This window comes from Pseudoliparis swirei, chromosome 20, assembly GCF_029220125.1.
Source record: "Pseudoliparis swirei isolate HS2019 ecotype Mariana Trench chromosome 20, NWPU_hadal_v1, whole genome shotgun sequence".
Classification (NCBI taxonomy): Eukaryota; Metazoa; Chordata; class Actinopteri; order Perciformes; family Liparidae; genus Pseudoliparis; species Pseudoliparis swirei.
In genome coordinates this window covers 25,495,549-25,557,369 of record NC_079407.1, presented here as the reverse complement: position 1 = coordinate 25,557,369, position 61,821 = coordinate 25,495,549, and the positions used below count along the sequence as shown (strand labels likewise).

The window sequence follows — 61,821 nt, the reverse complement described above, 5'->3', positions numbered from 1 at the left end:
TCACGATTGTGAATTAAAGATAGCTAAAATAGGGTAATATATATATATATATGAGTATATATATATATGTGTATAATATATACTATATATATATACGTATATGTATATATATATATGTATATATATATACATAGATATATATGTATATATATGTATATAATATGTGTATATGTTTCACACAGTGTGCTTCATGGTGTTCCATGTTGTTTAGTAACTGCATAGTAATCGAGAGCACAACAAATTGCTGCTGTTGTGCTAAAAATTGAACTGCAGCGCCCTCTGCTGGTCAACTGCTGTAATGTGTTTTGCGTGCAACTTCAGTTCTAAGTTATGATGGAACATTTTAATGTTGTTCTCCCCTTTTATCATCACTGACACTAAAACTTTTTGAAAACGAGAACATTATCGTTCGGCTGCACGAACATTAGTTATTCATTTGGTCATTATTTCTTAATGTTGCAGTGTTTTTTTTAAACTGCTGGGATGTATTTAAAGTGAAGTGTGTTCTGCATTAAAGCCTACTGAAGTGTCTTCAGGGCCCTCGCGTCTACCACAAACAGTGGTGCATGTCATCGCAGGGAAAGGAAGGCACAGGTGTTATTAATAACATTAATAGGGAAGTTTGTGTTCCAGCTACAGGGCGCTGCTTAGTGCGTTGGCTGCTTGGCACGGCTGCAGGAGAACAACAGAGCCATCTTTATTTATATCAGTTACACCTTTCCTCTACTGTGACGAGTTAAAACATCTGCTGTAAAAGTCAACAGCGGCGTCTCAACCGCTGTTGTTCACCACCGATGAAAGAGCTCTCTGTCATTGTTAAACACATGGTGCTATATTTTGGAATGAAGCTCTAATGCAAGAATTATGTGAAACTAGAAAATGCATTTCCTTCTGAAAATGCGTTGAAATGCTAACATTTGAAAGCTTGAAGCTGAAAAGTAAAAACAAAATTGCTGAAAAAGGTTTGAAAATAGCTGAAAATAGCTGAATATGAAATGAATAACTGAAAATGTCTGAACATAGCTGAAATATGAAATGATTAACTGAAAATGTCTGAAAATAGCTGAAATATGAAATGAATAACTGAACATTTCTGAAAATATCTGAAATATGAAATGAATAACTGAAAATGTCTGGAAATAGCTGAAATATGAAATGAATAACTGAAAATGTCTGGAAATAGCTGAAATATGAAATGAATAACTGAAAATGTCTGAATTTAGCTGAAATAAAAAATGTTTTAAAGCTGAACATAGCTTAAAATAGCTGCCAACAGATAATAGGCTGAACATAGCTTAAACATCTGAACATATCAAAAAGGGAAACTTCCTGCTGAAAATGTTGAAGCACAAACATATTGGGTGGAAATGTATAACTGAAAAAGATAAGCAAAACTTTAACTTCTAAATATTCAAAGATATGAATCACAATCCAAGAAATGAGAGAGGGGGAAAAGTCAGACGTGAGATCAAGAGAGAGAAAGAAATTGAGAGCCAGAAGGAGAAAGATAAATAAAGAAAGAGAGGGAGAAACCAGAGTGAAGGATAGACAATCTAAACACTGAGTGGATTTTATACAAAAGCATTTGTTAAACCCTGTCAAAAAAAAAAAGATCAAATCACGAAAATAGTAGAATCAATAGAGAGGAAAGATTGAGCCGAACGCGCCGATATGTTTGTTATTTTTGTGGGTTAAATGAGACCTGAGAAAGTCTGATGCTGGTGCTCTTCTAATATCTCTCCACATATAGACACACGCGCGCGCACACACGCACGCACACACGTTAGTCTGTGTGAGGGGGGGGGGGGTTCAAAATGTATGATCAACAAGATTGTGTGAGATCTGCCACTGATTAGCCTAACGTGAAACACCTGTGTGACTGCGAGACAGCTCAGATTCTGAGGAAAGCAGCCTGTCAGAACATTTGGATTTGAGAGAGAACCATGACTCCGATCCTAAAGACGTCTAGATTAGGAGATGCTCAAGGCTTGTGTGAACGTTTACATATCCTTAAATATTTTTTAGGTTAAGAAATGAGAGTTTAATCGCAGTTCAGAAAATGTTCCTGCTTGCTTCAAAAAAGTTGAAAGGTGCTCAGAATTACAATGGAGATGACTGAGGAGAAAGGTGGACTTCCTCCCTCTTTAAGGCTTCTCTAGAAAAATTGGGGAAACTGTTGGATTCCATAGTCACATGTCTACGACAAGCACAAGATTCCCTACTACTTTATCAAAAAATTATGCCTAAAGAGTAATAATTGTGGCCGTAGTGACGATATACAAATCTTTTTTTCGCACGATTCTGAAGCAGCACTGCACTCTAACGACGACGTCACAGCTCTAAGGTCCCACACACACACCCATTGTAAAGTCCAGGAGGAGCGGAAAAACACATAAAACTAAAATGGTTACAATTAAATAACTATACGAGATATGAAAAGAAGCTTATTTATAAAGTTATAGCTAACACTTTTGTCAACATTTTAAAGGTGGAATTGTGTATTTAGCTGAATGTATGCTGATATTGTAAGCTTTTAAAGTTGAACAAGGTGAAGCGGATTTGAAGATTTCCCCCATTGGATCCCATTCATTATTTATTCCATAAAAAAATTAATAATTTGAAAATTTGAAAAGATACAAAATATTTGAAAATATACAATAATAGCTGAAGGCTATCTGAACATAAGAAAATTAAATAGCTGAATTTGCTGAAAATATGAAGATACTGTAAGCTTTTTAAAGTTGAATATTTTCTCCATAGGAACTGATGAATTCAAAATAACATAAAAGTATTTAAATATATGAACATTTGAAAGTTTTGAAATATGAAAGGTCATACCATTCTAGTGCTGAAGAAGCTGAATTTTTTAATATTTGAATGGTTTAAATAGCTGAATATATGAAGGAGTAGAAGAGGGACAAAAAAGGTACGGAAGAAATAGTATAATAATAATAATAATAATAAGTTTAATAAAGATTACAAGAACAATAGTTGGACTGCTGAAGCATTCCAACTAATAATGTTGCAACAGTGATGTCGAATCGTTATTGACCATCTATTCAAAAATAATGACACAGAACATAAACAATGAAGAAAATATTTCTGAAATATAATAACGGAAAAATCGATTTTCATGCGTTTAAATATAATAAACATAACCAGGATACTCAAAATGTCTGATATTTAAAAGACATATTAGAAGTGAATAGAAACGGACATGTATTTTCTGGTTCCCTTCTCTAACTCTATCCTTTACATGTTTCTTATATTATTATAAAGTTATATCTCCTCCACAATACTACACTGATGAATACTATTTATGCATTTTGCTGTAAAACTACCAAAGTTTAGCGAAAAATATTAATAGATTAATCAATTAGTTGCTTAAAATAAAAACATATAAAAACTATTTTGATAATAATTTCAATTTGAATAATAATAAAAAAAGTATGGTTCCAGCTTCTTGAATTTGAAGATGTGCTGCTCTTCGCTTTTTCCTAATTTTAATGATTTTGAAATATTGTTATATATATATATATATATATATATATAATTTTAAAAATCACAATAATAAATGAAAACTATATATATATTTATATATATATAGTTTGTATTTATTATTGTGATTTTTTTAAATTGTTTTAATGTTGTACTATTGGACAAACAAAACAAGATTTGTGAAGGTGTTACTTTAATCTGGTAATAGTGAGGGCATTTACTGTATTTTCTGGATCAAAAACAAAAACAAAACATTCAATGAATTAATGGAGAAAATAATCAGCATATTTATCCATATTGAAAAATGAACATCATTCATACAAATCAGTTAAAATCTGCTGGGGTGATAATAGAAGAAGAAGAAGAAGAAGAAGAAGAAGAAGAAGAAGAAGAAGAAGAAGAAGAAGAAGAAGAAGAAGAAGAAGAAGAAGAAGAAGAAGAAGAAGAAGAAGAAGAAGAAGAAGAGTTTTGACCGTGTATGTGCACTGATGGCGCTGCACCGCCACCTGGTGGCCAGAGGTGGTAACCGCGTCTGCGCCGTGAGTACCGTTGAAGATGGCGACTGCTGGAGTCCTTCAGAGAGTTGGCGGTGGCCTGAGTCGGGCCAGGAGCGGGGCCCGGGCGACCGGACAGGTGGTCGCGTGGAGCAGGTGACGGCAGTCTTCCGCGTGCACGTTCGGTAATCACCTGCGCGCCGGGTGTTGTCGTCTCGAGGGTCTTTTCTGTGGGTTTGTGTGGGGGCACGCTAGCCCCGGTACCTGCTAGCCGGTCCTCCGGTGGCCTTCAGCTTTATGAGAGCTGAACGTGACTCATTAAAACATCGTTTATTCCCGGCTAGTTGAGGTTTAAAGCTGCGCGTCGTCGCTGGTGAAGCGGAAATAATACAAGTGTTCTTTTGTTATCGGGCGTCTCAAACGTCTCAAGGTCAATTTGTGAAAGGTTGGGTTCATGTTGTTTGTGTGTCTTATTAATAGTGTACCATTCTAATGTCGTTAATGCACTTAGTTAGTTAGCGGTGGGGGGAGGGGCGGGTATTAAGATATATTACGTGAGACGTTCAAGGTGTATAAACACTGTGTTACAAGTAGAAGGCTTTATGCATGTTCAATTTATCACAAATATACTTAACTCATTTAGCAGAAGGCCCCATGTCAGAATAATGTGTGTTAATGAAGTTGTATCATTGGATGGTTGATGCATTGATATAGTACATAATGCTGCAGCCCAGTGTAGGTTGGTTTCATTTAGTCTTCCTTTGCATGCTGCTGGGGGATCATTCCCCCTCGCCCCCCAGGGATCTATCTTATATTCACTTTTATTTTTAAATGATCAAATCTTTTATTGTTTTTCGAGATATGCACATGCAAAGGAAAAAATGTACACATTGTATGTACACAATGGTAACAACAAAAAATTATATATATATATATATATATTCGGGTATACATGCAAAAACCTGCATACATATGAACATATATATATGCACATACTTGCATACCCTAGTACATACACACACACACATACATATTGTAAACTTTTCTTTCTTACAATCATTTTATTTTAATATTTACAAGTTACACATTACCCGACAACAATAAACAACAACAAATACATACAAATTACATAACAGCATAACAACTATATGAACAATCAGACAAGGATAAAAAAACACATTTTTTAATCATAATTCATCATCCTCCATATTAAACTATAACAATTGTATTCATATCATTCTTACCACCATTTTATTTTTTATTTTTTAATCATTTCATCATACATTAACTTTTAACAATACATCCTGTTTGATGACTGTATTTTTAATCTTCAAAGCAACTTGCAACTAAAGATGCATTTTGAGTTAACAGTACAATAGTTGTAGTTTAGTAGAAAAAGGTAAATACCTCCACATTTGACTGACTGTGTTATTTACCTCTGACCGTTGGATGCCTGTTATATTCTGTATTTAGATGGCGGTATTGTAAAACAATAGCTAGACACCTAAAAGAAAGTGTTCACATATTTTATAACCATGAAGCGTTTTTGGCTAATTTTAAGGATAATACGTTTTAATGCGAGTGCAAATATATAACATCTGATCAGATTTCAAGATAATATATTAGAATCTGTGTTCCAGGGGATTTTCCACTTCAACCAGCATCAATGAGAAGGACAGCTGGTTCAAGTCGCTGTTCGTGAGGAAAGTCGATCCCAGGAAAGACGCACACGCCACCCTACTAACCAAAAACGAGGAGACCAACCTGTACAAAATTCAGTGTAAGTTCCCCTCCGTCTTTGTAACATTAAGACATTTTAAAAACATGTAAAAACGAGTGTACTTATAAGTGTGACCTTCTTTTTTTCAGTCCACAATGTCAAGCCAGAGTGCCTGGATGCATACAACAAGCTGTGGTGAGTGTGTAATGTCGTATTTTGGTCTGCGGAAAAACGAGTGTCAGTCGTACCAGACGGGGAACAACCCAGTGCACTGATGTAAAAATAGCTGAGCGGTTTATTCCTGGAAGGTTATTGACGAGCTAGTGTGACTTCAGACCTTCAAAGACCGTCCTGGCTCATACCGAAGATGACTAAAAGTTGAGCTTTGTCTATTTATAGTTGGGGAATAATTTTTGGACCTGCAACCTTTAGACAGAAAACACTAGACTACAAACACGTGATTTTTTTTCTTTGTTCCTGATTGTTTTTGGTTAGAAGTGGATTTTGCCTCCAGTGGTTAAAACTACACTACCGTCAAAAGTTTTAGAAAGCTCCATTTATTAGATTAGATTAGATATTATTTTATTAGTCCCACAGTGGGGACATTTCAGGATCACAGCAGCGGTGCACATCAGAGCATTAATAGAAAATATAAATAAAACACTACAGAGGTGGATACCCGGCTAATTATCTACAGAGGTGGATACCCGGCTAGATAGATAGATATATAGATAGATAGATATATATATATACTTTATTAATCCCCAAGGGGAAATTTGTCGTCACAGTAGCAGCACCAATAAACTAAACACACGAGAATAAAATATAAAATATAAAAAACAGGGATGAAAGATATAGATGTATACAAGTAAAATCTAAAATACAAAATGAAGTATATATATATGTATATATATATATACACACACAAACAAATATAATACAATGACTGTGCAAAGTATACAAAGTAAAATATATATGTATACATATATGCAAACACAATACAATACTAATGACCAGTGTAAAATTAAATTAAATATTAAAAATATTAAATATAGACAGAATTAATTAATTCATAATAATGCTATAATAATTAATTTATTATCTACAGAGGTGGATACCCGGCTAATTATCCAGTTTTTATTTAAATTTAAGCAGTTCAAGTGAAATGGTACAAAGGTCAGAAGTTAAACAACAAAAAAGTGTTTATTTGTTCTATGCTTTAATTTCAGAGTACATTAAGAAATAAAAACTGTGTACATTTCAATAAAAACTGGAGGAATTGAGGAGACAATAGCAGCAATTAATATCAGCACTTTACAGCAACAACAAAGTACAAAGGTAACGACACCGGATGGTAAACCGTCTCAGTTCGAACAATAAAACTTCATAGAACAAGCGATAAATTAAAAGTTAATACTCAAGAGGCAAAACTCTCAAATGTGATAAGAATTAGAACGGAGGAAGCACTGTATTTTATATTTCAGTTCTCTGATGTTTCTTATTCATCACAGTGAGGAGGTGTTGCCCTCCATCCACGCCGATAAGTACTACCCCTGTGAGCTGGTGGGCACCTGGAACACCTGGTACGGAGATCAAGACCAGGCCGGTAGGACGACGAGCATCGACTCACCTGCAGTGTGTGACCGGCCTAGAGATGCTGAAACCTAGAGAAACTGAAGAGAAACCGAGAGAAACTGAAGAGAAACCTTAGACAAACCTAGAGAAACTGTAGTTCTACCTTGATTCAGACATTCCTGTTCCCCCAGAGTCAGGATTTCTTACTTCTCCTCCCACAAATACATTATATGTTGCCATGCTGGATTATTACATCAGCTGGATAGTACTTGTACAATCAATCAATAAATGTTTTATTTCAGACTCGAGTTCCAGATAGTAGAAAACATTCAAATAGAATAAAATACATTAAAAAATTAATTAAAATACATAGAACTACAAATACTTCATACATATATACGGCTGTACCAATGTCTCCAGCTCAGGGTCTGCTAGCACGTCGTACTGAACTTTTATATTTGATAAAACCTTGATGATTTCATTTTTTCGGGGTCATCCACCCGGCTGTACACACTTATCCATTAAATCAAATATCCAGATATCTCAATATTTCTTAACTTGTCGACGATCATTTCATCTTGAACCAGTGCACCTTTCCGTAGTTTCCGTGAAGCATCTCTAATTTGTTCCTCCCTCTATTCCCCAGTGCACCTGTGGCGTTACAGAGGTGGATACCCGGCTCTGACGGAGGTGATGAACAAGCTCAAGCAGAATCCGGTAAGGACCTCTCCTCGGATCCGTCGCGTCTGCGTCTGCTTGGCAACCGAGCGCAGCCGGTCGGTCGAGGTGAAGCGTGTTGACCGCTGTCCGTCCGTCGGCAGGAGTTCACAGCCTACAGGAAGGAGCGCGGCAAGATGCTGATGTCCCGCAGGAACCAGCTGCTGCTGGAGTTCAGCTTCTGGAACGAGCCGGTCCCCCGAGAGGGACCCAACATCTACGAGCTGCGGTCCTACCAGCTCAGGGTGGGTGACGCGTAGAGACGGGACGAGCGTGAGAGCCTCTGTGCGACGCTACCGACTCGAGCTAATGGCGCTCATAATGAAGTCTGATTGAGTCGCCTCCGCATCAGGTGTTGCAGAAAAGGGACAGAGCGTCACTCCTTCACTTCTACGAGCTCACATGAGGGATCTGTGCAAAAACACTTTCAAAAGTACAATCAGATCTGGTCATCAAATATTAAGTGTGTTAAAGAGAGGCGGGCCAGGATGAAGAGCTCAGTCTTCGTCACCACAGAGATCAGGGAGGGAGAGTCTTGAATAGTCTTTGTACAATAGAGAGTTGTTTCTTTTGGATAGCCCAATATCACAAATTACGAATGTGCCTCCGAGGGCTTTACAATCTGTACACATACGACACCCCTGACCTTTGACCTCACATCGGAGCAGGAAAAACTCCCAAGAAATAGAAGGAAAAAAATGTCAATGGGATGGGGAAAAGTGTGTGTAATATTTTTGTTTTGTCTTGTTTTGTCCTTGTTTTCATCTTATGTTAAAAAAAATACATCACCCTTGTGTGGTGTTTCTACAAGGTTATACATTTGTGTATTTTCTTTTTGTAAAATAATACTTTCAGTGTAACAAACTGTAAATGCCGGCTATTTCACTACAAATATCGTGTAAAAAAAAAAAATTTCATAAAAATATATATTAAAAAAAGAAAGGGAAGAACCCTTCAGGAGAGCAACGGAGGAGGATCCCTCTCCCGGATGAGAAGCAATAGATGTCATGTGACCAGAATGAAGCGTTACAGAGTTACATAATGGTAGAGTTACATCGTATAAAGAGGTTTACAGTTCCAGGATACCAGAGTCCAGGTCAGGAGAGTCCTCACGCTCTGCTTCTCAAGACTTCTAAACAAGCTCCGCCCCTTAAACTACTGCACACACACACCTTTGTGCGTGCGTGCGTGATTTAGCTTTCCTGTGCTCAAATGCAACTTTCATTTAATTTAAAATATAGCAGAAAGGGTGGTCCTCACTTCCAATGTGAATTTACTGTGTGTGTGTGAGAAATGGGTCTTTCTGATTAACACTTTAACACACTTGCACGGTAGGTATAGTGGGTCGCCCCTTTGTTTGTGTGTGTTACTAAATCTGCAGTTTGGACAAGTTTCTTTTCTCGCGATAAAGGATTATTGTGTTTCCTTTCTTTCAGCCAGGGACCATGATCGAGTGGGGGAACTACTGGTGAGGCCTTGAGTTCATTTGGTTCCCTGAACAGTTACTCATTAATAAGCGATATTCCATATTGAGGCTGTTTTTGAAGCGCACTTCCGATGTGTGTTCGTTCATTATAAGGATCCCTGTTATCAGGTTGCGACATGCAGTCGATGGTCATTTATTTAAGTGCAGATTGGAGTTTCTCTGCATAAGCTTTATTTTTTCAACATCGATTTTTTTACTTAATATTATCTGTTTTTGATCTTTGTACATTTCGTGACTCGTGTCACTGAAATGTCGTCACACCGTCAACTCTTCTGTATCTTAAATCTTAACTTTCTTCTCAAACAGTTATAAGATCATTCTAGAGTTCATGCTAAAGATATTTTTTTTTTAGGATGTTTTGCTTTCATGCTCACTTCAACCTGCCCGTAATTAAACAAACCTCTAGTAACTAGAACATTAATTCAGGGGCAAAAGTAAATATTCTACCTTTTTCTAAGGGGGCGGGACTAAAGTGCAACGTGTTATGCCAGCAAAGCAATTTCTATATAATTTGTTTAAAGGAAAGCAAAAACTTCTTAAAGTTACAACAACATGAAGAACTAGAACGGGCACTCGGTAGAGCGCATACCTTCGCATATTACAAGATTGGGCATTGAATTATGAACATTTTGGCATTAGTTGCATGCCAATTGGACAAAAATATGGTAAAAAAAGATTTTGCCGTTTCCATGACCTTGACCTTTGTCCCGATTGATCCCAAAATCTAATCAAATGGTCCCCGGATAATAACCAATCATCCCACCAAATTCCATGTGATTCAAGAAGATTTGACCTGTTCATGACCTTTGACCCGATCGATCCCAAAATCTAATCAACTGGTCCCCGGATAATAAACAATCATCCCACCAAATTGCATGCGATTCGGTTCAATACTTTTGAGTTTCGAATATATACGCATACAAATAAATAAATACACGGCGATCAAAACATAACCTTCCGGCATTTTTAATGCGAAGGTAACTAACACTATGTAGTTTTGTATCCAGACAGGGACTATTGTTAATAGATTTAAAACTCATTTCACATGAAATTGGCTTAAGTTAATATACATTCACATGCATACATTAAGTTATGACGTGGATGTGATTTCTCTATAGATAATTACAACTATGGACTTTTACGTTAACCAAAAATCCAATTGTGTAATTGTAGAAAACTCCAGAATCAGTTAAATCCTGACTTCTGACTCCTTTATTGAAGACCGTGTGTGTGTCCTGGTGTTGTCATGACAGCTGCAGCTCGCTGGATGTTTTTGGCCTCCTTGTGACAAAGTGTTATTGTTGTTGTTGTGTGCAGGGCCAGAGCCATCCGGTTCCGGCAGCACAACAGTGAAGCCGTGGGAGGCTTCTTCTCACAGATCGGGAACCTCTACATGGTGCATCACCTCTGGGGTACGTCATGGAAACGGACCCCCGGCTGCAGATGAACACGCTCAGGGTGTCAACAATTGACTCGTTAAATCATTTGTTTTTCAAAAATGTGAAGATTTTCTCTGAGCTATATTGAGTTTTGGACTGTTGGATTTAGAACAATCACTATTTGGTATTTCCCCCCAACATTAGAACACGTGATTCTGTGTAATTTTAACTGGGTCACTAACAGTTCCTCTCAAGTTCTTTAGAGCTTCTTTTTTTTTTTTTACCGCTCAGCTCTTGGTTTTGATTTTCTGGCCCATCGCTTTGCTTTTGGTTCAATCAGGTCAAACGTGTTTTTCCAGCTGCAGCAGACGATGGTTATCTGCAAGAAAGTAGCACTCAAGTTTACGCCGATTTTTTCCCCCCGTAGAAGTTGTCGTCTCACGTTATGTTATTTTTGTATTTTTTGGGGGCGTTACAGCTTACAAAGACCTCCAGTCCAGAGAAGACACGAGGAACGGCGCCTGGCAGCAGGAAGGCTGGGACGAGGTGGTGTACTACACGGGTGAGTCCTCATGCGGCGATTACAACGTCATCTTGTTTCTGGGCTTTGTGCGACTTGAAGTCTTGACTAACAACATAATGAACTTTAAGAGCTGATCAATATTTTTTTTAAAGACTTTAAACTGAGAACACACTAAAAATCGTTCCACCTTTCTCCCCAGTTCCTCTCATTCAACATATGGATTCCAGGATCATGATCCCGACTAAGGCTTCCCCTCTGCAGTGAGCTGACATCAAGCCCCGCCCCCTCTTTTTTTGAATGTTACACCCATCCAGAGCATCAGTATCGTTGTTTCAACCTCCAGTCAGTACTGCCAAACAACCTCCCTCCTCTTCTTCTTGTCCTTGCTTCATCACTTCAGGATGCCACAACGCCAACCAAAATAGTAAAAAAAAAAAAAACACTTAAAGGGCCACGACAATTGTTCTCTCAATTCTGGAGCGGGTCGAGTCAAATTTGTACAAATGTCGACGCTGCGGGTGGTTGTTCCGGCCGACGTCTCGTCCACGAAGAGTTTAGAACATATCCAAAGTTACTGAAAGATGTGCAGCTGTGTGAGGACCGATGGGAATAATAATAGCAGGAGCTATTTATTTATTAAGTGTGTCGAGTGAGCACCTTGAGAGGAGTGAGAGAACGCCTGTATATTCAGATTTGTTGCTTATGAGAATAAAAGTAAAACGGTGTAAAATGTAAATCCCATAATTGTGTATCTGATTGAGATCTATTATAAATTACCTTCTTTTTTTTGGGGTATAACACTCCTTTTAAATTGCCTTTTCTGGATGTTCCCCGGTGCTGTTTGTAATAACTTCTACCGTTTGTTTCCCCGTGTGAAGACAGCATGACGTGTTTCATAAATGGTTTTAGTGGGGCGTAACTTCTACCAAACGTATGATAACCTGTCCAGTCGGTTGGCAGATTGTATTGTAAAAAGGACTCATGTTTATGAGGGAACACAGATTAAAGCAGTTCAACATCTGTGACGGCACGTTCTTACGTTTAATGCAGAGGTTCGTTCCACGACAACACTCATCGACACGTCTGGTTACATGGAGAAAATAAAACATTTCTATTGCTCATTGCATAATACGCACACGTTGTATGAGCTTACCGAAAGGCGTTGACTACAAAATGTGCAAAAACTCTCAAATCGTCTTCCGAACCTCCACAAAACACGCGTTATTCTTTTTAGTATAAAACAGAGCAACGTCGTCAAATTGGTCTTACGAGCGTAAACCTTAATATAAAAATCTATTGAGAGAAGGAAAATGTGCAGGAATCAAAAATAAAATGATAAAAATTAGTAATACTATGATTTTTTTTTCTTAGCTTTCTTTAAATCTTGTCCAGTTCCTTTAGCATCTCCTCAAAACTGGTCACGTACCACGAAGACTTCTCCTTAACCTGCTGCCGGACGACGTTCCCACCGAATCCGACGAAGGCGCTCTGGAGGAGAGACGACGTTCAAAGAATTACATTATCGTTCCAAGACGAGAGGGTTTTTTTTTATAGCGGCGCCGTAATAAACGATGGGAAGACTCACGGCGGGGGGGCACGCCTCGGCATCCGTCGCTCCGTCGCCGATCATCACCACGGTCTTGAAGCCGTATTTCTCCTTCAACATGCTGATGACTTTTCCTTTTCCGCCGCTCTCAGCGGTGGGCTGGCTCTCATCGAACCCGGCGTACTCGCCTGGAGAAACACACAGTTCACTTTAGAAATAGGGAAATCTCACACATTGTTGGACTTATTTCACGATTGTATATTTATATAACGGCGTCATTAATGTCCAATAGTGCTGATGCCCTTTGGAAATCAGCACAGTTCAGTTCCTATAATGTATATTTAATATATTAATCTGAAGCACCTGAATGAAACATAGTTGGAACCTGAACTACTTTCACACATAGGGAACATTTTATTAATGGAAGAACACACACACAAGATTTAATTCAGATTCCATACACATGTTGACCAATGGGCTTCCAGGACATTAAACTAAATTTCCATGAGCAAACATTACGTAAAAATCTCAGTGTATACACGAGTATAAACCTTAAATAATGTGAATGAGAGACAATAGTTTGATTCAAAGACTGAATATTTGTATAAATGTTTATTCTTTTAATCAAACTGCGTTAAATGAACATGTGAATATAACACATTTCCATGACTTTTTTTATTTCAAGGACTTTTAAATGGAAATAACCATTTTTTTAAAATGCCATGACATTTCCATGTTCTCCATGACCGTACGAACCCTGCAGCTTAGAACAAAAAAAGATACAAGCGAAGCAATCGGCTACAAAAAGGACTCACGCCTCTTTCAAGCTATCTTCATACACTTATTCAAGACGGTCACACCGGCATGTCTCACTCTTTTTAAAAACCTCGATCTCTTACCATTGAAGTAGAACTTGAGCCGGTTGGCGTAAACGTGGTCATGGGGAATGTTTAGCTGCGTGGCCACGTGTTCAACGATGCAGCGGAACCCGCCCGAGATGAGGAACACCTTTATGTTTCGCTGGTGCAGACGGTCCACGAGATCCCTGGAGAAGAAATAATGAAGTTTAAGAAAAGTTGTAGCGAAAAAAAAAGTTGTATTAGTATGAAATAGCAAACTCCTTAGGACCAACTATGGCCAGGCTGTGCTGTACTTTCACCATCGGCTCGATGCGTGGAAATAAGCGTTCATGCATGTGGACAAAAGCGGCAGGAAATGCTAAATCATACATATCAATTCGTATACTAGCCCTCATATTTACCTTCGCATTGAAAATGCGGAAGGTTATGTTTTGATCGCGGTGTATTTATTTATTTATTTGTATGCGTGTTACTCGCATAACTCAAAAAGTCTTAAACCGAATCGCATGAAATTTGGTGGGATGATTGGTTATTATCCGGAGACCATTTGATTATATTTTGGGATCTATCGGGTCAAAAGTCAAGGTCATGAAAAGGTCAAAATCTTCTTTTTACCATAGCGCGGTCAATTTTTATCCAATTGCCATAATGCCAAAATGTTCATAACTCAATGCCCAATCTTGTGGTATGCGAAGGTATGCGCTCTACCGAGTAACCATTCTAGTTATCTAATGAAGAAGACTTCACTTAACGGTCTGTAAATACATGCAGACAACCCATCCTGATGACCATGTTGGAAGGTTTGAATCCTCAATAAGAATCTTTTCTTTTCTAAACATTTTCCAAAGATATAATTTGCAAAAATATGATTTTTTTTCCCAAAAATATTGTGGTTTTTTTCCTTTTCTGTGCTAAATGGCTACAAAGCACCGTAGTTATGTAGCAAGGAGGGTTGTTTACCATACACAGTTTGTTAAAAGTACTTTCAGATATCCCATGCAAACAGATATTTCTGTATCGTGTGGAACTCAAGGTCCACTGAATGACTGCCACTTCTCAAATGAAGTGGTATCTTCACACACACACACACACACACACACACACTCACCCGATACCTGGAGTCAGCTGAGGTGGGTGGTCCGTTATCAGTTTGTTCACTTGTTCCCTGGAACATCGGATGATGGAAAGACGCTCCGTCAGGGCCGTTTTAAACGTCATCGTGCCGCCCATAGCTTTTCGGGTCCTGAATTGTGAAAACAGTATTTACACATTTGAAGAACATTTCACACAAATCCGGAGATAATATCAAAATACGGTGACGTTGACGTACATTTCAGCGACTGCATCCCCGACGCCGCAAAATTTGGCAAGTTCATCGATGCCTTCTTCTTTGATGACGGTGCTGTCCACGTCAAAAAAGACAGCTTCTGCTCTCCGGAACACTTCCTTGGTCTGTGAAAGAGTTGACATCATGCTGGGGAAAAAAAGAGAAGTACACAATATAAAAAAACACAAACACACAAAAAAGGAGCATTAAAATAAACGTACAAGTCTGATGGCATCAAAGCCGACATCAGAATATTACCCAGGGACTCTTCTCAGACGCATATTTCAGCCGCTACGTGTTGTTATTCTGAACTTGAGTAACCTGACGATAACATAAGAACATTCAATAACTTGAGGTCTGTGGGTTTCCCCAGCAGATGAATCATTTAATGCAAGATATATATTTATATATTTTTTGTATGTATATATATATATATATGTTATACAGATATATATATATTTTTAAAACACATATATTTGTTTTATATATACATATATTATACAGATATATATATTTGTTTAATACACATATATAGTTGTTTAATATATATATATTATACATATATATATATTATACAATCTTTTTGATGCACACATATTTATATAAATTTGTATATACGCATATATATATACTTATTTTTTTAAGACACATATAGATTTTTTAAAATAAAGATATACACAAATATTAATATATATAAATATGTGTCTACAAAAAAAATTTTATATATATATATATATATTCAGAGGTTGCCACTGGATGCAAACGCAGCCATTGACTGAAATGTCTGCAAACATTTTCTGCACCGACGGATCTCAAACACGTGGTACGCGGAGAATAAAATAAAAAAGCAGCATTACATTAAACAGCCTGACTGAGCGAGCTTTCGGCTCTTATGGACATTCTCTGCACGGATTGCGTCACCCCCGATGAACAGTACGGAGGACTCCGGGCCGGCGAGACCACACGAGCCCACACATGCGTCAAGAAGACGATGGAACTCGGCCAAACCACCAGCAGCTTCTCGTCCGGCGTACCGACGAGGAGCACGCGACTCACATTCAGAGATCACGGCATTACGTTGCGACGTGACCGTAAGCTGGCGCAGAGTTGACGGTACCTGTTTGGCGCGGTCCACTCTGCTCGGTGAGAGCGCTTCACACACACGCATGCACACGCACGCGCGCACACAGTCTGTTCAACCGTCGACCGTAAAACGAGTCGCGCTGCCATGTCCTCCGAGACGAAATATGAAAAGTTGTACTTACTGATGAGACGCTAAAAAAGAGGTAGTGGAGCGTCCGAGACCAGGAAGAGAGCTGCAGAGCGCTTCGACCAATCAGAGCGAAGCCGGTGAGGTATACGCCCACTAGACCCCTTCCCATTGGTTGGCACGGTTACATGACGCGGGCAACGGTCAACCCTTAAAGACCAACGTCGTACAGTGAAATGGTTGCCCCGGACAATACTTCCACATTCTTTCGACTAATCTTTTGGGTGCGAGTCTACATGCAGTCCCAGAAGTTGTTGTTTTAAGGTACAATAAGGCACGGAACTCCCAGTTTCTCCCCGGGCGCTTCACTAGCCCCACTACTCCTTAATAATTAATATTTTCCCCACGGGGATAAATAAAAGTGCACATTTCATTCTTTCTCTAAATGATATTAAAATGGCAATGAAAATTATTTATTTACATGGCAACATGTCAGTTTAAAAAAATAAATAATAATAGCTGCATATCCTCTGAAAATATAGTTAGTATTTCTTCAATGCCCATGTAGAAAGCGAATGGAGCCATGTCATTTGTTGGATTTTGCCCAGCTAATAGTATTGAAATAAAATGTCACAACCAAGCAGCAATGAGGGAGTTAATTACGTGAACTATCAAGGAAATACAGTCCAACCAAATTCTGGAGCAATCAAACACTCAAATAAAGGTTGCATCCAAAATAATAGTGTTAGTTGCTGCAGGTTTATGTTAAAAATGGTAATTATTATCAACATTATTTAAATGATAGTTCATATTGGCATATAGTCTCATCTACTGGCAGGAACATAGAAGGGAAAGAAGATATCTGGGCGCACAGGTCTAGTTAGAGCAGAAGGGGAATGAATGAGTGGGAAGGAGTTCCTGTTGTATTTAGAAAAAACAGATAGTTCAGTTTATATCCAGTAGGTGGCGACAAAGCGAAATGTTGGCTACCGGCCTGCTATTAACAACCAGAGAAGAAGAAAACCAGGAAGCGTTGTTCTTCTTCGTGGGTGACGCGTTGTCGCTCCTCCACATTGAAGTCAGCGGCGAGCAGCATGGAGACCCGCGTACACTCAACACGTCGCGCTCTACCGGCCACGTTCACTGTGAAACGGAACCGGGTTTTAAATGGAACAACACGAACACGACCCTGCGACTATCTAACGCTGCAGGTAATCCAGGTGGGCTAGATTTGGCTCGATGCATTTGGTTAGTTAGCTAATTTAGCTTAGTTTTTGGGTGTGGACGTGGGAAACACGTGGCTGCTAGCTAGAAGAAACACTAATTTACATATTACTTGAGCAGTTGTTTCGTCACGTAGTCTCTTACATGTGTTTGCTATAACACCGCGAGGCAAATGCAGGTAATGCATAGATAATGACTTGTTTTGCCAAAGATGGGCCCGTAGTTAACCTAGCTAACGAGTTTACATGTATTTGAAAGCACGGAGAATTCTGTTTAACTCTTGAAGTCGTAAATGCAGTCAGACACCGTGCCAAATTATTGTGTTCACACACTGACTCCAGGATTAGAGTGCTAACGTCAGAGTGAATACAGAAATGTGGTTTCCTTTGATATGAAATGTATGTTTGAATGATTATTTTACCAGACTGCAACTATTATTAATAATTAGTCGTTTGTGTGAAACTATACTTTTAATCTGAGTAGGATATTAAGATTGTTTGTGTGTATGACTCATATAATGTATGCTCGGGGATGTGTTGGGGTAACCATTGTGTGCTTTGTGATAACAGGTACATTGGAGGAGATGACCTGACTCATCATGGAGGAGCTCCCGACGCACGTGACGAGAGGTGAGGAGATATGCCCTTCGTTATGATACTGAAAGATAATAATTAAACACTTGGGAATGTCACAATTTGGCATGTCTCATAGGAAAAACAGGGATGCATTCAATGCCATTTATGATGGCAGCGTTCCACTTGGGGTAGTTTGGTATATTATGGATCCCCATTAGTCTACACAAGAGTGGAGACTATTCTTCCTGGGGTCCAGGCAAAAAACATTACAATACAAATACATAAAATGCAGTACAGCATGATCAATTATCACAAAAACACTTAGACTTTGAAAACAACAATTACATTAAAAGTACAATAATAATAATACCAAATACCTCAAATAAAAACCTAATCTACTATAATTTCCTTTCTGATTATTGCTGCCTTAGGGTCGGCCCTGGTGTTGTGCAGGCCTGCTCACTGGGACCCTGAATGGAACTGAGGCACCGTTCATTTTATACTTATGAAAAGTCAAGAGTGCTGTACAATAATATACCAATGGCACGAAAAAGGCAGATCCTTTCCCCCCCCCCGACTGTATTTAAAGTGAATGTTTCTTATTTATCTGTATTGGTGTTAATTCTTATAAATGCTGACGTTCTGTTTGCTGATCTCTCTTCCAGATGCCCCTCGTCTGAAGATGGGATTATTGATCCTGATGTGGCCAAGAGTACAAACACGACGGAGAGGTAACTCCTACTTCACAATAACGTGTACTTAAAAGCGCGGCGAATTCTGTTTTACTCTTGAAGTAGTAAATGCAGTCAGACACCGTGCAAAATTATTGTTTTCACACACTGACTCCAGGATCAGAGTGCTAATGCCGTGCCTCATTCTTACGTCAGAGTGAATACAGAAATGTGGTTTCTTTTGATCCATGATTTTCTTACCAGGCTGCAACTATTATTAGTCATTAGGATATTTTACCAAATGCATTGTTAAGCTTTATCGTCTTACAATTTCTTGTTTGTGTGAGAATAAACAAGCTCGATAACATTGTCAGACAAATTCATCTCGGAGCCTCATTTACTTTTTGTTGTTGTTGCAGGATTCGTCAGAATATGTATTTCTGGAGAAGTGCTGTAATGCTCGCTCAATCCCACTGCTGATCGCCAAAGAAAACATGGTTTCTACAACAGAGAGGCCCAACGACGGTACGTTCACACACACTGTTGTGCACCGACATGCAGCATAATTAGTATTCCTAGCGGTGAAGAAGTCACCATTGAGGCATGGACGAATTCTGTTCCAGCTGCTCTGTGGTGGAAACAGTCAGACACCATGCAACAGCCTCGTCTCATTTCTGCCAAGTGACGGGTGAGTGCTTCTCTCGGCCTCATCCAACCGCGCAGGAATGAGTACAAAGATGAGATGAGAAAATTAATGTGCTGCTCGACTTCTACTTTTTATTTTCGCTCCATTTATCTTTCTTTTTATTCTGCAGTGGCTCCTTTTGAAAAGGGACCATGAGGAAAAATATCCACCTCCTTTCTGTTCATGGTAAGAACATGATAATTAAATATTATTTACCCTTGCTGTGATTATATTTGACTCTTTAAATATTGTTTTTCAGCTCCGCCAGGGACGGAAGTGTCTTGTGCTGAGAACATCGCCTGCACCTCTCTCTTCTTCTAATAAACTTGTAACTGTTCAGAATGAGTCCTGTGGATTACTTTTCTACATTTAGGTCTAACTGTGTTTGGAAAAAATGGGTAAAGAAAATGTAATCCAGATATCTTAAATTTCAAAAGCACCACAGGTGTAAATTAAATGCACATTTTAATAAATAAATCCAGAGCATTCTTTTCAAAGAGGTAAGAATGAAAGTGTCCATCGCAGGTGTTTAGTACAGTTTACCTTCATAAGTCAAATGTTACACAGTACGTCGTTTCAAGTATGCAGGTTAACTGCTTCATCAAATCTAAATTGTCTTATTTCCACAAGTTTTGCATTTGTCTGAAAGTTCTGACAACAAATGAGGAGTTGGCATAATCCATGTATGAATTATCATTTAAAGTCAAACCCATCTAGTAATCTTGAATAAAACCAATATGTTGTTAGATTTCATACGGTGGAACAACACTGTCCGTGTCTGAGATGCAGAGATTCATGCAGTGTCCATTTTCAGTTCTATAGGACATGCAGTATTTCCTCTAAACAATTTTTTTTACCAGTAAATCTTATTTTAATCAACATTTGGGATACGGTGTTCTTCAACACTTTCATACCAATGCTTCATGTTAAAATTCACGAGTGAAGCGAGCGCTCCACACGTGGTCGTCTGACGTTGTCCCGGTTCATTTCCTTTGAGGAGCGTCTCGTTACCAGACGTGCGCCGGCTCTTCGGCCTCGGCGGCCATGGCCAGCAGGATGGCCTTGGGCGTGTTCTCGAACAGCGCCGCTCTGTTCTGCGTTTGTCCCTTCTTGACCCAGTGGCCGTAGACCTTGAAGGCGCACGCGTCGATGAGCTTGCGGATGGGCTTCACGGCGTACGGGTCGCTCTTGATCACCTCCTTGGTGACGGGCTTGGCGCGCCGGTAGTTGCAGTAGATTCGCATCGTTGCGAGGACGGTGATGCAAATCACCTGGAAAGGAAACATTACGGCTGTCGGTGTACCGGACCCTCATCTTTACCAGTGAATCATATCTAAGACCCCATAACCAGCCATCCTTCACTCATTCTGCCTCATTAGGACTGTTTAATGACTTTCTTACCCTCTTAGTTCAAAACGAAATGAAAACTATATATAATATGACAATAAAATACAGTTACATCAATATATGAAATATAGTCTCTGCATTTAACCCTTCCTTAGTTATTATGGAGCAGTGGGTTTTGTTAGTAACCATTCTTAAACACCGTTTGGGGTTTTTTGTCCATCTTTACAGACAATGTAGTTTTCTTTCAATTCGGTGCACAAAAAAAATTTACCAACGGACACTAAAAATGTGTTTATAATAAACTCAATGATTAAATAAGGCATTAGGAAAGGTCGAATCACGTGAGTAAATATATAAGAGTGAAATAAATTGTAAAATAATCTTTGAAAGACATTTATTTACTTATTGTGAGACGCTTTGGATAAAAAAAGAAGCTAAATGACATTTAATGTAATAATTTACTCTAATGAAAAGTTTCTGTATGCAAATTATGACTCGGGACGGCTTGAGATCAAAGTGAACACTCCTTCTCGTATGTGATAATCAAAGTTTCCAATCGTGTGGTGTTAGTGTGAAATAAACCTAAACATTTATGTTTTACACGCCGTCTGTGTGTTAATTTAATGCATGCGTCTTATTTTTTTGTACGCCTCCTTACCTTGAACCTCCTGATTGGAGTGAACTGCCGCACCTCGTTCACCACATACTGAGAAAAGAAGGCGTGGTTGAGGACCTCGGTCGCCGTGTATCGCTGCGTCGGGTCCACCACCAGCATCCGGGAGATCTAAAGAGACCGCACCGAGGAGTTTTTATCTATTCTTCTCGTCATAAAAAATAAAAAAAACGTGTAGCAAAACCCAACTAGCGGCCGTAGAGACGAGGAGGCTACCAGATCTTTCACGGTGTCGGAGCGGTCCTCCCACTCCGGAGACGAGAAGTCGTAGCTGCCCGCCAAGATCATACGCAGCATCATCATCTGTTTCCTGTGCCAGAAGGGCGGCGAGCCGGCGAGCAGCGTGTACATGATGACCCCTGAACTCCATCTGCAGGCCGAAAAACGAACCGGGAGCAAATCAAGCTTCAAGTCTACCTTCATTATCCTGACAATAACCTGGAAAGCGTGCGAGCCAGGTCACGGGATCACAGGAGATCTGCCGTGTCGCTCACATGTCCACCGCGGTGCCGTATCCCGCGTGCCCGGCGTCCATGGAGCACTCGATGATCTCAGGAGCGAGGTAGCCGGGGGTCCCGCACACCTCTGCGTCACAATAAGGCATCAAATTCGTGAACTTTTACCAAAAAAATGTCCCATTGACAAAAAAAAGTTGACCAAAACCACAAAAGGAGTGTAAAAAAAAAATAAGAGATTTACTGTTAATCTGATGGTTGATCATCACGTACATACGGGACATTTGACCTCTGGATCCAACCCTTCCCCAAGAGCAGCCTTGTGATTGGAGGAAGCCCCACTCTAAGCCCTGAGCCACATCACACTTATACTCCAGAAGAAGTGCTATGGAACTTACCCTTTGTAAACTACTTAAACAAAGTGCATTGGCTCCTCTGTTGAAGAGTATTTAAAGTAGCAGGATAATCTCAGAGATTACAAAGTGCTTTGCAAGAGGGAACAAAAAGGAAACCGACAACATGTGCAGTCAATGTGTCTCTAAAACATCAATGCAAGAGCTTCTCAGTCAACCATGAGCCATAAAAGCTTATTAATAATAATAGTAATAATAATAAATATAGTAATAATAATAAATATAATAATAATAATAATAATAATAATGTTGTCTTTTCTGTAATTCCTTCTCCAAGCAAAAGGAGTTTAAAAAAATCATTAAATCACATTATGACTTTTACTTTTTAACCCCACTCAAACAAGCCGACTTGAGTACAGGTGTCTTCTGTCTCGGTAGAACATCACTGAGCACGACACCTTTTAGAAATGTTGAACATGATCCGCCAGTTTGCATTCAGACGTTCATTTTGTCGGCAACTTCCAGATTAAGTGTCGCCGGGTTTCCTGTAAATCGACAGAATTAATCCGATTTTACCCACCGAACAATATTATTTGAGGATGCACGGTTCCGTGACGGGACATTTGACTCTCTGCTCATAACGATCCGATGATCTCGGGAGTCTCATTGGAAAGGTCAGTGTCCTCCGAGTGTCCCGTTGCCTCTTAACCTTTGGAAGAACAGCTCGGAGAGATGTGATGCAACCGGACCCTGAGCCGACCTCCACCAGCTGCTGCTGCAGCACCGAAGCTTTTAAACATAGTAACTGTCATAAAAACAAATACACCACCGCTCAGAAGTTTGGGGTCACCCAGACAATTTGGTGTTATTTGAAAACTCACTTTCATTTTATCAAATTAATCGCAAAATGAATGTAAAATATAGTCAAGATATTGTTAGGTTGTAATAGTTTATTTTGATAACATCTGCAGAGGTCTTATCTTTTAAATTAATACATATAGAAAGATATTATAATAGAAAATATTAGGGAGAATATTGATATTGTTATTAATGTATTATGAAGCATAGGGGTAATGTTGACTATGCAAATGTAAATGGCAAGAATTAATGTATATTGCACGAGGCCGGTTGAATTCCGTGAAGTGACTTACAAAAACAAGACTGTTATTGTGAAAGTGACTTTTATGCGGACAACAACAAGACGGGACTCTTATTGTGAAAATACTTGTTTAGCGACTTGACCGGAAGTGACGTTTTGACCGGGGCCAGGGACATTGAGTATAAAACTCCGTGGATTAGAGAAATCGGGTCTCTTCCACAGGTATTCTTGACGCCGGAAGGAGGGCGGAGGAGCCGATGAAGATCACGATCGTGAGGCCTTGAATGTTTGTTTTACACTTCCTGCCATTAAATGTTGATAACTTAATTCACGCGCGTCCGGGAGCCTGTTTTCCATCATCTGCGAAGTGCCCAGTTTCAGAACTACTTTACAATATTGACAAGGTTAGTAATAATGATTTTTATTGTAAATATTAATGTTCTTCAAACTTGTGGCTCAAAGGATGGCCAGTTTTATAGCTTCTCTCACCAGCATAACTGTTTTCAGCTGCGCTCACATAAAAAGGGTTTTCAAGGGTTTTCTACCCCTCCGTGAAAAATAAGGACTTTCTAAGTGACCCCAAACATATTGTATATCCGAGTACACCGGTGGGAATTTCTGCTCTGAATATTTTACTGTTAACGATTTTTGGGTGACTTGGACGACCTGAATGTAAACGTGTCAGTTATGGAAAGGACCTGAATTGTATTCAGATACATTTGATGAACATAATGTCCGCTGGTTGGTTTCCGTGTCGCTGACCTTTGAGCCTCTGTCCCGGCTTGGTTTGCACGGCAAAGCCGAAGTCGGTGAGTTTGATGTTCATCCGGTCGTCCAACAGGATGTTCTCGGGCTTCAGGTCCCGGTGGACGATGTTCTGGCCGTGCAGAAACTGGACCACCTTCATCAGAGGACGCATGATGTTCCTAAAAACCGACAAAACAACCAAACCCGACCAGAATCAGGACAATTCATCTTGTTTTTTTAAGTCTTGAGTGGATAGTTTAACACTCTCACTCACCGGGTTTCCTTCTCACTCAGAGTAACTTTCTCCGTGAGGTAGTCGAAAAGTTCACCTCTCCTCATCCTGCGGGGGAAAAAAAACATTTTAAAAAGCTGCTTGCTCGAATTTCGGTTTAAAACTCAAATCGACTAAAAACTCGCCACTCACAGGTCAAAAACCAGGAAGAAGAAGGCGTGGGACTCGTAGCAGTCTTTGAGCTGAACTGGAGAGGAGAGACATTTGAGGTACACTCAGGATTTCATGGACAGCTGACCACAGCTGACCTCTATTTGGGCTTTCTGAGACCTTTGATTGTAGATTCAGGTTTAACTAAAAGCTGCTGATGCACACACTCTGTCTTAATCGCCGGGGCCTTACTGATGTCGTCTTGTCCGCAGACTTTCTTCAGGATGTCGATCTCCTTCACCGTCGCCGCTCTGATCTCCTCGATCTCCCGCGGCGTCATCTTGTCCGAGGGGGTGATGTCGATGATCTTCACCGCGTACTCCCTGGACGTCCTCTTGTGGATGCAGCGGCACACCACGCTGCTCACGCCCCTGAGGACGAGGACGAAAAGACGTCGGCTGCCGCTTTGGGGTGATGACCGTCGGGTGCCGTTGCTCCTCCATACGACTGGAACGCTACCTGTGGAAGAGCTGCCTCACCTTGAAGGGCATTACTGTCCTTTCCTCATGGTCATTTATATTTATGAAGACCTTTTAGAGCTCAGGCGTCATTTTACGTGGCCCCCCGACGGCTTGAAAGACACACGATCCCCTTTTCCGTCAAGAAATTTAAAGAAAAATATCCCGTGCTTTTATTTTGAAGGTTTCAAATGAAATGGATTTATGTTGTAATGGTTGAGAAATGTTCTTATGTTACAATATTTCTACACTCAAATAAAAAATAATCAAATGCAAAAAGGGTTATTTAACAATATAATTTGGAGTAGTTTATACGTTTGATATGTTTCAGTTACAACCCTTTGATGCCGATATTAATACTGTTAATATTAATCTGAATTATTGAATTGGACCGTCATGTCCAGGTCCCTTTAAACCTCAGAATAAACAGCACGCAGCAGCTGAAGTATGTGCCGATAAGTATTATGTCTGCCTCTCGAAGGTTAGCCACTCCGCCTCACCCAAAGCAACACACACACACACACACACACAATGAGAGAGGGGGACGAGGGCCCCCCTCCTGTGAGAAAGGAGCAGACGAGCAGATCCGAGGTCAGGACGACCTCACGGAATGTGGGTGCTGGAAGAGACGGACTTGTTTTGGGAAAGGCAGTCGTTTTGGGTTCTGACCTGAGCTGACCGGGAAGGACTCCCGCTGTGATTGCCGCCGCATCGAGCTTGTGTTTTACACGCGTGATCAGAGAATAAATCCTCCCGTTGGAAAGGAGGGAACGAGAGAAGGTCGTTGGCTGAATTATGACTTTACCAGACGTCCAATTTTTGGAAAAAACGCCACAACACCCCTGGTGTAGAGGAACCAAACTGACTCCCCTCCCCCCTCCCCCGTTTGTGACCTTGTGACCTGCATGTTTCGAAAGAAAGTGCTATTATGTCATCTCACAGGGTGCCACTGCCATCCAGTCAGGACACTCAACCTTTTGTCCAAAAACACCCTGGAGTTCATGAATGCAGGGCGGGGTGGGGGGGGGGGGGAGGGGGCATTATGTAACAGCACCCACCGTCAGGCGGTGAATGACGATGAGAGAGAAGAAGAAGCAAAAATCTCTGGCACTGCAGGCATTTCTCTCTACAGGGACTTCTTGGAAACTTCGAACAATCAAATAAACAACACTAACAAGTGGAGCTGCTGGAGAGTTTAACATGTCGGGGGGGAAATATGCTTCTTCTTCATCTTCTTCTTCCTTTTCTCTGCTCCTGGTTAATTAAAGTAGTTATGAACATACAGTACCTTCCCAGAATCTCCTTGGTCTCGTACTTGTCGTAGAACTCCTGGGCTCCCACCGGGTCGGGGACCTCCTCCTCTCGGGTCATGGTGGACGTGACGCCGGTTCGACCACCGCAGGTCCTCTCTCAGCTCACAGCAGTCTGACGGAGACACTCCTTTATTAATCGAGCATCGGGGGGGGGGGGTATTGTTATTTAAATTGTTTAAAGTTTTATGCAAAAATGCCAAACATGTGCTCCTTTCTTTTTTACTTTTATATTTTGGGAGGTTGGGACTACTGGTTGGATCATGTATCCATGGCCTTTTTAAAATGTAATTAATGATTAATTGAGATAATAAATGGCGAATGATTGGTCACATAAAACTAATCATAAAATGGCAGATTTACTGCAACGATACATCACGTTTTATAAATCCATCACATCATTTGTAACATCTTGATATACAAACTAAGTCCTAATTATCCATGTAAACATATATAGTGCTGTAGAAAATTATTAATTTCTTCTGTGATGCAGTGGAGAAGGAGGGAGAATAAATGGAATTACTGAAACATATATATATACATATATATATGACTGGTTAACGACTTATTTCATGCACATTTTACTCTTTTAATAAAATTAAAAGGTTTGCGATGCTTTATGATTACGTCACCTGGTTCAGATGGACGCCTTCATTCATACGCCGGGGGAACGGCAGTTGGTGTTTGAACTACCGGCTCACTGGTGTTGCGTAACAGTAATATCAATAACTAATATGAATGTAACCAAGTGTTCTGGGTTCCTGTGCGAGGTGCACGTAAACAAAGTATGTAGATCAGACACGTCGTTCAGCCCACTCTTTATTTATTTATTCCCCCATGTCGCTATATCTTTCCTCTCTACGGCAACCCCGAAGGGACATGTCATCTCCACTACCAAAACACATGAGACCGCGATAAGTGCATTAACCGACTCGAGGTGCCGCTATGTGTGGGAACAACGTCCTCTGCCATTATTTGACCTTCTGCAGGCTGCAGCAATAAACACATTAAAAAGACGCAGCGGGGGGTCGGGGGTCTCTCACCTCGTTCGCCTCAGTCCCGGTTAGTACGGTTATCCATCACGAGCAAGGCAGCAAAGGACGGACGAAGAGCTCCGGGTCAAACCCCGGTGCTGTCGCGGCGGTGCGGGGACGCCGCCATTGCACACGGAAAATGGAAAAAAAGAGCTTTCAATGTCAAGAGGCCGAAAATAATTAAATGCTTCCTCCTCCTCCGCAGCACTCTGAACGCGTGTGTGCACACACACCAACACACACGGTGGACACATGGAATAGCAGCGTGTCGCTGCTGCTCTCGCCGTGAGGGCTCGCGCACCTCGTGCACGTGCATTCAATTCAGAGTGACGAGACAGGTGCCCCGGCCACCTCTAATTAAAGAAAAGTTAACGTAAAAATAGAAACTTTTCTTATAAAGTCCAGTGTAACATTAAACAGGCAGTGAAATAGATTAAAAAGACTCGCTCTGCTTTTATGATGGAAGGGCTTTATTGTTTTTGAAATCTTAAAAACATGTTGCCGACGTCAACAATCCAGAGGACATTTGGAAACATGCGCAGTTCAATTTAAATTAAAAAGCAACTCAAGCTTACGGAAAAATCACCGGTGACTACTCAAATCAACACGCAGCAAAATATATATAAACTATTTTTACGACTATTATTACAAACTCTGTAGAGCAATGTCCTGAGAATGAACACAAAGATGCCTTCTAGTGATAGTCAGCTGTCAACATTAAGCATGTTTATTTATTTTATTGGAGGTTATAACACTTCATCCAGCTTGGTGGCTCATTACAGTTTGTGTGCGCTCTTCATTCTCCAGGTGTGTCTCCGTCTTATGACATACCTGTGGAGAAAAGAAAATTGGAGAGAATTCGACAAGTTTTCCTACTTCTAATAAAAAATGGTATAATCCTATAATAGAAGCGTTATGCAACTCATTTAGAAAGCCTTGACATCTCCGCCTCCTCGTGGCCACATGGTGTATTGCAACAAATTACATAAGACCCATGATGGGATAATGCAAAGTCACGTGGCTATGACGTCCCAATGACTCAGTGCTCATGCAAATCCTCCTTTTTTTGGGAGCGTTAACACAAATGTATAAAGAACAGCAGGACTAAAGAGACAATGTATAAATCTGTTAAAATACAAGAGTGTGTGAATTAAAAACTATAAACTACCATTTACATGAGTGGTGCACTGTTGAAAGCTATACATGTGTATTCATGTGGAATCTTTTTACTCACCATTAGAGAACTTGCACTGTTTCAGCACCTCGCTGAAGCCCTCGCAGAGCTTGTAGTCGCTCTGGCTTTGGGCGCACTCGATGAACTGTTTGAGCTCATAGGAGCAGCCCTGCTGCTGCTGAGGGGGCTGCTCCTGGTACATGGACTGCGGCTGCTGCTGGTACGGCTCCTAAAAAAGACACAAGGAAGATGATGGGGATCCGTCATACATCCATTGTAGGCGTTGTCATTTGCATCATTTATTTCAGAAGATATCTTCGTGCTAATGCTATTAGAAAAAAAATACCACATGTATCCATACAATAGTTAATTGGATAAACCAAGGTGAAGGTGAGAGTATGATGATGTACATGGCTCACAGTAATCCAACCCACAAAAAACACCCGTTTACGTACCTACCTCCCACAGGAAAAGACACACTAATCTGCCCCCGGGGCTATTTCAGTCTTATGACTTGGTAAACGCCGGTTTATTTACCTGGTATGTGACATCAGGCTGGGCAGGCTCCGAGGATCCTCCTCCGGTCATAGCGTGGCCGAGGGTGTGTCCGACCGCAGAGCCCACCGCCACGCCAGCGGCCGTAGTCGCCATTTGGGCAAACATGCCGGGCTGCTTGGGTGCTGCGGCCGGAGCAGCCAGAGCAGATGGAGGAGCGTGCATTGGAGCCGGGGCATAGGAGGGACGGGGTGCAGCCCTGGCCATGGGTGGGGGTGATTGGGCCCTGCAATAAAGAGAAAGTCGTTTAAAATACAGGGTCCAAAACACTGTCAACAACTGGCACAAGTGCTGGTTTCAAATTAGTTTTGAATTAATGACAAAAACATCAACTCTCGAGAAAAGAGGATCTCACCAAGGCTGAAGTTGACGATGGAAAACCCCCAGGATAAAAATTATATTCATATATAAAACAGGAAGACACGTAGTCACATACAGATCTTATACAAAAAGCTATTTACCGTGTGCAATAGAGAGAGAAAAGTAGTATAACATATCAGTGTTGTCACTGTATGTGGGACTGACATACGGTGTCACCTGAGGTCATTGACAGTGGAGCAAAGGCCTAGTATCTAGTGTCCTGAGCTTTTATCGAAACTAGATGTGGCTGACGTCATCCGAAAATAAACGTGACGTAGATATCACGACAAACAATTTTAGGACATTCGGTGTTGATGTGTGACGCATTCAGAAAACACAGACCAGGATAATGTTAAGAGTTTTAAATTGTTTATGAATTAAAGTCCCAAAATAGTACCAAACAGCTGACGTTGATCTCCGTTTGATGTAAATCCACACAGTTTAAACCCGTTTTATTGTGACACTGTGACGTCACATTACCGGCAACATCGCCATGATGTAGATTTTACATTTTAACCTTTCACACTGTAACCTTCACTACTTAGTCAATGACCCGGTAGAAAAGGAAGACATTAAGATGTTTAAACATTATTAACGTGTCAAGTTAGTTCTAGCTACTCGCTAATCTAATAACGAGCTAACGCGTGACACGTTAACCGTTACGCGAGATTTGTGAGCCGACATAAGTGATTCAACACTCGTTACCTGGCAGGAGGCGCCATCCTGGACGACCGGCTTCTGTTTCCTCTCGGCATTTTGTGAATTCTTGGTAATATTTCTGAGTTATAAACGGGACGCAGATCCGCAGGCTACTTTATAATGTCGACCTTTATCTAATCCGGAAGTTAATGCGTTACATCATTTTTCTGTGGGATAACTTCCGGTGTTATGTCGGGCGGCGCTTCCCTCGAAGCTAAACCCTCCCGCCGAGGGGGGGCGCTGTCACTTTAAGAGGGGAACACCATTCGACTCGGGAACCAACTACGACGTAACACCTGTATGAAAAAAAACTAAAGGAACGAAACATTGGGATACTGAATGTGTTTAACCGTAACAAAGAAAAAGAGAAGAAAAAAAAATACATTAATAAATATATATATATTAAAACCGTAATGGTTAATATTTAAATATGTATTTTAATATTGTTTTGAATAATGAACAATATTATTAGGAAATGTAAACATAAGCTGCTTTTCATAATAGTGTTTTAAATTAGATCCTTATTTATTCAACAGGTATTTAAATTGTGATCTGTATATTGAATATTACGTTTTGAAAAGTATGTAGTTTACACTGTACGTCATATGCCTTCTTTAAATTTAAAATCATCCATTTACAAGCATGCCTTCTGTGAATCATTCACTTAATTATCGTTTAATTGTTGCCCAAATTGCTGCAGTAATTTTTTTTTTAGCATTTCCAATAACAAATTAAGTAAAACCAAATAGCAATTCAGCTTGTTTCAACCTCAGGAGACTGGGATAATAAATACATATTAAAAATAACACATGATGTTCCACATTCCTAAACTGCAATGTCCCTATACAGACTAACACAAAAGATGAGACTCAGTTCCCAAATTATCTGCAAAATTATTATAGAGGCAGATTCAGCCAAACACAACTAAATATAGCTAAACCAATTTGCTCATATAAGAGAATATAATTTACATCAGTGAAATGTTCAACATAATAAATGGTAATTGAATATTTAGACAGTTGTTGCAAGGGTGTCTTAAGCAGAACAGCATTACACAACAATGCATTTCTTTGTTTCCTAGGTTTATTCTTCAGCAAAACAAACATACATATAAATGTGCAAAGTGCCAACTCATACAAAAACAGTGTTATTCCTTTAAAAGAGTAAAGTAATCATTTTCCCCAACAAAAATATCTGGTAAAATACCAGTACATTATAGCGATGAGAAGCAAAACAACGATAACATATGTAGCAATCCATCGACATGTATTATTTCAGAACACAAATTTCAATAAAGAAAAATTATCACTTATTTCTCAAATTAAGCAGTAAGAGAAAGACTCATTTCTCATTTTTCCCTTTCTTCTTCTTGTCAGCAAACCGATGTTGTTGATGTTGTCCACCTCCTCGTCCTGATCGGTTTCCTTTCGATCTTTGATTGCTCCACGCCGGCATAGGAGCCTCCAGCTCTCCTGGTCGCCCTCCTCTGTCTGGTACGCTGCCCATCAACATCTGGTGAGACCAGGGTAGGAAATGTACATATTTTTTAGGGGGTATTTTTTTCCGCTACTGACTGAAATTCAGGGGCATTACAAAATAAATTGGGGTCACTTTTTGAAACTTGTGAAATAACATTTAACGTTTTTTCAAAAATATTAAATATACTTATTTAGACTTACAGCATATGAGCAATTGTCATACAAATGGCAATAATAAGACTATTAGGCAATAATAAGACTATTAGGTAATAATAAGACAATTAGGCAGTAGTCTACAGATTCAAAGTATTTTCTTAGATTTTTTAAACAAAAAACAAACAGAAAATCAGAGAATTATGTTCAATTGTATTTTTATTTCTTTGTGGTTATTTATTGTTAAGACATTTTTTAAACAACTATTCGGAATTATAACTTATTTTTTAGTTTTTTTATTATATTTTTATTTATTTATTGATTTTTTGTGTGTACCTACCTATTACAGGTAATACAGATAGGACACACACAACAAAGAACAAAATGCTATTAAATTATCATAATTATTTGAGGAAATTATGGGGGCATTTTTTCCCCCTCTCCGAGTGACATCAGGTGCAAAATTAGATTATTAGTGGTTTTACCCTTGTGTATTTATGCCGCTGGGTGACACCAAATAGGAATTAAGGGGCCATCTGTATTTTGAGCTTACGGAGGTCTTCTTACAGAATCACAGGAACAGTTTTTATATCTATCGGTTCACAGTCGTACCTTGTAGACGGGGGTGCTTGTTCCAGCCCTGATGGGCTCCATGAGGAACTTATCCTCTCTGGCGGCAATCAGAAGAGAAGAGGACACTCGGGAGGAGCCGGAGAGGGAGGACAGAGGAGGCACCGAGGCCAGAGCTTCACTGCGCTCCTGTAAATACAACAATTTAAATAAAAATTATTGAACTGTGCCGTTTGTTGTAATCACGAATCTCAATAAACAAAATGATACACTTTGGTATGACCGCTCTTAAAAAGAGGGAGTTCCACCCACCTTTTGTTTTTCTCCCCACGCAAACGACTCGAGTGTCACCTGAAAGCGTTTGATCATCATTTGTCGCCGGCAGCGATAGTCCTCGGACAGAAGTTGATTGATCTTTTTAACTTGCACCTGAGAAGCAGAAAGGGGATAAAACCATAAAAATTAAAATAAAGAAGGTTTAAGGGCTCAAAGAGTTACACATGTGACGAAGAAGATCTGTGGAGGATCATGGGAAATGTATGACGGGTGGAATCTGAATGAAAGACATCTGTTTTCATATATTCCACCAGGCCTGCACCTGATAAGTCTCTACCTCCATGTTACATGGATTGTGGAGGTCTGGATCGTGGACTAGGCCTACTACTAATTATTCATACACCGTAATATTCATTGAATGTGTTTATGTAACTCTGTAACGCTTCATTCTGGTCACATGACATCTATTCTGTCCATCCTGGAGAGGGATCCTCCCCTGTTGCTCTCCTGAAGGTTTTTTCTTCTTTTTCTTGGGAGTTTTTCCTGATTCGATGTGAGGTCAAAGGTCAGGGATGTCGTATGTGTACGGATTGTAAAATCCTCTGAGGCACATTCCTAATTTGTGATATCGGGCTATATAAAATAAACTGAATTGAACATACCCACTGCTCCGAGCTGAGGCTGTTGTTGAGAAGCGGGTTTGTCATGTTTCCACACGGGAGACGAGTGAGCCTCGACTCCACCTGCAAAAAAAAATTAAATACATTTTTTTTTAAAGCATTTGGTACCTCTGTTCGTAGTCGTGACGTCTCTCAGTCTCTCTACGTCAAACTTACTTCACTTGAAACGTCTGTAAAATGTGAGGAGGCGTCCATGTCCAGGGCGTGCAGCAGCAGAATCCATTCCGCCTGCATCTCCGCCTTCCTCCTGTCTTTGGCGTCGTCATCTTCGTCTTCCTCACCGAACTCGGCCGGTTCACGGCTGCGGTCTCTCACTCGCTGCTCTTTTTCAGACTCGTCTCCCGTCGTTTTCTCCTCGGGATGCGAGTCCTTACGCCTCGTTATGTGAGCCGCTTGCAATTCTGCTACGAGGAACTCTAAAAAAAATATTGAACAAACAGTCAAAAAGAGACATATATTTCATAAATGTACGGCTGGCAAAAAGACTATCACCAGGAAATGGTTATCACAAGAAAGTCCTACTCTGAATACATGGATGGACGTTACAACATGGAGAAGATAACGGCATCTACAGGCCATATTGGGAACAATGGGCTACATACACAACACCTCATAGACCTGATTTTATTTTCATAAATTAATGGATGTACAATAGAGAATAGATCACTCCCTAGGTATACATTGTTTTCTTTGTGTTTTATCCTGTGTTTTACACTTCTTGCTCTAAATATGTGTGTCATTAAAATGAGCATCATCTAAAAATCTGCACATGCAAGGCAATTGTCTGAAAGACATCTGTAAATGTCTAATTGATGCCTACTTTAACTTTTTTTAACCCTTGTGTTGCCTTAGGGTCATTGACCCCGATCAAATTACACCCTCCCCCCGCTTTAGGATTAATTTGACCCCATTCAATGTTTAATGTCGGTGTTCTTTCGGTAGTCAACAAACAAACATAGAGTGCCTCACACTTAAACTTGGAAAACAATATTAATTCTAATAATGTTCTGGAGGTTTTAATTGCTGGCGTCAAATTGAACCCAAAGGGTAAAATATGTTAGTAAATATAAAGGTAACAGGAGGTGAAACATTGAATCGGGTCAAAATGACCCATAGGCGGGGGGAGGGTGTAATATTGATTCGGGTTAAAATGACCCTAAAGCAACACAAGGGTTAAAAGAAGGAAAAAAAGCTTGAACAATCTGTTGAAGAAGATGCATCCTTCATTATTATAACTTTAAATACAACTCATGGACCTAATATATTTTCTCACCGGTGACTTTGTTGAGAATGGAGGGCTCCAGCACCTCTGACGTCAACACAGTGAGGGGAGACAACATGTTTGACAGCAGGGTCCTCAACTCCCTCACCAGCAAGACGTCACTTGTTCTGCTCGAGTCTAAAAAAAAGAGAAGAAAGATAAGGTTGATATATCAGAAATTAGGTATATGGTTTATATAACAGGAAATAAATATAAATATTTTTTAATTACAACAAGTTATATATAAATATATATATATTACTTTTTGTAATAAATTAAAAATATATATATTACTTTTTGTAATATGTATATTTATATATATATATATTACTTTTTGTAATATATATATATATATATATATATTACCTTTTGTAATATATAAATATATATATATTACTTTTTGTAATAAATAAAAAAAACTATATATATATATTACCTTTTGTAATATATAAATATATATATTACTTTTTGTAATATGTATATATATATATATATATATATATATATATATTACAAAAAGTATAAACACCTTGTAGCTCCGGACGAAGAGCCGTGAGCTGGGTGGTCAGCCAGGTGAGCAGCGGGCAGGGGAGCTCATCACACCGACACCGCGAGAGGCACGCGCTGCCCGGGTACCTGAGCCGGAAGTTAAGACGACAGGTGACGTTAAGCTGCTTCGCGTTGGTCCTAATAAGACTAGGAGAGGCCAGAATATCGATACACAATTACACATTTAACAAGAGATTGGAGTGTTTATCGATAAAGTTAGTTAACTTGTATCAAACTGTCCTAAACGAGAGCTTGTAATAAGTTTCTGTAACACACGAAGTTGACGTTAGGGGACTACGCAGTAAACACGGAAGCAGTTACTCACCCTAAATCTTTGAGAGCTGAAACTGTCCCTGAGCTCCTCGCCATTGTCACTATTTAAATGTAAAACAATGTATATAAATCTGTTAAGGTTAAGTCAGTTCTTCCCAACACAAAGTTCACGCGTGTTTATAATGGTGCTTCCTCTTTTTATTTTATTTTATCGTTTGATGTATAGAGTGAAAGGTCACGTACCGCCACCTGGTGGCCGGAGTGTGTAGTGCTTTCTATAATCATTAAATAAAATAATGTTATTCATGCAACAACGATCTTTAAAAAATAAAAAGAAGTACAAAGCAAATCATTTTTATAACTGAATAGCAAAACTAAAAAAGTTTTTAAAAAAAGATTAATTTAAATCAAATTGTAAACAACAAACTAAAACATGTATACAAATAAAATAAATGTAATAATGATGATAAAAGTAATAATAATAAAAACAACATCAATATTACTCTTAGTCATACACTTTAATTTCAATAAAAAAATATTCAGTCACAGTTTCTATACTTTTCCTAACACGGCAATCAGTGTTGTGTTTACATTAGTGTCCACCAGGGGGCGCTAGAGGTCCGTGGTGGTCTGCTGGAGGATATCAACTAACAACTAATAATATAATAACACATTGGCGTTACAACCGGCCTTCAAATATACAGTACTGCAGTGCAATATTGAGGTACTTGTACTACATGTGTATTTCCATTAAATACTACTTAATACTTCGAAGCCACCACATTTCAGAGTAAATATTGTACTTTGTACTTTACTTTATAAGTAAGTAAGTTTACTTTATTTGCTTTAGAGTGTTAGTTAAAACTGAAAAGACACAATGAAGCACTGAATAAAGTTGTTTAGCTTCACCTAAACCAAAATCGAAATGCAGTTCACATGTTAATGCTTCAGTGAAAATGTATAGTATCTAATATATTAGGAGCTATTCTGCATCATGGTTTAAGGTTTTAAGGTTTAAGGTTTTTTATTTGCCATCTGTGCCTAGACCAGCAGTCCAGACACATCGGAATTATTTTTGCAGGGTTCTCCGAGTCAAGAGGTACAAAACAACACACTATAATAACAGTAACAGTAACAATAATAGAAATATGAAACATATCTCAAAAAACACCGTACAAAAAACACACTGTACATAGTGTGGTAATGTGTATGTATGCAATATTTACAGTATAAACAGTAATAAGTATGTAAGTAGGCTAGTGCTGTACCTGGCTTGTAAAAGGAAAGAAGGAGGGGGAGGGGACAGTGATATGGGGATATTGCACATGTTCAGATGTTGGGGGAAGGTTGTGTGGGGCTATTGCACTGATTGTAGTGTTGCACATTTTTCACAGTTTCAAGGAGTGCCTCTTTCTCAGTAGCTGTGTTGTGGTGTATTTATATACATGATACATTATGAAACAATACCATCTTATCCTTTGTGTTCATCTAAAATGTAACCACTGCTCGCTGTATATTTATATATGAAATGAGTAGTAAAAAACCCAATATATTTCTCCCAAGCATGGATCTATTGACATCAGACTCCAATGCTCTGGTCATTAAATGATGGGGATATTATTTACTGGAGGTGATCTTAGAAAATCATTATATATATATAATGTCACTCGCCTGGCTCAGCTACATTCTTCTCTTCATCTTCATTATGACTACAGGCGCACACTCGGCACACTCAGCACTCTCAACACCATCACAGGTGTTGCTGATGCAGGCAGTGCAGCTAATGTTTACCTCAGTATATATATATAAATCTATATATATCCACATCAACCACGCTTTTATGGTTCTGCTTTTATATAGCTGTGGGTCAATTTCTTCTTCACAGCTTTCCCAGTAGAAAACCTTAAACTTAAGCGGTGGCATCACTGAGTCCTCTGTGGTCTGACTCAGCAGAAGAAGAGTTCATCTTCATCGATGGTGGAACAAGTTTATATTCAGCTTTGGCCTAATTCCTCTGACATGTGACTCAGGCAGACACAAACACGCGTGCTGCTCCATTAGCTTCGTCTGTCCCCGCTCCGCATCGTGCACAGCTTGACCACACGTGTCACACTTGTGGCAGCCCCCTCCAGCAGCAGCCTGTAAACTGAACAGGAACAATGGCGACCGTGGCGGTGTGTGTGTGTGTGTGTGTGTTTGTGTGTGTGTGCGTCTACATCGAGCCTCCTATACGTCTTGCTCGGCTCCTGCTGGCCATATGCACAGAAGCTGTGCCGCCCCTCCACAACAAAAGCCTCGCCATGCGTCAGGATGCGGCGTCTTTTATTCCCTCGACACTGCCCTCTGCTCCATGAAAAGCTTGCAGGGTGTTGACCTTTGACCTCCTGGCAAGCAGCCAGACAAAGCAGATGGGACCGCCCCCCCCCCCCCCTCACCCCCTCGGTGGACTTGTTGAGCCCTCCTGAGGTGGATGGATGAATGAAACAGTGATTCCCTAACAGTGCTAATGACTGCCATACTAGAAAATGGGGAAAAAACAATCCCAAACATGTTTTGTTTATATGTGCAGTGGCGATCTATGGAAGACTCAAAATGTCTTAAGTATAAATATATAAATGCATGAATAAATATAATAAATAAATATATATATACAGGACTCTCAGAAAATTAGAATATTGTGATAAAGTTCTTTATTTTCTGTAATGCAATTAAAAAAACAAAAATGTCATGCATTCTGGATTCATTACAAATCAACTGAAATATTGCAAGCCTTTTATTCTTTTAATATTGCTGATTATGGCTTACAGCTTAAGAAAACTCTAAAATCCTATCTCATAAAATTTTAATATTTCCTCAGACCAAGTTAAAAAAAAAGATTTATAACAGCTGAGTGTTTGTCAAGGCTCAGGAAACCCTTGCAGGTGTTTCGAGTTAATTAGACAATTCAAGTGATTTGTTTAATACCCTACTAGTATACTTTTTCATGATATTCTAATATTTAGAGATAGGATATTTGAGTTTTCTTAAGCTGTAAACCATAATCAGCAATAAATCAGAATAAAAGGCTTGCAATATTTCAGTTGATTTGTAATGAATCCAGAATGCATGACATTTTTGTTTTTTTAATTGCATTACAGAAAATAAAGAACTTCATCACAATATTCTAATTTTCTGAGACAGTCCTGTATATATAAATGCTTAAATAAATGTATAAATAAATGCATGAATAAATATAATAAATAAATACAAGAATAAATGCTTGAATAAATAAATACAAGAATAAATAAATAAATGCTTAAATAAATGTATAAATAAATACAGGAATACATAAATATAAGTTATACCTAAACAGGACATCATTAAATAAATCTATTTCTACAATTCTGTATTTCTTAATTTATTTATACGTGACATTTATGTGTCCTTATATGCAAATGAGCATACAAATAATCATGCAGACAAATAAAAAAATTAAATAAAAATATAAAATATATCTTATTGACAAGTTTTATTGGGGGTAATTTGCACATTGATTGAGGGTTGATTAGGAGGTGGTGGTGGGAAATTGTATTACACAATATTTATATATCGTTATGTGATACATTTTCTGTAAAATCCATTTAGAAACTGTTTATGTATAAAATTATTAAAGTCTTATCCTGCTAAATAGTTACAGACAGGTTATTGCATAACTAAATATCCAATATTAACACAAATCAGTTACACTCTCTCTCAGTGGAGTATATATCAAACATATTGGTGCTAGTTGTTTGTAAAAACAAGAACAAAAAGTCAAATTAGGACACATTTAAACGAGCAACAATAAAATATTAAAGTTAATAGAACTATTTACTCAAATAGAACCATGTTTTTAAGGTTCTTTGAGACACCTTTAGAGGTTCTTTGAAGAAATATTTAAGTAAATGGTTCTGTAAAGAACCCTGGTTTGAAAGGTTCTTTGTGGAACCAGAAATGGTGCCTTAAAGAACCATGTTTTTAAAGTTCTTTGAGACACCTTTAGAGGTTCTTTGAAGAAATCTTTAAGGAAATGGTTCTTTAAAGAACCCTGGTTTGAAAGGTTCTTTGTGGAACTAAACATGGTGCCTTGAAGAACCATGTTTTTAAGGTTCTTTGAGACACATTTATAGGTTATTTGAAAAACTCTTTAAGGAAATGGTTCTTTAAAGAACCCTGGTTTGAAAGGTTCTCCGTGGAACCAGAAATGGTGCCTTAAAGAACCATGTTTGTAAGGTTCTTTGAGACACCTTTATAGGGTCTTTGAAGAACTATTTAAGGAAATGGTTCTTTAAAGAACCCTGGTTTGAAAGGTTCTCACTTCCCCGTGGAACCAGAAATGGTGCCTTAAAGAACCATGTTTTTAAGGTTCTTTGTGGAACCAGAAATGGTGCCTTAAAGAACCATGTTTTAAAGGTTCTTTGAGACACCTTTATAGGGTCTTTGAAGAACTATTTAAGGAAATGGTTCTTTAAAGAACCCTGGTTTGAAAGGTTCTTTGTGGAACCAGAAATGGTTCTTCTACGGCACCACTCTCACAAGAACCATTTTCGGTTCCAGATGGCACCTTCATTTTTTCTGTGTGTTGAGCCACTGGGAGCGAAGAGGACGACAGGTCAGGTTGGTTGCTCAGGTGAAGCCACGCCCCCCTCCCGCTGCAGACAGACGGTTGCTCAGGTGAAGCCACGCCCCCCTCCCTCTGCAGACAGACGGTTGCTCAGGTGAAGCCACGCCCCCCTCCCTGCAGTCAGACAGACAGGCATGTGCGCGTGACACCCTCTCCACACATCCACACTGATAAAGAGCAGCAGGTGTCATGGACAACCGGCTTCTCCTGTGCGCGTTTAACAACTATATACATATATTCATTATCGTCCACCGGGAGGTGTGCTTGAGTTAACCGGGGAATGGAGCGACTGGACGAATGGCGCTTCAAGCCCAAGAACATGGAGCTGGAGGAGGATTTCTACTATGACTACGGAGCGGAGGAAATGACCGACGACCGGGACCCCGGTGAACTCGCCGCGGCTCTGGAACAAAAGGAGGAAGAGGTGCTGCTGGCGGCGCAGCTGGGGAACGCGTTGCTCCTGGAGAACCGGCAGCTGAAGGAGCGCAGCGACCAGCTGCACGACGAGTACGCAGACAGGCTGGAGGTAAAACAACAACTCATTCATCTGCTCTTCTTTTTTATTCATTTACAGTACAGGAATATTTTAAGGGAGTGAAATGTTTCCTGCATGGAAAAAAAGGAAGTGAAATTGTTTTAAAAAAATTCATTTATACGCTATTGAGCAACTTTATGAATAGAAGAAATCCAGTGTGGAAAAATAATGGGATTTATTGGGGTAAATTATACGGATTATAAGATTGTTTTTATTCATATACATACACTGTATATGGAATACTCCCAATTGACTGTTTCTTTAGTGTTAAATGTCCACATGACAACTTTAAACACTACATTTTGATTTATAGAGAGCGTCATTTGATCAAATAATGGAGAAAAAATTAATGTCAATCTATAGTTGAATATTTCTTTAGTGTTAAATGTCCAAATTCCAACTTTAAACTACATTTTGATTATAGAGAGCATCTTTTGATCAACTAATGAAGAAAAATACACATTAGTGGGTTGAGACCCAATAGTAACCGTATACTGTATGGTCTACAGCAGATTGTACATGATTAAATATATTCCAAAATCCACTGTAAAGCAATGCCAATCAGCAATGTATGTGAAATATTCCTATAGTTGACAGTTTCTTTAGTGGTAAATGTCCACATGACAACTTTAAACATAACATTTTGATTATAGAGAGCATCATTTGATCAAATAATGAAGAAAAATACACATTGGTGGGTTGAGACCCAATAGTAACCGTATACTGTGTGGTCGACAGCAGATTGTAAATGATTAAATATATTCCAAAATCCACTGTAAAGCAATGCCAATCAGCAATGTATGTGAAAAACTCCTATAGTTGACAGTTTCTTTGTTGTTGAAATGTCCAAATTACAACTTTAAACACTGCATTTTGATTATAGAGAGTGTTATTTGATTAAATAAAGAAGAAAAATACACATTGGTTGAGACCCAATAGTAGCCATATACTGTATGATCTACAGCAGATTGTACATGATTAAATGTATTCCAAATTCCACTGTAAATCAATGCTCATCTGTTGTATATCCATAGAAAACTAAATGTATAGCTGTCATGTAAACAGGAATGTTCCGTGTTAAATGGTTTCAAATTGTACTTTGAACACGTCGGTGCCTCCTGAGCTCTCATTGTTCTCTCTCTCTCTCTCTCTCTCTTTTGTTTTGTTCCACTGACAACAAAAGTATGTATAGCCTAGAGAAATGTCTTTACTCAAATGTGTTTTCTCAACCTGCTACTCGAAGGTGTGTAACACAAACACCACATGAGACATCAGCAGTTCGCTTCATGATACGAGCAGCGACCTGCAGACGAGTCCCCCAAACGGAATGAACATCTTCAGGAGAAACACAAATCTGACAGCGACGGAGTCGAGAGTCAGCGAGGTGGAAATGAAGTTTGCATTTGTGGTGAAGCTGCGCAGCATCACGCACACGAGTTGTGACGACGCACTGAATGATGACCTCATTGTTGAATGTTGATGATTCAGATGTTCGATCTTATCGGGCGTGGCCACGGCTTCAACCAGTGCAATAAAGACGTAGGGTTCATGCCTTGAAACTGATCGAATCTGCTGGAGAGATAATAAAAATAGTAATAATATATCCTGTATTGATCCCCGTGGGGAAATTCTTCTCTGCATTTGAGCCGTCTATAGTTATTAAATAGATTTACTTGCATGAACGACAAAGCGGCCTCGAACGATTATGTTCATGCATGACAATCTGCTGATTTGTCAATTAACAGATTTTCTATAAAATGGTGTTAAATTCCCAATTTCCTTCAGCTCAGGATATCCTTGTATTATTAGATAAGATATAAAAGAATAATGTCTGAAGATATTAATCAATCAACATTGTAAACTCATTTTATTTGACTTTTTCAATTTATTTTCAGCTTATTTTATATAGCCCGATATTACAGAGGGCTTTACAATCCGTACACATAGGACATCCCTGACCTTTGACCTCACGTAGGATCAGAAAAAACTCCAAAGAAATAGAAGAAAAACAAACTTTCACGAGGTAAAAAAGTGAAGAACCCCTCAGTAGAGCAACAGAGGAGGATCCCTCTCCAGGATGGACAGAACAATAGACGTCATGTGACCAGAATGAAGCGTTACATAAACACATTCAATGAGTATGACAGAGTGTATGAATAGTTCGTAGTGGGCATGGACCACGATCCAGACCTCCACCGTTCATGTAACATGGAGGTAGAGACTTATCAGGTGCCGGCCTGGTGGAATATATGAAAACAGATGTCTTTCATTCGGATTCCACCTGTCATACATTTCCCATGATCCTCCACAGCACACGTTGTCGGTCCCGTTTGCCGATTTAAGGATTATGTCAAATCTTTTTTTTCTTCCTCCCCCCCCCCCCCAGGAGCTGGAGCAGGGCAGGCATGCGCTGCGGCTGAAGCTGGAGGGCAGCCAGGCCCAGTGGGAGGGCCAGGTGTTGGACCTGGAGAGGGACGCGAGGGAGCTGAGCGCCCAGGTGGAGCGGCTCACCGCGGCCCTCGGCGAGGCCGAGAGGGGCCAGAGCCGAGCCCGGCTGGAGGACGGAGAGCTCACGCAGCGGCTCCGGGAGCAGCTCGACACGGTGAGTCCCACACACACACACACACACACACACACACACACCTGGATACGAAGCAGTGTGTATTTAAGCCTCCTGAGGGTTTTACAATCTGTACACATACGACATCCCTGACCTTTGACCTCACATCGGACAAGAAAAAAACTCCCAAGAAATAGAAGAAAAAAACTTTAACGGGGGAAAAAAAATGAAGAACCCTTCAAGAGAGAAACAGAGGAGGACCCCTCTCCAGGATGGACAGAAGCAATAGATGTCATGTGATTGTGTCTGAGATGACCCCCTCCCCCCCCCTCCCTCCCCGGTTGAAACCTGAGCTGTGGATCCGGAGCCCTTCGGCCCTCTTGAAGTCAAACCAGATAAGACGAGCCGTCACCCAATCCGCCTCGCACTGAAACTCGATGTTCTCCGCTAAGCGCTCGGGTATCAGTGCGACTCTGTAATCTGCGTCCGAGAGCGAAGGCCAAACTCTCTCAGGCTCGGGAAACGAGGCCCGGGAACAAATGCTGACTCCGCACAGGTGTTGATCAAAAAAATATTTAAAAAGGAGAGTTTTCATGTGAGCTAGTCGGCAGAGACGACGCTGTTGGCTGTAGGCAAATGTTGCGGAATGGAAACCATATGTAAACGAGAAGGGGAGTGAAGGTTTACGCCGTGATTTTTTTATTTTGATATCTGGGAAAGGAGGGAGGGAGGAAGAGGAGAACAGATCTGGAAGATGCATGTTTTTTAGTTTTTTTTTGGTGATCAAATCTTTTATTGGTTTTCGAGATATGCAAAGGAAAAGATAACAAATACAAATAAATATATTTATGTGTGTGTATGTATATATATATACAGGACTGTCTCAGAAAATTAGAATATTGTGATGAAGTTCTTTATTTTCTGTAATGCAATTAAAAAAACAAAAATGTCATGCATTCTGGATTCATTACAAATCAAGTGAAATATTGCAAGCCTTTTATTCTTTTAATATTGCTGATTATGGCTTACAGTTTAAGAAAACTCAAATATCCTATCTCTAAATATTAGAATATCATGAAAAAGTATACTAGTAGGGTATTAAACAAATCACTTGAATTGTCTAATTAACTCGAAACACCTGCAAGGGTTTCCTGAGCCTTGACAAACACTCAGCTGTTATAAATCTTTTTTTTTACTTGGTCTGAGGAAATATTAAAATTTTATGAGATAGGATTTTAGAGTTTTCTTAAGCTGTAAGCCATAATCAGCAATATTAAAAGAATAAAAGGCTTGCAATATTTCAGTTGATTTGTAATGAATCCAGAATGCATGACATTTTTGTTTTTTTAATTGCATTACAGAAAATAAAGAACTTTATCACAATATTCTAATTTTCTGAGACAGTCCTGTATGTGTGTGTATATATGTATGTGTATATATATATATGTATATATTTAAATAAATAAATACGGGTAGACAGAAACCTGCATATATATGGACATATTATTTGCATTAGGAGATGCATGTTTTGTTAATTGGACTATTTGTTTGAGCAAAGAATGCAGCTTATCTTTTGCATTTATATCGTTGTAAACTGAACGTTTTTTATAGTTTTTGAACAAAACAAGATAATTGAAGACTCGGGGAGGCATTTAGTGAATTGTGTGTCAGCCGATCTTCACTCTAGTTCTTAAGGTTATCAGATTAATCGCTTCTGAAAATAATCATCCATTTCTGCCCAACGTGAGAACAGTATAATGTGTTGACCCAGATCAAGTGTGTTATTATAGTGACATGCAATTAACTTGTGTGTGACGTAATGAACAAGATGGCGATCGGCATACAGACGAATCGTTATCGGCCGTGTGTGTTCCAACGTTTACAATCGGCGGCGTTCGATCTGCCAGGAGAATCAAACACGGTATTTTACTGCCTCTTATCAGTCGCCACGGAGGAGCTGATTGGCTCACACGGCTGGGCACCCTCGAGTGTTTTTCCAGACTGAGAAAATGTTGAATGTTTTTAATTGAATAGTCGCGGTGACGTGTTGCGTCACAAGCGACCGATTACTTTGTAGAGCGGTTCCTCGTGCGTTTTTTTTTTTATTGAACATCGTGTGCGCAAATTAAAAGTAAATCCAAAACAACAGTGTACGGCCCTCCCATGAGTCAAGGTCCATGGAATAAGGAACTCCGAAAGTCTTTTTCCACCACTCCTCTGAACCGCTTATTCAGGAAAACAAACTCTGCAGAAGTTCAGGAAAAAGTCTCTTTAGATATTTCTGCTATCTCAGTTTGTTTGGGCTGTTTGGGGAGGAAAGAGGGAAGTGGAGGAAATGTATTATCTGGCATCGGACGTGATTCACTGTGGACTCTGGTTGGTTGTAAAAAAAGACAGAAGAGAGAGCGAATGTGTCGAAGAAGAAGCTCCATGTCTGGCATGTGAAGGGTGCTGTTGTCTCTGCCGTGGTGAGTTGTGTCTGTGAGTGTTTGTTCAGATCACAATTACGACTGGAACGGGGGATTTGGATCCTTAATCTGTTGATTATTTACTCAATAAAAAAAGCAGAATATAGTGAAAGTGCACAATATATTTATATATATATATTTAAATTGATTTATTTCATTATAAATATGTGTTTATATATATTTATTTATCTAAATATATACATATATTTAAATATATATAATATATGTATATTGAAATAAATAAATAGATATATTTATATTAAAATAAATATATATATATATATGCCTTTTTCAAAGCTCAAAAATATTTTTTATGGTATGATCGAAGACTGAAAAATAATCGTCTGAGGTCTGCAGAGAGCTTAAAACACTAAATCCTAATTGTGTGTAACCAAAAGCAGGACAGCCATCTGGGAGGAGGAGGCCGTCCGTGTATCGCAACGCAGAAAACTGAGCGAGAAATAATTCTTTGTTTTCCAGCGAAGGCAAAGCAAAGAAAGTAAAATGTTTGTCTGTGACTCCTCACCCGGCTGCATTTGAGGAAGCGGCCGCATCAGCTGACCATGTTGACGTGTGCCAGTTAGTCACATGGCCCAGTGCTGACCGCTTAGTGACCGAGGAAAGTAGAAATAAGTTAAAATATCAGAGAATGTCGAGTGATAATGAAAACAGTAATTAGTTGCCGGCCAAATAAAAACCCAACGGTCACATGATCACCCGCCCTGGCCGTTGATCACCGCGTGTCGCTGGACGACTGTTGTGTGTCACTGAACTCTTGCTGTGAGATTTCAATTATTGTAAAAGGAGATGCCTGAGTCGAGGCGACCCCTGCGACCTCTACCAGCGTCACGCAGCCCACGCACACAAAAGAAGGGGGCGAGACGATAAACACTGAGGAGAGATAAGCATCTTTCATTTGCTCCTGTGATGTCGCTCCTCCTTGTATCCCATCATCCCAGGGGAGTGGGGGGGGGGGGGGAGGAGGGTGTCATCGAGGTCTCAACCGAATTGGAGCGTCCTCCTTCCACCTCCCGTTTCGGTGATTCTCGGTGGGTCGCTGCCACTTTTGTGGAGAAGGGGCCCCGTGTCGACGAGGCTGCGGTAATTACGACAAACTTTCATATTTAAAGCCCCCTCAACCCCCCCTCCCCCCCCTCACCCCCTCCGCATGATTTGTTATTGTCCATTAGGGCCGGCTTTAGTCTCTCACACACACACACACACACACACTCATGTTAGACTCACGCTTGCCTCACTTCCTCTGTACATTCTTACAAACACGTACACAAGAGCCCCCTCCCCTCCCCTCCCCCCCCACACTCCCGATGTCCAAGTTCACCCTCATTCGCCACATTGTTGTCTAACGTGGCGTGATGATGTCACAACCAAGACGCTCCATCTGCCGCGGAGGCCGCCGGCCTTTCATCTCGTATTGTGCGGCGCTGATGGGAGCCGACAGGCGCCCGCCAAACTGCTGAGTCAGGGGAACTGAGGGTCAACGACCGGGGGGGGGGGGGGGGGAGGAGAGTCAGTGTTCATCTTTTCATGTTTCCATGTCCTGTGTTTTGAGAGATACGGCTTTTTGAGAAAGTGTCTGATGATAAAACAAAAATCTTTATTTAACCCATAATATAAAACGAGGTTTTTTAATATTTGGAACTTTATTTCTGTTCTTTTGCTGGATGAGTGATCGCAGGAGTTGTGTTGTTGGTTTTTTGTGGTGGGTTTCCAGTTCTTTTAGTTCTAGACCTCCTGAAGGAAGGTAGAATTTGAGTTATCTGTTTTTACTTTTATTGGAAAGTTTGACTATAGGAGGCCTGGAAACGAGGCCTAACTTTACCATAAAAAAAAAAGTTTTCTTATTTTAAATCCTACTTTATTTTTTATTGAAGTTTGATAGCTGGCATGTTGCCTCATGCAATTAGTTAATTGGCCTGACACCATTTGAGACTTCACTTCACCCAAACTGTGAATACTGTAACCATGAGTTCTACTGGAGGCAACACAACACAACACAACATTCATTTTTTGTGCTGCATTTCCTCCAGCCCCCCAAAAAAACAGACAAAACACATGTTCAATGTTAGCCACCCGATCCCCCACCTTTCAGCCGGGTATCATCTTGTGCTTCTCCTCATCTGGGTGCAGATTACAGGATTTATTCTTGCTATATATTTCTCCATTTTTGGATACAAGAATGTGGCCTCAATACTCTTTTTAAAGTTCACCCCTCCGGGCGAGCTTTGTTTTGGAGTTTTGTGTGTGCGATTCCACCTTTTTTCTGTTCTGCACAAAGAAAGCAAATTCAAAAGCCACGCAGCTTCTCTTTCACTCCGTTTCTGAACCCCGTGTCGTATGTTTTTTGATTGCGTAGGCGATGGAGGTGGAGAGAGCCATGTCCGGTGAGCTGCAGGCGCTGAAACGGGAGCTCCGACAGAAGGGAAGCCACAACAGGCCGCAGGACGAGGAGCTGATTAGTGCCATGAGGGAGCAGGTAGCGACTGTACATGTACCTCTACACGCTGACGCCCAGAAGCTAATCCTAAATGTCAAACGAGGATGTCAAATGATCTGAGAATTTAAAGTTTGGAGCGCCATCGTGTTTTTGTCGATTTCCTGTCCACGGTGTTGATTGTTTTGTCAGCTGGTGCATGTTCATGTGTCGAGTGTCACTCGGAGAGGAACATTTTCGTGTGTGTTATCCAATACGCGAAGAACGTAATGCAGGATACACGAGACGAAAGCTCAAAGAAAAACATGAACGCATGAAGGAGTAAGAAGAACAACTCAATGCAACAGAACTGAGGCGTTTTATTTCTACTTCCTGCCGTGGTTTTTCATATGGATTAAAAAAATGTGCCAAAACTTTGACAAATGTGTTCAAAAGAGACAATATATATATATATACATACACATATATATATATACGTGTGTGTATGTATGTATATGTATACATATGTGTATATATATATATATTGTGTGTATATATAAATATATAGATCTATGTAGATATGTGTTTTTGTATATATATTAGTGCTGTGAAAAATAACGCGTTAATCCAATTACAGGTTTAACTAGTTGTTTTTTTTAAACGCATTTAACGCATGCGCAGAATAAGCTTCCAATCCGTCTGTTGTTGGTCGTCGGGACGAAAAAAAAGTCACTTGCAAAATGAGCTTCCAATACACCACTTCAATCTGAACTCTGTCCGCTCTCATGCAGACGGTCTGTTCATCGGTAATGATCCTTCCGCAGGGCCACCTTTAGATTGTATCATGGTGGAGTTAATGGTTGACAAACAAGAGAAAAATGCTCTGTTTAACCCTCCTATTACCTTTACATTTACTAACATATTTTACCCTCGGGGTCAATTTGACCCCAGCAATTAAAACCTCCAGAAAATTATTAGAATTAATATTGTTTCCCAAGTTTAAGTGTGAGGTACTTTATGTTTGTTTGTTGACTACCTAAATAGCCCTTTAAATAAATAAAAAAGTTGATATTTCTGATATGTTTGACACAGTGAAAAACAGCCTGGGGTCAAATTGACCCCAAAGAACACCGACATTAAACATTGAATGGGGTCAAATTGACCCGAAAGGTAACAGGAGGGTTAAACATTCTGTTTAGGATGAAGATGTATTAATGTTCCATATGGAAGAAAACTGCTGAGTTGCAGCACCATTGTATAGAAGAATGTATAAATGTATATATCCGTCTTTTGTCATAAATCTCTATGTTCTCACAAAATATACCGAGAATATCGGTAATATGTGATTAATCATGATTAATCCACAAAAACCTGTGATTAACCCGATTAAAAATTTTAATCGTTTCACAGCCCTAATATATATATGTGTGTGTATATATATATATATACCTGGTGGTGGAAGAGGCCAGCTGTCTCCTAATAAACTCCGTCAGGGAGATTCTGGTTATGCATAATTCAACCCAAAAAAAAGAGAGAAACAAAAGAGCATTCCCACAACAAGCAATGCTTTAGTTTTTTTAAGGAAAAGTCAAGTAAAAAAATTCCAAATATTCTGGGTCCCTCTCAAAACAAACATCAACGTTGGTTGATATGAATTTCCTTTCCGAGAAGAAATTGTAAAAAAAAAAAAAATTTAAATCACATTTTTGGTGTGCGTGTGTTTTCAGGTGCTGCGTCTCACGCAGAAGGAGCAGGTGATCGAGGAGCGTTTGGAGAGTGTGTGTCTGGAAAACACGGAGCTGAGGGCCAGTTTGGCCTCTTTACACACACGCCTGGCTCTGCACGACCAACTGGTCCAGCGGCACAGCCAACAGGTACACCAGACAACACAAGTGCGGTGGAGTGTGTGAATGAAAAGGCCCTTCAACAACAACAAAAGGCGGTTTTCCACTCCCTGGCAGCCCGGGTTTCGGTGGGATTGTGGCGAGCGTTGCGAAACAATCGCCTCGTCCTGGTTATTGTAAACCAAAACCTCGTCACTCGCGAATCTGGATTCCTCGCCAGTTGATTTAGTTTCACGTTGGGCTGCAGGCTGGAATCTGGTACGTCAGGATTTCTCTCTCGCTAAAAAGATTTCATGGAAGCTTTAAAAAAAAAAAGAGGAAAAAAACCACATGTCTTCGGATAAGAGGATAAATCAAACTTTTATTTCGGACTCGAGGTCCAGTTAGTACGAAATATTAAAATAGAATAAAAATCATACAACATCACAAGTAAAACACTAGTATGTTTAAGTTCTTATATTAATTTCTCTGTTCATCGACGTAACGGTAAGATTCATAATGTCTTATCTTCAGTATCTTCAGCTTTTATAGTGCGTTGTAGTTGTTTCATTACATTTAATTTAACTGATGCTTTTATTCATACACTGTAGACACAGCTATGGGGAGCGACTTGATCAATTTTTTAAATTCTTTTATTAAACCTTTATTAACCAGGTGATTAAAAACCTCTTTTTCGATGGTGAACTGGACAAGACGGGCAACGACATATGAAACGCATAGTTACAAACAAAAAAACACAGAACAAGACGAGTTAAAAGAAACTAAAAGTTAAGCGACGATGACATAACCCGAGTTAATTTAAGAAACATTCACATGTTTGGAAACCTGCCTCTATTTCTTTCATTTGATATTTAAAAGCAGAAAGTGGTATCAAGGGTACATCAACTAGCCGTGAGCCGGGAATCGAACCGGCAACCCTCTGATTTTGAAAGACGGACCTGCTAACCACGACATGGTTGACACAGTCGGTTTTGTCTCTTTTCGAAGTTGTGTGTGTGTGTGTGTGTGTGTGTGTGTGTTTGTTTACACGACTCCCTTGTTGTCTTTCAGCTGGCCGGCGCGCTGCAGGAGGCGGAGGTGGCGCGGGGGCGCTGCCAGCAGCTGCAGGCCCAGGTGGAGGAGCTCCAGGAGGAGGCGTCCCTGCAGGAGGGCAGGAGCCGCGGAGACGCCTCCCTGCTGTCGGAGCTGGAGAGCAGCCTGGAGACGGCGGGGCTCGGGGTCGACAGAGAAGAGGTACGGAGAGTCATTTTCACACATGAAAGTGTATTTACAGGTCATTGGAAATGTTTTTATGTTGATTTTCCAGGTCATGGAAATGACGCAAGACTATATCTGAGGTATTGCGGCCAGTGCTCTGCTGGAGTCCCGCCAACATTCAGTCGCGTGTTTTGAGGGGAAATTGTTTTCCTGTGATGCCCGGAAACGAGAATATTAAAGGATGTGTTCACGGAAATATTTGAACAGTGACATAACAGAACGTGATGTACTGTAGTATGTTTCCTGTTTGTCATCGCCTCAGGATATCTTTGTTGACATCAGTATCATCAAGTGATGTATAAATATGACTCATGGAAGGTAAATAAGGTGATGAGGTAACGCTCGCACCTCCCAGTGTGTAAATAATTGACGTCACTCAAGAAACAAAGCTGACGTGTTTTGCATGGTTGTTTAGATTTTTTTTTTTGCTTCCTTATTTAAATGTCCTTAAAAAAAGTTACATTTATTTATTATTTATTTGTATACATTTTTATAAATTTACATTAAAAGAATGTACATTTAAATTTAAAAAATTATTATTTATTTTTATTTTAAAAAACGAAATTAATTTTTTTATTTTGTTTCATTAAAAAAAAAAATTTGTTTTGTTTAATGCATTCTTACTTTTGAAGGTTGTATTTCTGTAAAAATACCTAAATAAAATATCAAGTATAATTTTTTTTAAAAAGAAGCATCAAGCTGAATGGAAAAGAGAGAGAAATGTCATATTTATGACCCAGTTTGTTGTCTGTAAGGCTTATTAGACACACAGCAGCAGCCTCTTATGACACATGCGTAAGAGTCAACACTTCCATTGTAGAGACAGTTCATCGTCGGGTTTTCACGCTCTTAAAGTCCCAATGAACACAAAACAACGTGCCTCCTCTCCCGTTCCACTCAGATTACACACGAGATGGGCTCCATCCTTCAGTTACTGCTCCCGCTGACCCAGAAACCGAACGGCTCGGGGAGGTCGGAGGTCGTCGCGGATCAACGGGAAGACCTGCAGGCGATGCTGAGTCAGCTGAAGGGAGCGGCCCGAAGCCTGGCGCTGACGTCCAGCCCTCAGGTGAGCACACGAGCCAGTGGAGCGGGAGAGGAAATGCAAAACAAAAGGCAGTCCTTGTTCTTTGAAATTAAAGTGTGACCGGGTTCGTGCGGTCATGGAAAACATGGAAAAGTTATGGAATTTTAAAAATGGTTATTTCTAGGCCTGGAAAAGTCGTTTACATTTTTTTAATCCCAAAGTTTTTGGAAAATTAATGACAAATTGTTATATTCATATGTTCAATTATGCAGTTTGATTAAAAGAATAAACATTAATATCAATATGTATTCTTTTAATCAAACTATTCTCCCATTAATTTGTGTCATTTAAGGTTATACTCATGTAGACACGGAGATTTCACAAAATCTCATGGAAGTTATGGTTTAATGTGAAAGAAAAGTCCTGGAAGCCCATTGGTCAACATGTGTATGAACCCTGAAGGTGGTTTTAATATCTCCTCTTCATCACGTATGAATGTAAAACTCCCAAATATAAATCCTGTACAACATGTGTGTGATTCTGAGGTTCAGGAAGACTTCTAGATGAGCTTATTATGCACATGTCTTTTTTTTCAATGCTAAAATTTAGGTTTTTATGACTCAGAAAATGATAACTGCCTTGAAAGTGGAATAACTTCCCCACTTCTGTTATTAGAGGTCAAAACATGTAGACATTACCTCCTTATATACACTTATATACGCTTCTCTGGCCCCCTAGTGGCTGTTAGAAGCACTGCAGTGTCTGAACCAATGCTGAGGAAGAGTGTCTTTTTTTTACAGTTTTTGCCTATTGCTTACACACATTTTGCTAAATTTGGCTCATTGTGTCAAAACTCTACACACAAGCAAAGAAGACACCACACTGGGAAATAAACCATTCACATCTATGTCAAATTGAAACTCTGCTATCAAAACCTAACAATCCTTTGTCAAAATGTCACTCTGATGACAAAATGATGCCCACTTGCATCATATGAATACACTTTCAGATCAGCAGCAACACACTAGTCTACTTTATATAAAAAAACTGCAATCTTTTGTTTTCAATGTTTTTATTCAGTTCCATAGAGGGCATATTTTCACAACAACCAAAAAAATGAAATACTGAATTCAAAATCATTACATTAGTATATTTTACAGTACAGTACATTTAGTTAAATCAAAAATAAAACAAACAATACACGACTATAAACACAGAAAAACACAATTGTGCGCAAGTGGGCTTATGGATCCTGCCGTCTGTTGGGGTCTGGCCACAGGATCTCATCAACATCACAAGCAATGTCTTCTCTCGCTTAGCATCGGGGGAAATATCCCCTTGTGTGGCGAATCCATCCCTGGATTGACCTCACCTCGATGTCTCCGCAGGCCTGTTCCATTGCCTGCAGAAGAGGCATACGGGCATGTGGTTGGCGGTCATATACGCGCCATCTCCAAACGGAAAATAATTCCTCTATAGGATTTAGAAATGGCGAGTAAGGGGGCAAGTACAGAACTTCAAATTGATCATGGTTGGTGAACCAGTTCTGGACCAGAGCGGCCCGATGGAAACTAACATTATCCCAGACAACAACAAACCTGGGCTGCTCTGGTCCATCCTACAACTGCATCATGAAGTGCATCTATAAATCTGATGATGTGTTGCGCATTGTAGGGACCCCGTTTGGCATGATGGTGCAGTCGCCCTCGAAGACTCATGGCAGCACACGATGTGATGTTTCCCCCGCGCTGCCCCGGGATGTGCAAAATTGCCCTTTGGCCAATTATATTTGGTCCCCGTTGTCTGTTTTTGCTCAGGTTGAATCCAGCCTCGTCAATGTAAATACATTCATGCGGCTGGGCAGCTCCATCCATGTCCAAGATTCTCTGTAACAAAATTTGTTGTAGCTGGCTGATTGGTGTTCAGTTTTGTAAGTAAGTGTTTTCAGGTGTGTGTCTATGTCTTTTCAATTCACCAATGTGTGTTGTATTTTGAATAGAGGTGTTTCCCCAATGGTACCCTGAGATTTCATTTTTGAACTAAGTGTCTTATGTATGAAATAGTGTGGAGTGTCTAGGAGCAAGTGTGTTGCAGAAAGGAGCAAGTGTGTAACAGAATTGCAACTAAAGTGCAAAGCAGCGCTTTTGTTTAAGGTATGGTTACACTTTGTTTAAGGTATAGTAACAACAACTTCAAGTTATGTTCCTTTGGTTTAAGCATGTGTCTATAGTGTTCAAGCAACGGACAAAAACTGTAATGCACATGGATGACAATGAATTGTTGCAATTAATGGATCAAATATATTCTTTGCGCAGCCTCTATTTGCATCTAATGCCACTACAATTGTCCAGTTGTGTCTCCTGACGTTCAGGCAACAGGTGTTTCACCAGTGTAACTAAATAAATCCCCCCCCCCCCCATCGGAGCACCGAGCAGAGCGGGACCAAAGCAACAAAAGCATCCTTTTTTGGGGTGTAAATCTCTGTGAAATGCACACCTGATCTTTCCGGTAATGTCTCTCTCTCTCTCTCTCTCTCTCTCTCCCAGGAGCTGAATCAAGCTTTTGTTGGCGGGCCGGCCGATCAGTGTGGGAATCCGAGCGCGGCCCAGGAGCTGAGAGATCAGGTAACCCGCCGGTGGACGAACACGCCTGTCGAGGCAGCGGCGGCGCACTTAGCGGGCCCATTATTTTAGGATCGGATTGCGTCATTTTAGACCTTGTTTCTATCACTGTAACCATTGTGGACCCACAGTGACCTTTTTAGATCGTTTTTTACTAAAGTTATATTTTCAAGTGGGATTTACCTCCTCACTAGTTTCAACTGGCAGAGATGCAATAATATATATGTATATATATATATGTATATTTCACACAGTTAATGTCCGGCTCCTCTAGAACGTCCAGCTGCAGCAGGAAAACACGGCGCTGAAACAGAAGCTGCAGGACGTGCAGGAACAGGAAGTCCAACGGGCCATCAGAGTCCGAGATGAAGCCATAGCCAAGTGAGAAGTTCTTCTTCTTCTTCTCACTCTTCTTCTTCTTCTTCTTCTTCTTCGTTTCAATTCTTCTCACTCTTTTTCTTCTTCGTTTCAATTCTTCTTCTAGTTGTTCTTCTTTTTCATTCTTCTTCTTCCTTCATTTTTCTTTTTCTTCTTCCTTCATTCTTCTTCTAGTTGTTCTTCTTTTTCATTCTTCTTCTTCCTTCATTCTTCTTTTTCATTCTTCTTTTCCTTCTTCCTTCATTCTTCTTCTAGTTGTTCTTCTTTTCCATTCATGTTCTTTTTCACTCTTCTCACTCTTTTTCTTCTTCGTTTCCATTCTTCTTCTTCCTTCATTCTTATTTTTCTTTTCCTTCTTCCTTCATTCTTCTTCTAGTTGTTCTTCTTTTCCATTCATGTTCTTTTTCATTCTTTTTCTTTTTCATTCTTCTTCTTCTTCAGTCACAAATAATAAAAGTTTATGACAAACGGTTCACTAATTATTTGTATGTATCAATAAATCACAGCATCCTTTGTTCTCAAACTCTGATGATTCTGATTTTCAAGATAATCTGATTTGGAGAGGACTCTGAACACCGTTTGCAAAACAAAACAGACACGGTTCATAGTTTTATTGTAGAAAGCTTGTTCTTGCAGCCTTAGTTCTGAGTTTGAATGCATTCTTGTCCATAAAAAGGTTTCATTCTTTCTTGGTAGGAAAAACCTGATGGAGGTTGAGTTGTTGAAGAGTAAAAATGACATGATGTCGCTCAACAACCTGTTATTAGAAGCCATCCAGCGTAAACTGGAGCTGTCGCAGGAACTGGAGGACTGGCAGGTGAGATATTCATTCTCTCTCTCCCCCCCCCCATCCCCCATCCCATCCCATTCAGCATCCTGAAGCATCTCATGCTGTCTCTTTGTACTAAAACTGCCTTGGAATCTGTAAGCATATACCCTGCTTAATGGAAAAAAACATGAATAATGATATTAATAGTCAAGGTCTGCTTCAAACTAAAGTTTTTCGTGATGATAATTTTTGAAGAAAAATCAAACAAACTATAAATCAGACAATCATATTGCATTTGATTGTTCTTTCATTGTGGTTACTTATTTTTTTTTTTTTAACTATTAACAATTATAACTTATTTCTGTTTTTTTATCATTCATAATCCATACATATATTATTATATATATTGTGTACCTACCTAGTACAGGCAATACAGATAGGATTCACACAATAAAGAACACCAACAAAATGCTATTAAATTATCAGAATTATTAGAGGAAATTATGGGGTCATTGTTTGCCTCTCCTAGTGATATCAGGGGCAACATAATATTTCTTAGGGGCAGTTTTGCCCTTTGACCTTGTGTATTTCCGACGCTGCCTGTCACACATATAGTGAGTTTGAATGATACATTACATTATATAACATTTAGCTTTTATCCAAAGAGACTTACAATCATGTCACATTCATACACTGTAGAAACAGCTACAGGGAGCAACTCGGGGTTAAGTGTCTTGCTCAAGGACACATCGACTAGGGCGGGGATTGAACCACCAACCCCGATTGAAAGACGGACCTGCTACCCACTGACACGCACGGGTGGTGTCGACGGTGTCGCCGCGCCTCGGACATCCCGAGCTGATTTCCTCTCTCCCTCGCCACCTTTCCTCAGGACGACATCCAGATCATCATCAACCAGCAGCTCAGGTCCCAGCAGCAGCAGACGGAGCATCGTCCTCAGAGGAAGTCCCCCTCCAACGGCATGTCCTTCTTCCGCAAGCCCAGCAGGACGGCCTCCACCTGGACACGCCAGGCCTCCTCCGCCTCCACCATCTCCATCAGCTCCACCAACTGGAGTTCAGACGCCAATCAGGGCAAAACTCAATCCCCCTGGAGGGACTGGTTACGACGGGGGAAAGGGGCAAACAATGGACAGTGAGTGCGATACCCACCTCCCTGAGTCAAGGATGTACCAGAAGGATGGGGTCAGAGGTCACGAGTGCAGCTTCCAGGACATCATGTGTGGTGAAAAGAAGCCATAAAGACACAAGTGAAGAACCACGGAGCCGCTGCGGACAAAGACTTGGCAAAATTGTCACTTATTAACTGAGAGACTGAGCCTTCCTAGAATATGAACACATTTTTTTTTCTCCAGAAAATTTCATGAGACTGTTTGATTGAGACGATAAATACTGTGCCTTATTTTGTAGATCTGTGGATGTCTTTCATGTCTGAGACTTTATGTGGTAGGTGCAGTTCAATGAAGAGTATTTTGTTCAGATTATTTCATGATCAAAGAGTGAGAGAGAGAAGTACCGCAAGATTACACAATACACTTGTAATTATGATGAATTGTGACTTTGCATACCAAGTTTGATGTGAGAAGTTTCATGTTTTACTGTCAGCTTTGCTTAAAAGCTAAATATGTCTATAAGAAACCCTGTATGTCTTTGAAATGGGCGTTTTTTTTGTTTTTTGGACAATTATTTTTGTTTCAGTTAACTGATGACTTGGTATGGTATGGATGTGTGTATAGCAGACACGTGTATGTATTGTGACTCAGTGTTCAATATTAAAGCTGCTCAGTACAAGCTGGGTTGTTCCCTAAACTGTCCGAATGACCACATCTGGAGTCATTTTATACCAAGAATCATGTGAAATTCTTAAATTAGAAAACTAAAGTTCAGAATTATGGAGAAGTAGTTATATCAGTCTTTTTTTTGTTGCTTTGTCCTACTTTGCCTCATTAGATAATTTGATCAAGAAAACCAAATAATAGATTATTATCTTTATTTAAAAGGGACCATGTACAGTTAACACATGTCCCCATTTGATGCTCTGTACCAGAGTGTAGCTTCAGCTAATTTGCATCTGTAGTCCCTTGACAGACCTTACAGCATAAAACAATAACAAATAGGACAGTTTAAATACACACAAGGCAAAGTTATAGTACAGCATTTTAAATTTAAGAACATACTTTTAAAAAGTAAGTATTAAAAACCATTGAATGAAAAATGTCTTCAATAAAAAAAATATTACAATATAAATAGGGACTTTACAATATGAAAATGCAGCACTGGCCCCAGGATGACCATGCGCTGAGATTGTTTGTTTGATAAATACACACATTTAAAACAAGTCGAAATAACTTACTGGAGAGACGGCCTTATGTGAGGTATCGGAAGTGGAAAGATGGAATTGGATGAATTTGAAAGAAGTGACAAGAAGAAAAAAATATACCATTTAAAGTTACAGTAACGAGAGTGAGAATGAAAGAGAAAGTTATTTGTATAGGGAATTAAAAGGTCAGACATACAGGACTGTCTCAGAAAATTAGAATATTGTGATAAAGTTCTTTATTTTCTGTAATGCAATTTAAAAAACAAAAATGTCATGCATTCTGGATTCATTACAAATCAACTGAAATATTGCAAGCCTTTTATTCTTTTAATATTGCTGATTATGGCTTACAGCTTAAGAAAACTCTAAAATCCTATCATAAATATTAGAATATTTCCTCAAACCAAGTAACTAAAAGGGTATTTATAACAGCTGAATTGTCTAATTAACTCAAACACCTGCAAGGGTTTCTGAGTTAATTAGACAATTCAGCTGTTATAAATCTTTTTTTATACCTTGGTCTGAGGAAATATTAAAATTTTATGAGATAGGATATTTGAGTTTTCTTAAGCTGTAAGCCATAATCAGCAATAAATAAAAGGCTTGCAATATTTCAGTTGATTTGTAATGAATCCAGAATGCATGACATTTTTGTTTTTTTAATTGCATTACAGAAAATAAAGAACTTCATCACAATATTCTAATTTTCTGAGACAGTCCTGTATATGTAGTGTATTCAGACATTATACAAATACAAATACAAATTAAAATAATCAGAATAAATCAAAAGTGTCATTAATTAAATAAAAAGGGAATATAAGTCAAACATGTACCTAAAGCTGCAGATCTGATCCATTTGTGTGGATATATAATATATATGCATGCATTATTTATTTATTTATTTAAAAGATTTTCTCCAAATACAGTCTCAAACTACAGCTTCATACACACCATAGAGGGAGGTACAGTAGAGGGAGGTACAGTATGTTACTGCCCTCTGCTGACGGTCAGCACACATCAAAAATAAATCCGAGATGAAATGATGAATGGTCCTCACACAGTCTCATAATATCGAGAAAACAGGGATTATTATTAGGATCTGGAAACAAGTGATTGTAAATCTATATGTTATTGTTCATATTTTGTTCAAATCTTTTCCCTAAATGTTGTTGATTTTGTAAAAAAACAATTGAATAAATCTCCGATATTTCGCAAATACATAAGGTATACGAGTATAGATCTACACCGGGGAAATTGGTTTTAAAGACAGCAGTAGTGCAAATAAATAGAGAAAATAAAATGATGAAATAATAAGAATTAAAAAAGCTAAAATAGCAATATGATACAAAATAGAAAGAGCATATGTAGACAGAAGTTGCAAGGTAGGGACAGCAGAGGGATGTATTGTATTATCATAGCAGCAATATAACAGTAGCAGTCAGCAAATCTATGTTAACTACATCTACACTCATGTACATTATCATGCAGGTGTATCAGTGTATTTTTTTCCTCACCCATTTTTATTAAGTTTATTTAAGTGTATTCCAGATGAAACATTTACATTTATTATTTTATATATATGTTTGTATTAGTGTTTAATTATTTACTTTTATTTATTTAATTTTATATAATGTTTACTTTTATCATATTTAGGGTTATTAGTCATATTTAAATGTCATATATGTCAATATCACAAATTGTATTGAATATATTTGAGTTTATAAAGAATTATGATAATAATAAATATTCTTGTTTTGAATGGAAGTGGAAGTAGTGTCTGGTCAAAATAGCTTATATTTCTCTTACGTAACTTTAAATAATTAGCGTTAAATATCCAACTATATGATAATATAGTTCAAAAGTGGGGAATATTATATTAATCTGTCTAACTATCATTTATAGTTGCGTACATTCACTTTCTATAAAACAGTCGCACAGAAAACCGTTTCGTAAACTTACTCAGCAAAGAAGACACTCCGTCGCTTTTTGATGACGTTTACAATTTCAATTTACAGAGGAACTGCCACTGGTTTCGTAGAAGCATTTAAAGGAAGAAAAAAAAATCAAAAACACACACTTCCTTCCAGTCGAGCAGGTAGGACAGCCCTCTTTATCGATTCTATTCATTATTTAGACTTGTTATGATCGATAATAGGCGAAATGTACAACAGTTTGTGACATCAACGGCTGAAATAAGAGTCGTGGTGACCCCATGACAGCTTAGCTTAGCTAACTAGCTAACTAGCCCCCATGCAGTACAACCAGAGCTGCTAGCTCACGTTAACCCGGTTGGCTAGTTAGCCTACGAGCTAAAGGGGCTTCTGCGTTGCTTCACGGCGGGAGGGGGGAGGGGGGGCATGCCACGTTTTTTAAACATAGAAGATAGCTGGAGAGCTAGCGCCACTAAGCTGTGAGGCGACGAGTAACCGTGACAACGCATGGGGACGGCCGTCCTCTTGAATCAACTGACAGTCCGGTGATCTCGATAATGTCGTCACTCCGCTGTGAGTAGTTGTGCTATTCCCATTTATCTCAGTGTCTGTCAGGTCAAAAAAGTTTTCTCGTGTCGTCACATGGAGGGGGGGGGGGGGTCGGGCAGACATCGGCACGCGCTATTGTGGAAGAATATCATATTCAATCCAATGGAGAGGACGACATATTACATGACATCACATGTCATTTAGCGACTTACAATAAGTGCATTCAACCTAGAGTACAAACTAAGAACAACAAGAATACAGAAAGTAACATTTCCTCAACATGTACGCTTTGTCATTCTCATTGTTTGAAGACTCCATTTTCAAAAAGTTTTCATGTACACACCGAGATTTCAGTTTGGTCGTGGACATTTGGTTTAAAGTCCTGGAATTCCATCGGTCAACATGTGTACGGACCCTGTGAATACTATGACATGTATTCTAACTCTACCGGGGACCTGAAACAAGTTGATGGGGCGATTGGGAGGTCTAACGTACTGAATAATTATTAATAGTGTCATTGTTGTTGTTTTTTCACGAGTGTATATGTAATATAAATGTTGAATTGATTTATTGAGCCCTGAGATTTTTTTGGCTCAATGTTTGTTTCGGTAAAAAGATTCCCTTGCCACTCAGTTGTCGTGTCCGCACGGCACTTTAAGGCCGGGACCCTGGATGGAGTGAGTGTTGAGCCCCAGTGAGATGACCGACCAGGGCAACAGCAACCAGAACATCTCCCGCAACCCCTTTGCTGCCCTCTTCAGCTCACTTGCTGACGCCAAGCAGTTTGCGTCAGGCCAGAAACCGGAACAATCTGCCGGACCGCCGTGTGAGTAGAGTCACCGGAGCCACTGCAATCCTCTCGATATCCATCAGGCATCTCAGCCTCAAAATGCAATGAAATAAATACAGATGTAATGTGTTGTGTAAGAGAAACATCAGCATTTTTGTTGTTGTTATTGTAAGCTTAGGTCATAATAACGGATCCACACGGTTTGATATTTACCATCTGTCTCTTGTGTCCCAGTGGAGGACT

The 61,821-nt window shown here is 39.5% G+C and overlaps 7 protein-coding genes, 1 long non-coding RNA gene and 2 other non-coding genes across 24 annotated transcripts in view; 6 read left to right on the top strand and 4 right to left on the bottom strand.

Annotated features, from left to right (window-relative positions):
• Nucleotides 1-3,977: 3,977 nt before the first annotated feature.
• LOC130211007 (protein NipSnap homolog 2-like) lies at nt 3,978-12,412 on the top strand. Of its 2 annotated transcripts, none has more exons than XM_056441587.1 (10): nt 3,978-4,177; nt 5,633-5,772; nt 5,862-5,907; nt 7,224-7,318; nt 7,934-8,004; nt 8,109-8,249; nt 9,441-9,472; nt 10,808-10,902; nt 11,348-11,431; nt 11,592-12,412. In XM_056441587.1, exons 1-10 carry the CDS (start codon nt 3,987-3,989, stop codon nt 11,654-11,656), a joined length of 960 nt encoding a protein of 319 aa, XP_056297562.1. In that variant the 5' UTR covers nt 3,978-3,986; the 3' UTR covers nt 11,657-12,412. The 2 variants fall into 2 exon arrangements, with proteins under 2 accessions (XP_056297562.1, XP_056297563.1); XM_056441588.1 differs by having other exon boundaries at nt 4,029-4,148.
• Nucleotides 12,413-16,445, bottom strand: psph (phosphoserine phosphatase). Of its 3 annotated transcripts, XM_056441590.1 has the most exons (7): nt 16,391-16,428; nt 15,384-15,446; nt 15,129-15,272; nt 14,907-15,041; nt 13,838-13,983; nt 12,978-13,126; nt 12,413-12,880 (listed from the first exon to the last, which is right to left on the bottom strand). In XM_056441590.1, exons 2-7 carry the CDS (start codon nt 15,404-15,406, stop codon nt 12,770-12,772), a joined length of 708 nt encoding a protein of 235 aa, XP_056297565.1. In that variant the 5' UTR covers nt 15,407-15,446; nt 16,391-16,428; the 3' UTR covers nt 12,413-12,769. The 3 variants fall into 3 exon arrangements, with proteins under 3 accessions (XP_056297565.1, XP_056297566.1, XP_056297564.1); XM_056441591.1 differs by lacking the exon at nt 15,384-15,446 and having other exon boundaries at nt 16,391-16,445; XM_056441589.1 differs by lacking the exons at nt 15,384-15,446; nt 16,391-16,428 and adding an exon at nt 16,243-16,335.
• A 520-nt stretch (nt 16,446-16,965) lies between these two features.
• LOC130211016 (uncharacterized) lies at nt 16,966-19,840 on the top strand. Of its 9 annotated transcripts, XR_008834907.1 has the most exons (5): nt 17,379-17,546; nt 18,129-18,188; nt 18,566-19,493; nt 19,621-19,676; nt 19,750-19,840. It is a non-coding gene; the product is annotated as an uncharacterized LOC130211016 (long non-coding RNA). The 9 variants fall into 9 exon arrangements; XR_008834905.1 differs by having other exon boundaries at nt 17,378-17,546; nt 18,800-18,865; nt 19,225-19,769; XR_008834910.1 differs by having other exon boundaries at nt 17,378-17,546; nt 18,566-19,330; nt 19,429-19,769.
• On the top strand, nt 18,900-19,034 carry LOC130211390 (small nucleolar RNA SNORA15). Its single transcript, XR_008835027.1, has one exon. It is a non-coding gene; the product is annotated as a small nucleolar RNA SNORA15 (small nucleolar RNA).
• LOC130211389 (small nucleolar RNA SNORA15) lies at nt 19,407-19,542 on the top strand. The gene has a single exon (XR_008835025.1). It is a non-coding gene; the product is annotated as a small nucleolar RNA SNORA15 (small nucleolar RNA).
• A 96-nt stretch (nt 19,841-19,936) lies between the features above and the next one.
• Nucleotides 19,937-27,771, bottom strand: phkg1a (phosphorylase kinase, gamma 1a (muscle)). The gene is made up of 10 exons (XM_056441582.1): nt 27,418-27,771; nt 26,353-26,489; nt 24,799-24,977; nt 24,589-24,643; nt 24,439-24,504; nt 24,180-24,343; nt 22,005-22,095; nt 21,727-21,880; nt 21,496-21,621; nt 19,937-20,761 (listed from the first exon to the last, which is right to left on the bottom strand). Exons 2-10 carry the CDS (start codon nt 26,433-26,435, stop codon nt 20,498-20,500), a joined length of 1,182 nt encoding a protein of 393 aa, XP_056297557.1. The 5' UTR covers nt 26,436-26,489; nt 27,418-27,771; the 3' UTR covers nt 19,937-20,497.
• Nucleotides 27,772-28,106: 335 nt separating this feature from the next.
• Nucleotides 28,107-30,340, bottom strand: chchd2 (coiled-coil-helix-coiled-coil-helix domain containing 2). Its single transcript, XM_056441600.1, has 4 exons — nt 30,203-30,340; nt 29,120-29,363; nt 28,643-28,811; nt 28,107-28,239 (listed from the first exon to the last, which is right to left on the bottom strand). The coding sequence occupies exons 1-4, from the start codon at nt 30,250-30,252 to the stop codon at nt 28,229-28,231; spliced, it is 474 nt and encodes a 157-aa protein (XP_056297575.1). The 5' UTR covers nt 30,253-30,340; the 3' UTR covers nt 28,107-28,228.
• Nucleotides 30,341-31,261: 921 nt separating this feature from the next.
• Nucleotides 31,262-35,624, bottom strand: im:7138535 (uncharacterized protein LOC797998 homolog). The gene is made up of 8 exons (XM_056441583.1): nt 35,489-35,624; nt 35,144-35,250; nt 34,627-34,752; nt 33,510-33,769; nt 33,336-33,416; nt 32,710-32,826; nt 32,440-32,586; nt 31,262-31,708 (listed from the first exon to the last, which is right to left on the bottom strand). The coding sequence occupies exons 1-8, from the start codon at nt 35,530-35,532 to the stop codon at nt 31,538-31,540; spliced, it is 1,053 nt and encodes a 350-aa protein (XP_056297558.1). The 5' UTR covers nt 35,533-35,624; the 3' UTR covers nt 31,262-31,537.
• A 4,618-nt stretch (nt 35,625-40,242) lies between these two features.
• Nucleotides 40,243-57,802, top strand: si:ch211-235m3.5 (BICD family-like cargo adapter 1). Its single transcript, XM_056441575.1, has 10 exons — nt 40,243-40,604; nt 43,000-43,215; nt 48,016-48,135; nt 49,800-49,946; nt 50,967-51,149; nt 52,075-52,242; nt 54,747-54,824; nt 55,096-55,202; nt 55,896-56,016; nt 56,861-57,802. The coding sequence occupies exons 1-10, from the start codon at nt 40,359-40,361 to the stop codon at nt 57,125-57,127; spliced, it is 1,653 nt and encodes a 550-aa protein (XP_056297550.1). The 5' UTR covers nt 40,243-40,358; the 3' UTR covers nt 57,128-57,802.
• Nucleotides 57,803-60,309: 2,507 nt separating this feature from the next.
• The window catches only part of ube4a (ubiquitination factor E4A (UFD2 homolog, yeast)), a 15,306-nt gene continuing 13,794 nt past the window's right edge, over nt 60,310-61,821 (top strand). Inside the window, exons 1-3 of one of the 4 annotated variants that reach the window (XM_056441568.1) lie at nt 60,310-60,403; nt 61,448-61,614; nt 61,813-61,821. The exon at nt 61,813-61,821 is cut by the window's right edge and continues 168 nt beyond it. In XM_056441568.1, the coding sequence (XP_056297543.1) occupies nt 61,488-61,614; nt 61,813-61,821 (136 nt within the window). In that variant the 5' untranslated portion in view covers nt 60,310-60,403; nt 61,448-61,487. Of the gene's footprint in view, nt 60,404-61,404; nt 61,615-61,812 lie in introns of all 4 variants that reach the window. The other 3 variants (XM_056441567.1, XM_056441566.1, XM_056441569.1) reach the window with 3 other exon arrangements.

Excerpts from the sequence above, each read along its gene's own strand:
- LOC130211007 (XM_056441587.1), top strand. The coding sequence starts at position 3,987 with ATGGCGCTGCACCGCCACCTGGTGGCCAGAGGTGGTAACCGCGTCTGC. Across the intron at positions 8,005-8,108 it reads ACAAGCTCAAGCAGAATCCG|GAGTTCACAGCCTACAGGAA; the intron begins GTAAGGACCTCT and ends GTCCGTCGGCAG. Across the intron at positions 8,250-9,440 it reads TGCGGTCCTACCAGCTCAGG|CCAGGGACCATGATCGAGTG; the intron begins GTGGGTGACGCG and ends CCTTTCTTTCAG.
- psph (XM_056441590.1), bottom strand. The coding sequence starts at position 15,406 with ATGCGTCTGAGAAGAGTCCCTGG. Across the intron at positions 15,273-15,383 it reads CGTCTGAGAAGAGTCCCTGG|CATGATGTCAACTCTTTCAC; the intron begins GTAATATTCTGA and ends TTTTTTCCCCAG. Across the intron at positions 15,042-15,128 it reads GGGGATGCAGTCGCTGAAAT|GACCCGAAAAGCTATGGGCG; the intron begins GTACGTCAACGT and ends TTCACAATTCAG.
- phkg1a (XM_056441582.1), bottom strand. The coding sequence starts at position 26,435 with ATGACCCGAGAGGAGGAGGTCCCCGACCCGGTGGGAGCCCAGGAGTTC. Across the intron at positions 24,644-24,798 it reads CTGCGGACAAGACGACATCA|TTCAGCTCAAAGACTGCTAC; the intron begins GTAAGGCCCCGG and ends TCTCCTCTCCAG. Across the intron at positions 20,762-21,495 it reads CTCCAATCAGGAGGTTCAAG|GTGATTTGCATCACCGTCCT; the intron begins GTAAGGAGGCGT and ends TTTCCTTTCCAG.
- chchd2 (XM_056441600.1), bottom strand. The coding sequence starts at position 30,252 with ATGCCGAGAGGAAACAGAAGCCGGTCGTCCAGGATGGCGCCTCCTGCC. Across the intron at positions 29,364-30,202 it reads AGGATGGCGCCTCCTGCCAG|GGCCCAATCACCCCCACCCA; the intron begins GTAACGAGTGTT and ends TCTTTATTGCAG. Across the intron at positions 28,812-29,119 it reads AGCCTGATGTCACATACCAG|GAGCCGTACCAGCAGCAGCC; the intron begins GTAAATAAACCG and ends TGTCTTTTTTAG.
- im:7138535 (XM_056441583.1), bottom strand. The coding sequence starts at position 35,532 with ATGGCGAGGAGCTCAGGGACAGTTTCAGCTCTCAAAGATTTAGG. Across the intron at positions 34,753-35,143 it reads TCTTCGTCCGGAGCTACAAG|ACTCGAGCAGAACAAGTGAC; the intron begins GTGTTTATACTT and ends TCTTTTTTTTAG. Across the intron at positions 32,827-33,335 it reads GCCTCAGCTCGGAGCAGTGG|GTGCAAGTTAAAAAGATCAA; the intron begins GTATGTTCAATT and ends TCTGCTTCTCAG.
- si:ch211-235m3.5 (XM_056441575.1), top strand. The coding sequence starts at position 40,359 with ATGGAGCGACTGGACGAATGGCGCTTCAAGCCCAAGAACATGGAGCTG. Across the intron at positions 43,216-48,015 it reads TCCGGGAGCAGCTCGACACG|GCGATGGAGGTGGAGAGAGC; the intron begins GTGAGTCCCACA and ends TTGATTGCGTAG. Across the intron at positions 56,017-56,860 it reads AGGAACTGGAGGACTGGCAG|GACGACATCCAGATCATCAT; the intron begins GTGAGATATTCA and ends ACCTTTCCTCAG.